The following is a 70,851-nucleotide window of genomic DNA, read 5'->3' as shown; positions in this document are numbered from 1 at the left end:
GCAGCTCGTATAGATGAAAGGGAACGGGTGGTCTCAAAAATGTTTGCTGTTGTTTGTGCTCGGGCCTCTCGTGGAGATGGTTGTGGGCAATGAAAGATGTTAGGTTATCCCGCGGCCGTGCTGGGTTCCTGTAAGGTGCTGGTCAGGCTGGGCTGGGCTGGGAACGCCTTCTCGCGGCGGGGAACGGGAACAGGCTGCTGTGGGGGGAGAGAAGGTGTTAATTAATGTGTGGATGGGAAGCGCCTTCATATATATTCTCATCCTGCTAAACATGAGATTCCCACCCTTCGGAGGCGCTCTGGTAGGGTCTCCTCCCCATTTACCCCCTTCCAGGCCATGCTCGGGCACCGGCTCTCGCCGGAGGTGGCGAGGCTGTGCCGGAGCACGTTGTGGAGCCGTCGGGCGACAGCCGCTCCCACAGCAGAGCCGCAAACCTCCGCCGGCCGCAGCGGGACTGCCGCCGGCCCCGCAGCGCCACGGGAGCGAGAGCCGCCCTCTCGCCGCAGACGTGGGTGCTGGGACCCGGCGAGGGTCCCGTGGGGGCAGCGCACCCCGACAAGGGCTCAGGGTGCCCCTGGGGGGAGAGGGGATTCTGCCGGAGGAGCCGATGGTTTGCTAGAAGCCGTCTCCTAACGACGGACATGGTTATTTTTATTTATTTATTTGCTTGCGCTGGAATCTTTGCATTTTTGCCTTAATCCTGGAGGAAAATCAGCGGTGCCCTGCGTGCACGTGACGCGGCTGTGCACAAACTCCCTTTTGTGACTTCTTTCTTTCACGGGGGAGAAACGCATTCAGGAAAAAGCAGGGCCCTGACAACAGGAATCAAGTGTTTCTAAATATGGACATCCCTTTTTGGACTAAAAAGTCTTTTTTGTACCATGCATATTTCCCCTGTTAATCATTTCCTTTTGTTCCTCGCAAACTTTGGTCCTCCAATGTTATAGAAGGAATTATAGCCGCTCTGTTTGTAAACTTTCCTTTATGGTACATGAGCTGGTTTGTACGGTAGGCGAATTTGCTGGGTTTTCTTTTTAATGTGGTCGGAAAGGCCAGCGCCTCGGCTACTCACCCTTGGCTTTTCCATTTTTTTCTTAAAAAAAAAAAAAAAGTCATATTTGGCCTCAGCCCATCTTGAAATATTGGGGATTTTACAGGCCATTGAGCTTTGCCTGGTCCTATTCACTGCTTTTGTGTTACACTAATTGGCTTGATAAAGAAGGGCCGGGGCTCTGTAAAGTGCTTCTCCTCCAAGGTGAAATGTGAGATGGAACGGGGGGGGGGGGGGGGAATATTCAGATGTTCACTAGCAGTTATGCTCGCTGGATAATCTGAATGCATCAGAAATCAGCTAGAGCTCAGACAAAGTAGGGGATTAGGAGTCTGAGATGGGCGAGCAGGGCGGACATCTGGAAGCCTGCTGTTTAGCTTGTCTGCTGGGGTGGGTTGCGTCTTCATTATATGGGTTAGACGTGCCGAAAACGAACAGCGCGCTGGGATCGCGGTTGCTCTCTGTGGATATATTCTGAAAAAAAAACAAAAACAAAACCAAAAAACAACCAAAACAATTTCTGTTGTTATTTATGGAGCACCCTGCCCTCCCCAGCGGAGCTCTGGGCGTTGAACACGAAGCCACCCGCCGGGGCAAGCAGAGCCCTCTGACGCGGGAGGGACACGCTGGGGTTTTATGGCGCTGTTTGCACACACCGCCGCTGACGGCTGCTTTGAGGTTTTGGGGAGAAACATTGCCCGTGGCTGGTGTTCCGCAGACAGCGGATGGCCAGGCCCTACCTCGGCAGAGCCCGGTAGGAAAGCAAACGCACGGGAGAGGAGGAGAGAAGCCAAACTTGGGGCTTCTGAACGCTCCCCGTGTGCGGACCCTGGTTCTCCCGAAGCTGAGCCCATCGTTACAGCACAGGGCTGCTTATGCCACTGCCAGCGTCTGCCGCGGGCAGTACTATCCCTCTGGGATCAGCTTCACCTGCCCCATCCCGCTGCCCCCTGCCCTGTCCCCCTGTGGGCACGAGGACGTGGCTCGGGGTGCAAAGCCGTGGGTGGAGAAGGGGACGGATGTGTGGGGTTTCCTTCATTTGATGATGAAATATGAGTTGAAAAATGCTTTTGCCCTTTTCAAAACACAATATTGGAGAAGGAATTCCAAATATGTTGTGAACAGAAACAGCCAAATAGTGGTTTGTTTTTGCTTTTGTTTTTCCCCCCAAAGTAATCTCTTTACCATCCTCTTGGCATGTGCTCTGTTTCTCCTTCTCCATCCCCAGCCCTTTGCTTTGCTCATGTTTCCATCCCCTTCCCGGACAACCTGCTTCGGCAGCTTCGACGTCGGCCACAGCTGTAACGTGCCACAACGCGGCTGTGCACAGCTGGAGCCCTGCAGCGCTCCCACCAAACACCCACTGCTGCCTGCCCGGCAGCACCCCTGCCCGCGGGAGGGGGAACGTCGCGTTGAGCAAGCCAGCATCGAGAGCTTTGGGATAAGTGCCTTGGTCGGGTGGGCAGTGTAATTCCCACCCTGCCCCGTCTGTGGCACAGCCAAAGCGAAGCGGTTTGGGGTAAAGGAAAGAGGGGACCTCCGGGCACAAATGCGTCCCCCTAAAGCAGATGAAGAGCTTGGCGGTGCTTTGGGTCATGCTTGGGATGATATAAGCAAGGATATTTTTAATTAAAAAAAAAAAAATTAAAAAAATCAATGCTGCAGAAGAGAGGCAGGTACCAGGGCAGCGGGGACCCGGGCAGGGCATTAATAAAGGGTGGTTGAAGGCTATGTGCCAGTCACTGCCGGACACGATGCCCCAGGGAATTAAAAGTGGGACTGAGGAGTGAGCCCAATGCAGCCGTGTGGCAGCGTCTGCTGAAAGCGCTGACTCGGTGAAACGTGCCTGTGTTGTGTCAAAGACATGAAAAACTCAGGGAGAGAAGGGGAGGACCGAACTTCCATGTCTTGTATGCCTTGCGGGATGTTCTTGGTTTACCTCTCAGCTGTGCCCATGCTGATCCGGCCCCGTGGCCTCTCGGCGCAGTACCGATGGCCGGCAGCTCCTGCTGCGCTGCCTTGTTTTATCATCTATTTTTGGCAAAACTACCTTTTCTTTTTAGGGGAGACCTGACTGGGGAGCAGAGCTGAGTCCCAGCGGGTACCGGCAGCATTTTTACTTTTTGGACGCCTTTGTGTCCTACCGGGGGTTGAAACATGATGTCCTTGCACTTTCTCCGTGTGAGCTGAGGGAGCCGCTGCTGAGAGTGATGTGTGAGCGCCGAGCGGTGCACGGACAGGCAGGTACCTCGGCTCCTTTGCTGGTGTCTGCGTGCTGGAGAGCCAGCACCTTGGTCTGTGTTCGCAGCAGTTTTTGGCTGGAGAGAAGGTGGTCTGGAGAAGTGGTACAACTCCCCCGGGCTCACCCATGGCACCCCCCTGGATGCCAAACCTCTGGAAGCTGGGTACAAAATCCTCCTTTTCCCCCTAGGATGGGAGGAGGAGTGTGTTTCTCCTGAAAAGCAGGGCCATAAAAGCGTTTGTGTGCTGTGGGGAGACTGTAGGTTGGGAGACTTGCGTGACTTTATGCAGACTAAGTGCAGTTAAGCCCCAATTCTTGCTCCGTTTTAATGTCATTTTTCAGAATCGCTGGCAGCGCGATGCATTGGAACGTCCCCGTGCTGGGGAGCTTTGGGAGACCCCATGGCAGGGACAGGGCGTGCTGCGTCTCCCCGCTGCCCTCCTGGGCTGCCGAAGCCTTTGCTGCAAGGTTGAGGAGTCCAGGTTTTGGGGGAGGCAGCCCCGAGCACTGGGTCAGTCCTGATGGCTGCGGCGGGGGATGCTGCTGCAAAGAGGAGCCGCTGGGAGTTTGCATCCCGCTTGCCCTCGGCCCCGAAGAAAGCCTAAAGCCTCAGTCAATAATAAGCTTATAAGACAGTAAATCTTGGTAATGAGAAAAACAGAAGACGGCATCTGCTCAACATGATGGTACTGTGTATGGTCTGGTAAACAGCTACTGAAATGACTTGCCCATTATTGCAGGGGTTACAGCTGAAAATCCCAATTTCCCTGCAGGATCTGTGGGTTTCGCTGCCCCCAGCCCTTCGGAGCGGTTGCTGGAATCCTGTTGAGGCTGAGCACGGGAAGAGGTGACCTGTTGCCCACGGGGGCCAGGAGGTTGCCCACAGGAACGGCAGCCCCTGCTGCGAAACCGGTGGTGAGCTGCCATCGTCCTGCGGTTGTGCAGCCCCAGACGGGCAACGAGATGGGACCGCCACAGCGGTCGTCTTCACCTCCTCCTCCTGTGCCCCCTCCAACACCTCCTTGCAACACCCCTGCTCAGAGATGTACATACTTTGGAGGGTGCTCTGCAGCAAATGGGGGTGGGGGTAAAAATGGGAAAACGGTTTCTTCTCTATCATATTTTTGGAGACGCCGAAATGAGATGAGCTGATGGGCAGCAGGCACCTGGGGATGCACGAGCTGTGCGGGAGGCAGCAGGAAGAGGAAGGTGCTGGGTCCTCGTCTGACATCCTCTCGGGTGAAGCTGGTGCCTGTGGGGTGGGAGCTGGCAGCGGTCCTGGTCCCGCTCAAATGGTGTGAAACCGGCTCTGCAAAATGGGGAGGAGGAGGGGAGAGTTCAGGGGAAGGAATCTGCATATGGTGTGTAATGCTTTTATGAATTGGGTCTTTAATAATTTACATTACCAGTTTAATACTTTGAATACAAATTATCTTGCCCATATGCTGTGCTGACAAACATAAAAATGGAGTAATCAAAGCTGTAATGGCACTACAGCAAAAAGACATAAAATGCCACTAGAAGGCTTAGGATAAATTATTGCATGCACACGCTAGCTCTATGGCTCCCTGGTGCCAAAGGATGCATTGCAATTTCTTCCTCAGACTTTGCATTTGGGCTCGAGGACTGGTGCAGCACCAGGAGTACCGCTCGAAATTCTGCAAGGTGGGCAGTGTTTAACAAAGAGGAGGAAAGAAAAAAGGCTCAGACCTGTTTGATAAACACCGCAATTTAAATTCTGCTCTGGCATTACATGGGCTGCAAAAAAAATCTAGCCCTCTTATTTGTAGGGAGCCCCCTTCTTCCTCCAGCGGGGTTATTTGCATGTATTATAAACTGCAGTGTTGGCTTGCCATCTTCAGGCAGCTGCCACGCACTGCACAGCATCCCTGTGCATCCCTGTCCAGCCCTGCGCTGGTTGGAGGTGGCGGGTCCAGCCTGGGTACCGCAGGGGATGCCCGAGGGAGGATGCTCGCCGCAGCCCGGCACCAGGTGAGCCAGGCAATGGGCAGCATCAGTCCGGGAAAAACACGAGTTTCGCCTCATCCCTCGTCATACCTACGCCTGCTCCCCTCTAATGCCCGAGCTCCGAGGGGCTGGAGGAGGTGGGAGAGGATGAAACAGCCCCAGGCCCTTGGTGCTCCCTCCTGGCCACCCTCAGGCCGCAGTGCCGGTGCGAGGGGAGGGTGTGGGTGGCCCTGGGAGCTCGTGGATGCTGCGGGTGACTTCGGGGTTTGCTTTTAGCAGCCTGGCATCTTCTGGTGCACGAGTGCTGGTGTACCGGGCATCCCGCCGGGCACGGGGCTGTGCAGTGAAACGAGCGGGTTTGCAGAGCAGAGGCGCAAGTTGTGCTCGCGGGGACAAGCTGCTGTTTGTAGATGTCAGTGGACCGTGTATTGCGGCTTGTGGCAAAGTCCCTGCTTTTAAATACCAGTCTATTCGTTGGTGCCATGTCGCAGAGATGTCCCCCCTACAGGCAATCTTTCACAGAAAGAGCCATTTAAGGCTCACATTTGCATACACTGAATTCCTCAGCTATCAAGGTTACTCCACGCTGTAATCCATTCTGTGCTTCTAATATGATCAGTGAAAAATGAGGCTTCTTCCCAAATAGATCATCAGCAATGGAGGGAACGGTGCTTTTCCGGCAGGCGTGAGGCTCTGGCGTTAGCAACGTCTTTCCCCAGAGGCAGAGGAATCGGGGCAGGTTGTTCTGCGCTGTCTGAACTCGCTGCCGTCACCCCGAGACCCAAACCCCTTACAGATGAGTGAGTTTTTCCTGCCTTTGCTGCTCCCGGGATCTGCTGCCGGCTGTCTCCCCGGGACGTGCTGCCAGCGGCTAGGGCGTAGTGCACCCCAAGGGTTAGGGCCACCCGTCTTCAGCTCATCCATTAACGCGTGCATCGGCACACGTGCGCGTCTCTGTAATGGGCTGAGGGGGGAGGAGTGGGTGGCAGTGTTTGGCATGCTGTGCCCCAGCGAGGTGGGACACCCAGGGCTGCAGAGAGAGAGAGAGAGAGAGAGAGAGAGCACCCTCCTCTTGCCTGTCCCTGCGCTCCACCTTGCTCCGCTCCTCCCGCACCCCAAACCCACCTCTGTGCGCCCCAAAACAGGGGGTTTTGGAGGAACCCCAGCTGCTGCAGCCCTGCTCCATCCTCTGGGGAGCGGCCAGGTGGCAGAGCAACCCTGTTATTTCAGGCAGGCACGCCACGACTCCAAACCCCTCGGTTCAAAGAAGAACCCAGAGCTGCTTCTGCCGGGGCGATGGGGGGGTGGGCGAAGGGACCTGCGTGAGCCGGGATGGGGAGGTGCGGGTGGGCATCCAGCCCTCACTGGAAGAACTTTTCCCATTGTCAGGTCTTCTGGAGAATAAGGCTCTCGCTGATCCTTTTGCTCTGCAAATAAATTGGATGGATCAAGACCGCAATGAGAAATATCCCCATCCTCATCCAGACAGGGATTTTCAGCATAAAAGGCTTTATATGACTCATAAACTATAACATTTATTTCTGCACGCGAGGTAAATATTTCCCCCTCTGAATGTCTAAGCAATGCAATTTTCTTTGAAGCCTCCATTTGTTTAAGTCTGGAGGTGACAATAATTCACCTGTTTTCCCTTCCCGCCATTCCCCAAGCAACGCCGTAAGCCAAAATAGAGCAAACTCAGCTCTGGCTGTTTGTCACTTGTCAGCTCCCTCCCTCAACTACGCTCAGATGAGTTTTGTCCCGGAGTTTACATTGGGGCACCTTCTGATCTCTAGCCGTTGGTAAATGGCCCCGTGGTTTCCCTTTCAGAGGAAGAAATACAGCACACCTGTATGCAGCCGCTGCCGGGGCAGGCAGGGAAGAGAGACATAACTTAATTTAACTCCAGATAAATCACGATTTCGCAGCGATCTGCCTGCCACAGGCAGTTGAGAGTCCCATCTCCTTGGCACTGTAACAGTACTTGTCACTCAATGTCCCGAAGAGACCCGCTCGCGGCCAGAGATCATAGATGACTGAGAAGATGCCTGAAGTTGTAAACACCATCAATCCGGAGAAAACAAACGTCCCCGGGAGCTGCTGTCGGGTGAGGATGCTCGAAGGCAGCGCTTCCCTCTGCAGAGCATGGGACGTGCCTGTGGGTCGCGTGGATCCCCCACCTCAGACTTCCCCCGAGTCTGTCACCACCTGAAGCTCCGGCAAAGCCAGGGAGGCGAAGTGCTGCCTCTCCTCTTCCCGGGGAGGGCTCGGATCCTTGGCTTTTGGAGCTCTGTAGCCCCTCGTGCAGCCCCCAGCCCCTCTCAGGAGGGGGGACGTGGGTAGGGGTTAGCTGCTGTGGGGCAGGGGCGTTGGGGGGTGGCCTTAAAGCACCGGCTGCTTTTGCCTTTCGAGGGAGATGAAAGGATGCTCCGAACTTGTCGGTAGGTGCGGCTCCCGGTGTTTTCTGCTGGAGGTTTTCACCACTGTGAAGCTGTTCAGCTCCTGCTGGGGGGACAGAGAGCCCTGGGCATGGCTTGGAGATGTCTCGTGCGAGAGCCATGGGTGGACGCGTGCTCGCAGCCCGGCCGTGCCGCTGCCTGGCCGTGGGGAGGTGGCAGGGGCGCAGCCAGCGTTCGCACTGGGTGTCCCCCCACCGCCCCGCGCTGAGCAGGGCTCCGACCGGAGGGGGTGGCTCTTTTGAGAGAATTATTTGAATTTTAGCTTTAGTTCCCCATCTTGCAGGCAGAGACCTTCACCGTGGGCTGAAAGCCCCGTCCCGTGCCGGCACATCAGGTCGTGGAGAAGCCTCCCACCGCAGCAGGAGCAGCACGTTGGAGGTGCTGGAGCCTCACTTTGCTTTCCATCCTTGTTGGTACCCCTGTGCCTTTGCTGACGTGGGGAGAGTCGCTGCCGATTTACAGCTGGTGTCACACAAAATCCGAAGCAGGCGCTGTTCCTCCTGCCCCCTGCTCACCCACTCCCACCCAGGACGCTCCTGGTCCATCCCAGCTCCCAGCGCTGCTCCCTGGGTCCCTGCCCATCCTCAGGGACCTGTCTGTGTCCGTGTCTGAACTCAATGCTAATGTGCATGGTTTCTTTTTCTTTTTCTCTCTCTCTCTTTTTTTTTTTTTTTTTTTTAAAGGAAACCGAATCCAAGGCTGCCGTGTAGTGCCGATGATATTACTGTCAGTAGTTATTTCTATTTCCATAGATCTACGAGGCAGAGAACAGAGTCCCACTGCGTTAAATGCAGCATGTGCTACAACAAAAAGACAGTCTGGGTGCCAAACAACTTGCAATCTTCTTCTTAACGTAAGGAATGTAAAATTAAGATTACTATAGCAACATCTTGCTCACATTGCATACAGATAGGATTTGTTGGTCTTTATATATATGTGTGTGTGTGCGTATGTGTGTGTATATATATATATGTAACATACATATACAAACCCTAAATATCTCTGGCAACTTTTTCCATTGTTGAATTTATGTTTAATTTCAAGCTCTCTGTATCTCAGGTCTGTGTTTCTCCTTAGGATTTGTATCCAGCTTTCCTTTGGCAAGCCTTGCCTTCTGCTTTGGGCTCTTCTGCGCGTGCCGCGTGCCAGGCTTGAGTCCCCTCTGCCTGGGGAGAGTGCTCAGCCCCCAGCCAGGGGCAGGGACAAACCCTGATGAGGGGCTTCATTCCATCTATTGGGGGGGGAGTGTGTTTTAAATGTATACAACCCTGTTAAACTTCATAACTGACTTAACATCTCCAAATCCGCTTTCTTCAGTCAGATTGTAGGAGAGCGGGGTGAACCCGAGACATGCAAATCCCTCTTTTCGCTTCCTGTCTCTCTTCTCTCAAGTTGATAGTTCAACGTTAAGTGACATTTCATATGAGTTATGAACCACAGCTCTCACTTCGCCACGACCGAGTAAAACCTGGGTCCCGAAATGTCTGCGGGAAGGGCAGAGCGCTCCCAGGAGCGGGGAGCCGAGGGAAAGGCAGCAGGAGGACGGATGCCCCTACAGTTCAGCTTCGCTTAAATTCTCCAGGAAGGCAGCAGAAATTCAAGCACGGCTTTCACCTTGTCGCAGAGGTAAGCGGAGTTACCGATAAAGAAGAGTTTTGACATCGCCAGATCCGAGGAGTTGTCTTTGCTTACCAGCCTGCAGTCGGGTAGGAGGGGAAAGCAGGCACCCGACTGCGCGCGAGAGCGCTGAAGGGTACCGCTCTCCGCCAAAGACAGACGCGTCGGAGGGATACCCGTCTCTTGTGAGAAGCGGGAGGAGCTCGCAGCTCGTTTGTAACAGCTTTGAGGCTGTGGAGTCGAAGGCGCGCAGTTGGAGGGCTGGTGGATTCGCTGTTTGGAGACCAGACTGTAACAGGGATCTGAGAACCAAAACTGAAAACGTCTGCTGGCAGGTCTGGATGGAGGAGCTGGAAAGCAGCCTGAAGTTGCCAGCTGCAGATTTCTGGTGCCTCTGACTTAGCAGTATTAAATACGAGGAAATAAATCACCGGCAGCTCTGCCTGCGGGGTCTCGGAGGAAAGCAAAGGGGCCGGGGGGAGGCGGGTGAGCAAACCCCACTTCCCAGCGGGTCTGTGGGGGAGCAGAAGCGGAAAGGGGAAGAAGGGATCTGCACGGCATAGAGGGGCCAGCTCTCAGAGCCCACCCAGGCAAATGCAATGGCTTTTCTTCAGACAGAACTGCTCTTTGAGCAGGAATCAATACCCTTCTGCAGAGCCTGCAAAAATGCCGATGGGCGTGAGCGTGCAGGGCTGGTGCCGAGGAGGAGATTTCTGGATGGAGCTATTGAAGAGGTGGGTAGGATGGGAGCGAGCATGAGTGATGCTTCACATGTACGTTGGGTGGTGGTGGTGGGCTGAAGGTCTGGGGACAGCTGAAGATCAGACCGGGCAGTGGGGAGTGGGTTGAAGCCCGGTGGAAGTTCACGAGCAGCAGCGTGTTAGAGGGCAGAGCAAAGTGAGCACTGTGAGACAGGCGCTCAGCTTGCTCGCTGCCAGCAGCAGGCAGGAAAGCTGTCCCTTCGCTGAACCAGCCCCAAACCAGGGTCGACCCACAGGCAGAAGTGACATCGCTACCTCCTTCCCCCGAGGAAGGAGTGAAGGCAGGTGCCGGGGGCAGCGGGGCTGTGACCCCGGCGCAGGAGCAGCCGGTGGGGTCTGTAGGGCTGAGAAACCACCTCTGAGACCGTGGGTGAAAATGCGCCCACACTTTTTCATCCTTTTCCCTGGAATGGGAACCCATGAGGACAAGGGTCTGTTTATGATGCTCAGCTGAAATTTAACCAGGGCAGTCGGTGCCGGCAGCGCGAGCAGCGGCGCTGTGCGCTGTGTAAAGGTTTGGTGTGTAACCTCAGCCCAGAGACCTGTTTGCCCCCCCCTTAGAAATCCCACAGGGTGTGCAGGTATGCCAGCATCCAGTGAAATCCGGGTTTTTGGTAGGAGTACGGTGAGAGGAGGTAATCATTTCTCTTTCCCAAGGAGTGGCGAGTTTCCCAGCTGCGGGATGCACGCTGCTGGCACTACCAAAGCGATAGCCTGAGAAAAGGGAATCTCTTCACTGGGGAAAAAAACGTGGCTTTGGAGCCATCTCACTGCAGCCCCTCTGTTAACCCCTGCCGCACCACCGCTGCGGACGGCTGCACTGCCGCAGGGGCAGGCGGGGGCCACGCGTCCCCCCCGGCTCCACGGCACTGCCGCGCCAGCCATCACCGCCATCTCCTCCACACTTTTTATTTCTCTTGACCTCTGCGTTTCCATCAGCTGTTTCTAAGCAAGCCTGCTACCAAGACTGTAATCGGTTCCCGTGTACTCCTATTTATGCTTTCACCCAGCAATTTGCACAGGGCTGTCGAGCTCTCTGCTCATAATTGACAGGAGAAAGCAATCTGCTTCACGAGAGGAAACATCTCCACCGGCTGCTGGATCCGAGCAGGCTATTTCCCATAATGAGGATGAAGCAAAACAGGATCTCGCTAACAGCCGCGGATATAGCTGAGCTCCCATTACCGCAGGCGCAGAGGTGCTGCTTGGGACGTAATTAAGAGCTCGATATTCGGAGTACAGCCTGTCGTGCTGTCCTTCCTGCGCCGCTGGCTTGTGACGAGGCAGTCGGTGGCGAGCGCTCCTGAAGCTTGCTGGAGTCGCAGCTCCCGCAAGCCGGGCTGCAGGAGGGGCTGCCGGGGGAGGGCACCTCCCCTTGCTTTCTTTAAGACTGTTATTTCTCCGCTTGCAGAAGATGACTGGGGCAAGTTCAGCCTTTAGCGTTGGAAAGCAGTTGCCAATGGCAATGGAGTGATTTTGACAAGAGAGTGGCATCGACTGTAGTGTCCCCACAGTGACGGTGCGGCGGGGTGGGTAACGGGTGCCAGCGAGCCGGGCTGGCCGGAGCCCAGCCGGGTTTGCCCATGCCGGGCTCGTGCTGTCCCCAGCTGGAAAAGCAGCTTGGACGTAGTGCTGGGCAGCAGAGTGGGTGCGGGCAAAATGCTTGCAGGTGGGTGAGCATCCGGGTGAACCGCAACGCAAATTGTGGATGGTGAGGGGAGAGTCCCCAGAGCATCTCGGCAGTTTCTGTCTCGCACCGTTCTCCCTACGGCAGGGCCGGGGGCCTGGCAAGCGGTGCTGAACCTCTGAGATGCCGCACAAACTTGGGGTGTCAGAGAAAAGAGCAACCACCTCTGCTTGGGCACTATCTGCGTAGCGGAGAGCTTTCCCTCCAGGTTCTCTTGGGGACAGCCACCCTCACCTCCTCGTGAAGTGCTAACTAGCCCTTTTTATTGGGGTTGAAGCACAGCCAGAGGGTAAGCTGAAGTCCGGTCTCCGCATACAGGCGGTGGTAAGCTGGGTAAGACCCTGGTGTGCCCAAAAGATTGGCCTGAGGCCCCCCCCAGCTGACCCCTAACTGGGATGGACCCTGGGCTTTGGGAGGGGGAAGGAAGAAAGGGGAAGGAAAGAGAGGGGAGAGGCTGTGAGAGCTGCACCGGGAAAACCAAGAGCGACCCAGCTAGCATCCCTGCGGGCACCGACGGGGCAGGCTGCGGGAGCAGCGGGTGTCGGGGCGGAAGGGATGGACTGGAAAGGGACCGGTGAAAGGAGACCCGTAAGGAGCGGGAATGGGGTTGTCCTTGGTTTTCACTGGTAGGAAAAGGGACCGAATGAGGAATTCAATGAGAAAAATACAAAATGCTCTTTTTTTTTTTTTTTTTCCTCCTGGCACCCCGGGAGGCCTCGGTGTGAGGGGGGAAGCCTTGCCCGCCCTCGCTTGAGCACACGCTCTGTGGGGACGGTGTGAGGAGGGTGAGCAGTCCGTCTTTTGCTTGAGTTAAAGGCAGATCTTGAAGACAAATAGGGCCGCTGTCTGGGGGGACTCGTCTGTCGTGAACCAGCTTTCCTTTCTTCGCTTTGCACTCAGATACTAAAATTCTTTAGGATGCGTTAGCCATGAAATACATCAATTAAATCTTCCTGGCTTAATGGGGTAAACAGTTGTGGCCTTCCCTGAGGTGTTTGGTTTGGTTTTTTTTCTTTCCCCAGTTTGCCACAACAAATGATCAGCTTGATCATTGCTGAGTTATTTTCCTTCAGTGTGACCGTCGCTTGGGCAGAGTCCTGTGCTACCACTCCGCTGCCATCCCAGCAGCCCGCACAGCGGCCCGGCTGCCTTCGCTGGCAGCAGGCCCTCTGAGTTGGGATTTTTTGGAGGTGGGATTCCATAAGGTCATTGAAAACCCCCCACATTTCATCCTAGCGCGTTGAGACCTGTAGCAAGACTGGCTCCAGCCGGGCACAGCACGGGGTGCTACCTGATGTGGCTGGTGGCCAGGGCTACCCTGGCTCCCCAGCACCGCACGTGTCCCCAGGGTCGCAGAATGGGGTTGGAGGCCCCGAAGATGCTGCAGGGAAGGGCTTGAGCTCCTCCGCACACGCCAGAAGGGCTGGAGTTATTTGCTAGCAGAGGCTGTACAAATCCCATGCATAATTCAGCCACTGCCATACAAATCATCCCGCTAGTAAAAGCCTTTTCGGAAAGCACGATTTGATCGCAACAAACTTTGACCTAAATGTGCCGCAGCCGACAGCCCCGTATGGCGGGTTTTAAACTTTTGCCGTCACTTCCTTCTGAGAGGCAAAGGGAATGTAGGTCACCCCCCTTGCTTGTTTGTAACGAGGCTAATTCCAATTTCATTCATGTTGCATCCTCCAGTTTGAGATGGGGGGGGGGAAATGGGAGATTTGAAACGGCGGGTCAGCCTCAAAGTCATTCTTCTTAAATCCCGTCTCGGAGCGAAGGAAGTGGTTTGCTGTTGCGTCCCAAGGCAACATCGATGGTGTCGTTTAATATTCAGGGTGCGAAAGGAATACAAAGTTTTCCTTCTTTCCCTTTTTATTTAGATTGCAGCGTTAAGCAGTTGAGCTGAATGAACAGGGCTGTGTCCGCGGCTTTTTGAGCGATTAACAACAAAAAAAAACAAAAAAAAAAAATCCTATTCTGGGCGAGCGAGCTGCGCGCTCTGCGTGAGGCCGCTGCTCCAGGGACAAAGCGGAGAAGCGGCTGGACACGAGGTTATTAGTTTGTCCGGAGTTTCCGTGCGTGCAGGATGGCATAAATAGAGCCGCTCGTTTGTTGATCTCTTCTGCGATGGCAGCTCAGGGCAAGCTGCTGCATTCATCTGTTTATTGCCGAAGCAACTAGTGCTTTTTTTCCCCCCGAGACTGGGGTTTACTTACGCCGTGCGCAGTACAGCTGTGTTGCCTCTGCAATAAATACCTGCGCAGTCCAAATAGACAAAAAAAAGTGTTGGGGAGAGAGGAACTCTTGCTGTATGTGTTTGGCTAGAGAGTGGTGGGCGGAAAACTGTGATTTCCCTGTTTGGTAATGGTTTGGAAATAACTCTGCCTCACGCTGGCTTTAAGGGCAGAATTGAGACAAGGAGAGGGGGGGAAAAAAGGTGTTGGTCCTTATTTTGAAGATAACAGCCAAGGCGCATGGATGGACTAAATGGCTTATTTTAGCTGTGTTTGTCAGCTCAAGGAGTCTAAAACTGTGCCAAGGAATGAACCTCCGTTGTTTGGGGTCTTGACCAGAATTTTAAACAAGAAAACCAGGGTGTGCTGGAAAGGCACGTGCTGAAGCTCTCCAGCGGCTGAGCACCCCATCCTGGTGGCGTTAAACCACCGCAGGCTGCTGGGATCGATACGGGAGGCGGGAGAGACCTCTAAACCTTTGTCTGGTGTGCTCAGGGGTGGAGGAAACCCGCTCTGCCCATCACCGGGAGCAGCCCTGCGGGGCTCGTCTGTGTCCTGTCCGGGGCTGGGCAGTGTGGGAAAGGATTTATTAGCCCTGTTTCTGCATCTGCTTGTGTGTCTCTCCCAAAGGCCGTGGCTTGAGTCAAAAGGCCCACTTGTCGAGAAATGACAACTCTTATTGCCTGTTGTTCTTGCTGGAAATAAATACGAGTACTGAGCCAGGCTGGCGTGGTGGGAGGGGAGGGCTTCAGCTTCATCCAGCATCTTTGCGCCGCGCGCGTAGATCCGGGTACCAGAGCGGGTGCTTGGTGGGACACGGGTGAGGGAGTCAACCGAGCGTTTCTGCTTGGGGGACCTCCACGTTAGGAACGACTTCATGCTACAAAATTGCCTTTGCAGCTCACTGGGAGTTATTTGCAGGGGGGCAAACCACTAACCCACCCCACAGCGTCTGCTTTGGCAGGGTGGGAGTTACAGCTCAAAGAAAACCTGCCTGTGCCCTGTCTGCCGCTGAGATGCTCAGCGCCAAAGTTCGGGGGAAGGTTTCCTGGTGCCCCGGTTTTCTATGTTTCTCCTTCCTTCTCGTGCCTCTTCTCTTCTTTGCAGCCGGACACCGAAACACCTCTGAATGAGCTCGTGTTGGGATTCTGAATTTCCCAGCCTGGTATTCCTTATCCAGCACTAACCTACCTGTTCCTGGGGTGCTCAGGGTGCCGCTAATTGTTTTGGTAAGCACGAAGAGTTCCCCAGGTCCAGCTAAAGGGACTGGGTATGTCACTGTTGCTAAGCAGGCTCAATCCAAACGACAAGACAAATTGGCCTTAAATATGCTGAATTTGGTACAGTAGTATTTGTGGAGAACAGCCATTATCTTTGTATATTTGACAAAAGTTAATTGTCTCTTTGACAAAATCAGCGTAGTAGTCAGCCTGTCTCTGTGTGTGTGTGTGTGTGTAGGGGGGGGGAAATCCTTCATTTAAAAGTGATTCATTAAGCAGCATTAAAGCTGTCTCTGAAGACAAAATAATCTTTTTAAAGAGGACTCAAGGTACCGAGAAGGCAGATTAATGCATCAGCTATTTTTCAATTATGCAAGCTTTCACTTATTATAGTATACCTGGATTAACTCTTGCTGAGCTGCATGCTTCGGTAGGTGGTGGGGGGGAAGGGGGGTGTTTCCTGCCACTGCACGAGTCCCGCGCTCAGCGAGGGTCCAGCGACTCTCTGTACGTGGCCGCTGTGGTGGGTGCGAGCGGCGTGGCGGGCAGGGGCCAGGCGCTGCCCCTCCAAGCCTCGCCGTTAGCAAAGCCATTACATTTTTGCAAAAGGAGTGTTTGAAAAGCATTTATGGCGCTTGACTATTTTGCGCTGGCTGCATTCTGCTCGATCTTCCTGTTTGTGCGCAGGTACGTACCCTCCCTGGTGCGGTTTGGGTACCCAAGGGCTCTGGTTTCTGACCCTATTTCAGCTGCATTCTCTTGTGATCACATTCATGGTCCTTGCACAATCAAATGAGCGTAACTACTTTGAACACACTGGGGATATTTTTATTTCGGTATGATTTACATCAGAGGTTCCCGTAAAGTGTAATTAAAAAGGTCTTATTGATACCTCTACCCTCATTTTTTTTCCTCGCCACTGCTTCCTAGAGCGCTAGCCTTTTCTTAATTGAAGCAGTGAAGAGTCCATTTAGCAGGAAGGTGGGAGGAAACAGCCTGAAAATCAGTCATCTAAATCACTCCACTGATGAAAACAGTTGCTCACTACATCTATCATAATTTCTTCTAAGAGTCTTACGAGAGATTAGTTGTTATAACTGTGCAGATGCACACATGCCTGGTAGAGCTATGCAGCCCTTCCCATCTAGGGCAGTTGCACCGGGCCGTGGAAAAACACTGCTTTTTGCAGGTATAAATTATGTACCAAAAGGAGTTACCAGATGAAAAGCCATTTTTTGTGTTTTTCCAGTTGGAGCGGTTTCACAGAATGCAACCCCCTCTACCTCGCACTGCTCTGCTAGCGAGTTTGTTTTAGGTATAAGTGAGGCCAAGATCTTCACTGGGCAGCTTTGGTGCTCCCATCGGTGCTCTTGTCCCAGACAGCACCAGCACGACCACCCCAGCCCTGCAGCTGGTGAAGGTCAGTGGGGTCCAGCAGAAGTTGCATTAATTTTCTTCCCATTATTCAGCAATCAGCTACTGTTCGCTGTCACTAGGCAAAACCAGTTGCCTGTGGGACATCCCAGCTTGGCGACCTCTATGATGAAAGGGGCTGGAAGACAGGACAGGCAAATTCGGTGCTAGCAGAAGATAATTGCTCTGGGTGCAGGTTTGCTGGGGCTCTTGAAAGCCTCCAGAGCTGGGGGAGAAGTGACAGCATTGCACGCATCTTCAAACGAAGCGCTCGGAAAGGCAGCTTTTCCCTTGACTTCAAACACCATCTTCATTACTTTCAAACCACGTTTTTACTAGCAAGTCCAAGACACCTGCATATAAAGTTCAGGTCCTCTGGTCGCATCCCTGTTCTCTGCGTCTGAAATACATCTGAGAGCCTCTTAAAAACGGTGCCGACGGCTGCCAGAGCAGAGCGGCGTGAAGGCGAAAGGCGCTGAAAGGACGTGTCCGCGCGAGCTGCTCCCGCACCCGCTCCTGTGCTGCAGGTAGGTCCTGAACGTAGACCAGCCGAAAGTCTGTCAACAAAATTATTTGGTTTACACAGAGAAAATATTTGTGAAACAATGCAGAATTCAGTGCAGAGTGTCAACCAAGGAGCCTAAAGAAATCACACTTCAAGCCAAAATGCTCTTTTTGACACTTTGAAAATGCATGATTTTGACCATCATCTCAAAAAAACCCAAAAAACAAACAACTTTTTTTTTTTTTTTTTCCAAAATTAAGTGTTCTCCAATCATGGGGAAAGGGTAAAAGCTGCTTAAATCAGCTTGGCTCAGCCAGGGCCTGAGCACAGATGCAGGGCTGGCTTTGACCCCATGCCACCAGGCTGGGGCAGACCCTGTTTGCTGCTCGTTTCGGCTGTGCCCCGCTGCTGCTTGCGCGCTGTTGGCCGGGAATGAGCCGTCAAACCGTTTGCTTTTAGCTTTGTTATTGACTCACTCGACCGGGCAGTTGTAAAACCCCCAGGCCGGGTTGTGACACAGCCTTTAAGTTTGCTCAGGCACTTTGACCCGCACACAGAGAAGTGGCTTTGGCTGGAAGCCCCAGGAGGTGGGCAACCTCGGTGCCTCTCTGCGCTCTCGCCTGCCCCCACCCAGGCCCTAGCACAGCATCGCGGCTGATCTCCACAGCCCATAAAACCTATTTTCCAGGTTAATTTTCTAAATCAAGCTGAGAATTCATGTGGTTGCTGTATTGTAGCTGCAATCTGACCACAGGGGCTCGGTCTCTCCTTGCTCATGCTGGTGTGGAGTAAAGCACAGAAGGTGCCTGGAAGCCTTGGCCCCAAGGCTGGGCTGAGGGAGGTGGAAATCCCTCCTGAGCGCCGCTTTCTGCTCTGCTCCGGGTGGGAAGCACGCACATGGGCTGCTGGAGTTGAATTTATTGCTGGGGCTCCTGCATTGCACACACCAGAATTGGTAAAAAAGCATTAAAATGAAAGCAAATGGGTTTGTTCTGATGTAATTGGTCGAAAAAAGTTCTTGTGAGGATGGGTGCCGGCTGTGAGGATGGTGGCCAGCTGTGACAGGCAGCCGGGGGTTGGTGGCACGCTGGCTGCAGGTCAGAGTTTGCAGTGGGAAACAAAGGCAAAGAAAATGTTTGTGATGTGGAAAATATGCAGAACTTCACCTTGTAATTTCTTCCTTCTTGGTACCCCTGTCGGGGGGGCAGGAGCTGTGGGAGTCCACCCGGCAGCCGCGCAGGCTGGAGGGGCTGTGGGTTCTCACTGCCGGCTGCCTCCCCGGGGGCTTCTTTAGGGCAGCACTTTGTGCTGGCGGAGGCTGTGCGAGCTGGAGCTGCTGCCCGTGACCTCTTCCTTGGACAAAAAATAAAATCCTTCACCTTGACTCGGTTTCCCCCTCAGTGCGGCGCTGCTGGCTGCAACCAGCTGTGAGAGATAGATCATAGAATGGTTTGGGTTGAAAGAGACTTTAAAGATCATCTCGTTCCAACCCCCCCTGCCATGGGCAGGGACACCTCCCACCAGCCCAGGTTGCTCCAAGCCCCATCCAGCCTGGCCTTGAACACCTCCAGGGATGGGGCAGCCACAGCTTCTCTGGGCAACCTGGGCCAGTGTCTTATCACCCTCAGAGTGAAGAATTTCTTCCTAATATCTAATCTAAATCTATCCACTTTCAGTTTAAAACCGTTACCCCTCATCCTGTCGCTACACTCCCTGACAAGGAGTCCCTCCCCAGCTTTCCTGTAGGCTCCCTTTAAGTGCTGGAAGGGGCTATAAAATCTCACCGGAGCCTTCTCTTCTCCAGAACAACCCCAACTCTCTCAGCCTGTCCTCACAGCAGAGGTGCTCCAGCCCTCGGATCACCGTCGTGGCCCTCCCACCTGCTCCAACAGGTCCATGTCCTTCTTCTGTTGGTGGCCCCAAGAGCTGGACGCAGTACTCCAGGTGAGGTCCCACCAGAGGTGCAGAACCGCCTCCCCCTCCCCTCCGGCCGCGCTGGGTTGGACGCGCCCGGGACGCTCTTGGCTCCCCGGGCTGCCAGCGCGCTCCGCCGCCCCGCTCCTCCCGGGGCCGAGCCCCCGCCGCGTCCCGGCTCCCCCCGCCCCCGGGGGCTCTCCGCCGCCGCCCCTCCGCCCCGCTGGTCCCCGCCGCCGCCGCGCGGTGGCGCCATCGCACCGGGGAGCGCTGCGGGTGCCCCGCGCCGCGCACCGGGCAGAGCCCCCCCCCCCCCCCCCCCCTCCCGTTCCCGTCCGTCCCCCCTCCCGCCTCCATCGCCCCCGCCCCGCCCCGCCCCGGGCAGGGCGGTGGCACCGCCGGGGGAGGGGGCGGCCCGCGCCCCCCGGGACGGGTACCGAGGAGCGCTCCTCCCCGCGGCGCGGTGGCGGCGGCCCGGGGGGCTGCCGTCGGGGCGGGAGGAGGAGGGGCCCCGGCGGCGGCGGGCAGAGGCGCGCATGGAGCGGCCGGGGAGCAACGGGAGCTGCCCGGGCTGCCGGTTGGAGGGGGGTCCGTCGGCGCGGGCCGCCACCGCCTTGGCGGCCGTGCTCATCTTCACCATTGTGGTGGACGTGTTGGGCAACGCGCTGGTCATCCTCTCGGTGCTGAGGAACAAGAAGCTCCGTAACGCCGGTGAGCGCGGGGTGAGCGCGGGGTGGGCGCGGGGGGGGGGTGGAGGGCGGCGCGGCCGCGCTGCCCACTTTGCCGGTGGCGGCGGGCGGAGGGGAGCGGGGCGGCCCCGCACGGCGCCCGGGGCTCCGCCGGCCCCGCACGGCAGCGCTCCTCGCTCGGTGGGAGCTCCGCGGGGGTCGGCGGGGACGGCACAGCAGCCCCTTCTCCTTAGCACCGGGGCGGTAAAAGGCATCTGAGCCCCGGGAGCCGCGCTGCCGCCGGTGAAGGGGTGGCGAGTTGCCGGTGAGCCGGAGCAGCGCCCGCTCGTCTCTCCTCTCCGGTGGCCCGAGGTACCGCCGGGGTTCCCGACTCGCTGTCTGTCTGTCCCGTACCGCGGCTTCTGTCCTCCCAACTTCTGGGAACTTCTGTGTGCCAGAGGCAGCCGCGGAGCGCGGACTCACGTCGCGGCTCAGGTAAAGCCCACGTTCCGTCAGCGCCCTGGGAACGAGCGGGGAAAGCAGGAGCGGATGAGGAGAACTCCAAGTGCCGGAGTGAGGTGCAGAGGAAGACTGCCCGTATCTTTAAGACGAGCCAATTAACGCCGAACACTTGCTCTGATGTCCCAGCCTCGCGTGTGTTTTCGCTTTTTAGCTGCTGTGCTGTAGATGACCAACCGAAAGCAGAGTGAAGACTTTCCCACCTGCTTTGGAGCCTTATGTATTGACCTCGCTAATGCATTAATCTAGGAAGATTGTTAAGTTGATAGTGATAGTAACCATTTTTAAAATGGGTCTATTTTTTGAGGCTGTAATTTTTTTATTATTTTTTTTTTTGCCTTCAGAGTCTTGTCATTTTAGCAAAGAAATAGCGCTGGATATAAATTTTAGCGAAGAAATAACACTGGATATAAATTGCTCTGTAAGGAGTTTCAAGTGGTCTGTGTAGTGCTGCTTAAAACGTACTGTAGAGTATGTTTTGCTAAGGACTACCCCACTGTCCGCTCTTACAGCAAAAGACATAAAATAACCTTCAGTTTTATAGCTTGTAAAATGGTTTTAATGAAATATCTCCAGTGTTTATAATGTGTAAGACAAAGCTGTGAGCCCTCTGGAGATGCTGATCTCCCTCTGTCTCTCTCAATCTTCTGTAAGTGTGGAGTAACTCAACGGAGTTCAGTAAAAGCAGCTGATGGGGAAGACTGATGGGACAATTTCCTCCCAGTGTCTTTAACACTTAATTGATTTATTAATGATGGCACACAAAGGCTATTGGCTTGGGCAGGTGCTGGATGCAGTGATCCCAACCAGTGAGTTGCTCTCTAACTGGTACATGAAACACGGCCCATAGTAGCCCCAATACACGAACATGCTGTGCTGGGTTTATGAGAACTTCAACATAGTTGGGAAAGGTATTTTCCATTCTCTTCAGCTTTGCTTTAAGCTGTGAGCTTTTGATCAGTGGTTCTGGGAAAGAAAAATAGAGACACCCTTCCCTTCTCCCCAGGATAACTAGTGGTTTATGTTATCTGGCTGGCTGGGCAGCAAGCAGATTTGGAACTATTTAGCTGCTTTTATCACCTTTCAAATTGTTAATCACTTGAGTGCATTTCATGTCTTAAGACTGCCTCTGCTGTGAGCTGAATTAAAGTTCCTGTGAAAGTGAAAAAGAACAGCTTTCCCTTGAAGTGACCATGGAGATATTTTCCGAATCTTAATCCTTGTCAGTCGCCTGTTGTCTGCCCTACGTACAAGCTATTGGGATGTACGAGTAAAACCAACACAAGTGAAATCTTTGGTAACCTCCCTGATTTGAGGGGAGGTGGCTCTCGTTGCACGCAGAACTCGGGTGTGATTAGTGGGGAGTTCAGCAGTATGTGCCTCAAAGCGGTGGTAGGTGTCGAGAGACTCGTCCTGCTTGGTTGACCTGAGCATCGTTCCTCTTTCCGTCAACAGCCTAAACTGGGAATGCCTTTGCCAAGTCACTAGAGGGGTTCAGCAGCAGGAAAGCGAGGTGGTCAGACAGATGGACTGAAGTCAGGTAAAACATCTAACCAGCATCTAACTGTTATTATCTTGTTTTGCTGAAAATATCGTGTGTGTTTAGGATGTCCAGACAATACCCTGCATCTGTCCATGTTGGGAAGCAAGCTGTCTGCCTCCCTGGATGCAGAAGGAGAAATCGGGGGTCTCGGCTAAGCTCCTGCTCCTCCTGACACATGAGCAACACCAGGAACGAGAGGGGCTCAGCTGGAGCGCAGCAGCCAGGTTGAAAGCCTTTGGACAAAGAGTTTCTCTGCTCAAGTTCAAACCTACCCTAAGCCAGTACAATAAATGAAAAGGACAGCCCTTATGGATGTGTCAGCTCTTGCCAGATCCTGGAAGCGCCAAGCCCTCCGTTTCTGGAGCAAGCTTGCAGGGAAGACAGCAAGAGCCCAGCTACAAGGTCGTCCAGCTGGAGCTGACACTGTGTTGCGAGGATAAGCTGGATTCAGGCCGGGATGTGAAACTGGCACTGCTTCAGTAGCTGTGGCGGGTGATCGCTCTTGTGGGGATGGGGTTTTTGGTCCATTCCCCTCAACCTCTCTGCAGTACTTGGCACACCTCCGCACCGCTGCGCAGCCTGTAGCTACGACGGGCAGAGTACGAGTGTGGCTGCCAAGCAGGGTCTCACAAGGGGTACCCTCACCGGTGTGGTCAGCTGCCTGGAGAACACCAGCAGTTGCCCGGGGCTGAATGACCAGAAGGAGGTGAGTGATGCCTGTGGGCAGAGGAAATCCAGATTCACTGAAAGCCCCGGGCTTCCTCTGTGGTGGACAGTTCACATCCATAGTTGGTTGTTCAGTCAGTCATACCGGAGAACTGCAGGTGTTAAGCTTTTCTAGAGTATCCAGCTACCTGGACGCGCGGAGCTGCCCGTATGGTCCAAGAGCTTCAAACAAAGCTCCAGGCTTTGGCGCACATGTCCACAGTGCGGGACATTTAAATGGTTGAGGGTGAAGGGCACGGGGGATATCTCTGCTCCTCTGGCAGGAGAGGTGTCTGTATATCTTTATGGGAGGCAGATGAGAAGGGGAGAATGTTTTTGGCAGCTGAAAGCGTTCACAAACCTGGCCACCCTGCTGTCCCTGCACTGGTGGAGTTCAAAAGCAAAAGACCTGACCTCTAAAACTTTCCAGGAGAAATCACTCTGCTACTCTTTCCCTCCGGGAAGGAGTAATGTGTCGGGTGGGTGTTGGTGTGTCCTGTGTAGTTATTGGAAGGTGCTCAGAGTGCTGAGCACAGATTAAGGCCCATGTGAGCAATAATGTGTGAGCCGTGTATTACGTGGTCCGTGCAGAAGCATGACCGACCGAAGGCTGTGGCATGGCTGAGTTCACGGTTTTTCATTTGTGGGTCCCGCTAGCTTCACGAGTGTGTACATCTGCACTGAAACCAGCCACTATCTCTCCGTGCGTTAGCCTGCCCTTGGGGCAGAGGCTCTGGAAAGACCCGTCTCTGGCTCTCCTGAACTTGCTGCAAGCTGAGGCACGCAGCCAAAACATGCATTCCCTGAAAACCCGTATCTCCCACCCACGCTGCCTGGAGCTTCGCGTGCAGAGGGCGATTTCTGCCACCTCGTGGGCCCCTTTCCCTCGTGGAAACGTCATCTCTCCGGGGAGCTGCAACCTCCGTGGGGGCAGGCGGCGCAGGTATAGCTCTAATGAGGTCGCCGGGCTCAACCGGCTTTTAATCCTCCGGACATGCACTATACACTGATGTTTGCATAGCGCTGGGGATTTTGTTCTTAGACTGTCACACCAGCCCAAGTCAAGCATCACACACAAGTCTGCATGTATTATGTCAACACGGTTACCTTTGTCAGCCAAATGTGTGCTCTTAGAAGAAACGGTGGATCGGTTTGACAAGCCCTCCGACCAGAAAACTGTGTTGACTAGCACTAATTGTGTTTCTGGCCCCTAATACTGGCCGTTCCCTGCCTCTGCCGGGGACCGCGGGCAGTTCCTGGGTCAGGCCGTTTGCCCTCGGAAAATATTGGCACAACGCTAAGATTTTGTTTGCTTGAGTGTTTTTTTATTTTTTTTTATTTATTGTTCCAAGACCTCTGGAACTTCCTGGCTGGCCTGGGATGTGTTTCTGTCCGTTGTTTTATTGAAAAGTCGATGTTAGGGGTTTGGTGAGCTCCTTTATACGCTCTGACCTGCAGGTTTTCTGGTTACAGATGTGAGAAATGGTTAGCAGGCGGCGGTGGGCATCGTCCCAGCACGCTGCTGCAATTCGGAGAATTTTGTTATAGCAGAGAGACGTGTCAACCTTATCTGCAAAGACAAACAGAAATGCTTATGCTTTCTACATCTTCTTTATCAGGATAATTTCACCGTACTTTTTTTAGCATCAAGCCTATTGTTTTGATTGATTGTTGCCTTTTTCCTGACATACCTATTGCCATTAGTTTTGTGATATCTCTTAGCTTTCTTGATGAAATGTGTTGATTTCCAGCTACTAATTTTATAGTGCGTTTTCTGTTTGTTATGTATGTTATTTATTTCCCAATTTGGCTCTTGTCTTAAAAAACATCTTATTTTAAACAAAATAAACTTTTTTGAATATAGTATTGCTTTTGGTGGGGGAAACGAGGGCTCTACTAAACATCTCCCAATGAGCACTGTCCCGTTTGCTTATATTTAGGTGTTTTCTCTCAGCTATTTTTGTGCCTGATTGTTTCCAGTTTTGGGAAACGGACCTTTTAGAGGGGTTGCATTGAACCACATTCTGTTTCCTTTGCTCAAATGCAGTTGAGAGCTGTGATTGGTTTTCTTCCAGCTATTGCAGGATTTCCTTGTCCTAGAAAGCTATCTGTTATATGTAGGTGTACTGAGATTTTTTTTTTTATTTATTTATATTTTCTTTTTTAGCACCACAAACCCTCCAGCATCTGCCACAAGCCTGAAATGACATCTTTTCTTTCTGCACGTTGCGGGTAGGTGCTTCATGATCTGCTCATCTGTTCTGCTGATTCATTTGTCTGTGGCAAACTCCCACCAGCGCTCCTGATTTCCCCAGCCTCTGACCCTCCGAAATGTCAGGGACTCTGCAGCACATGTCTTGGCTTTCTGGCGGGCTCTGTTGAGGGAAACATGCTGTCTGCCGATGAAACAGTTTGGAGGTTGCAGGGACTCTCGGGGACCCCGGAGCTGCACCCCTGTCCCCGCTCCCTGGGTCCTCCAGTGTGGAAGGGTGGCACCCGGCACCCCCTGGCTTTTCAACGGGGATGGGCACCTGTGACATCAAATGGGAGAGCCGCTGGCAAATGGTCAGCAGAAGTTCAGAGTTTTGAACGGGTTGTTCAGAGAAGCTGTGGCTGCCCCATCCCTGGAGGTGTTCCAGGCCAGGCTGGATGGAGCTTTGAGCAACCTGGTCTAGGGGGAGGTGTCCCTGCCTATGGCAGAGGGGTTGGAACTCGATGATCTTTAGTGTCCCTTTCAACCTAAACCATTCTATGAAAGCGTGAGCTGTAAGTGTAATAGCAGTGTAGAGTGAAGAACAGTCTGTACCTGTTCTTCCCTACAGGGCGATTTGCATAGTGAGACACAGAGGAATGGTGCTTTGCTTGGTCCATGTCACAGCTGCGGGGCACAGCCCCACGGCCAAGCTGACCTGGAGAGGTCTCTGGCAACATCACCTTCACGTGCTCCAGCTTTGGTGGGGGTTCAGGTCGGGTTCCCACCCGGACCCTGCTGCGTCTCTCCTCCCAGCAGTGCTGCGCTGGGCTCCTCCTGGGCTGGGGGAGGTGCGAGGTGCCCAGGGTGCCAAGGAAGAGGCTCAGAGCTGCTGTCCTGCTCCGAGCGGCGTTCGCGGTCCTGTGCAGTGCCGCTCCTGTGCTGTGCTCCTGGAGCTCCGGAGGAGGCAGCAGCTCACTTGGCCGCGAGCAGCTCATAAGTTTTTTTGGAGTGCCGTAGCTTTACAAATATTTCTAGATCGGTCCTTAGTACAACTCCATAGGGGATCCCAAGGGGATTCCGTCCCCTCAACTGTGTGAGGTCAAAGCCACCAATTTTTGGTTTTGCCTTTTTTTTTTACCCCCCCTTGTTTTTTTTTTTCAGGACCCCCCCCCTCCTTACAGTTCACGTAGATGGGAGTATTTTTAGGAGTGCTGGCTCGCAGGAGCCCCTTTGTGAAACTTTGTGGAACTTTCAGCAGAAATCTCTACTCCCCCCCCTCCCAGCTGTTGGTTCGCAGGACAGCTCCTGTTGGGAGCAGGACTTGAACACAGCACGGTGGGTTGTGGATGTGCGGGTGGGGAGCACTGGAGTTAAAATGCTGTTAGTCACTCAGTAAGTCGGGAGTGCTCAGCATGCGTTTCAGGTGTGCCGGTGGTTTGATAGCCAGATGGTATGTGGTCAAGTGAGTGATTATATGATAAATACACGGTTTGAGAGAAATGAATCAGGTTTCCACTCGAAACAGTAACTCTGTCGTTTCTGAACTGAGGAATATTTGTCTCTGCAAATTGTTCAACAAAAGTTTTGTTACGTGTCGGTGCAGTTCTCTATACAGTTACCCTCAAATTAGTTGAAACAAAAATCCTCTCATTAGGAAGATCTGCTTCTTCTATAACACGAAATAACACCCTGCCTCCCCGGGAGGGCCACCCCATGGACCTCAACAAGAGTTAGCCAGCCAGGTTCAGCCCCATGCTGAGCTCCCTTTCTCCCTCTCTGAATCCTTCCAGCCCCTTTGCCCTTCCTTGCCTCTAGCAAAGGCGGTTCTTTTTTTCCTTTCAGCCCCAAAGAGCGTCACTGCCCCAGGACTTGATGTTCCTGAAAGATTCAGAGAGCCAAGTACCAGCTTAGATAATAGCAAATAATTAATTACCTTGCAGACAGTCCCTCAGCCCAAGTTGGAATGCGTTTCGGGAAGAGGGAAGGTGGGCATACATGCTCAAAGTAGCTGTTCCCTGTGTGACCCATGGAATGATAAATTAAAAGGCTTAAAAAGGCAACTATCACATGATGGTCTATAAATAACATGGAAATTAATTCAGACATGTTTTTTTGTTTGCTTTTTTTTTTTAACTTTTTGCATTTTCATTGCATTTTGTTTGCTTTTCTTTCTCTGTGCAGGACGTTTAATCCCTTCCAAGTCCGTCCCACAGCAGAGAGCAGGGGCAGAGGAGGACAGGACCATCCTTTGGGCTGGCTGGCAAGGAGGAGGCTGGGCCACAGTCACAGGACAGCTCTGTCCCTGACAGCCCCAGTCTGATGGGACTTTCTCTTTATGGAAGATGTAGAAGGAAATCTGTAGCATAGCTTTCTCACGTTTAAGTATTCTCATCCCTGAAAGTTGGAGTGAGGCCAGTGAGTCCCTGTCTTCTGAGACCATCCACTTGATGTCTTCTGTTGAGAGACCTCAGATCTTGCTTTGTTGAACAGTCCCCATTATCACCTTCAGATGTCATGTTGACAAACGCTGTGATGGCTGTGGGGGACTGAGGCCCAGCAGCCCAGGGTCCGACCTGCCCTGAATCCCTGCTTGTCCTTTGACTTAGATGCAACAATCATGGGCCTGGGCTTGGTCCTGAGTGAATTTCAGGCACAACTGAGCTGAATGCCGGAGCTGCCCAGGAATGAGTGTGTCACAGCTGTGGATCCCGGGCCAGCGTAAGAGGATCCAGGGAGAGATGGGTACAGCAAGGCCCGGGTCAGGAGGATGCACAAAAGGTGAGGGAGAAGGGGGGGAATAAGTGGGAATGCTGATGGAGTAGCGAGAGTTCGGCCACAGCAGGAGGAGTGGTGGCAGGATGTGCCAACCACGGCCAAAGTGAAGAAGGGCGGGTGGGAGGATGCTCAAACAAATGGAGCTGCGCCTCCTCCCCATCCCGAGGGGAAAGGTGGGGAGAACCGGCGGCTCTGCCTGGGGCAGACGTTCATGTTTGACAGTGAGGGCAGGTGGGCTCAAGAGACCCTGATGTCTTCTGGGAGGGAACGATGCTGGTGGCCCCGTGGGTGCCGAGCAGGCACGCGGCCTGCAGTTCCCATGGGCTCTAGGAGCCATAAGTTAAATGGAGTCTAACATATTTCATTGTATTCCTGGCCCTGTGTCCGGCCTTCAGAGCTCAGCTGGGAGTCTTATTTTGGCAGATATTGCAGTAGAAAGTAGAGCAAATTGAATCTTAATGGGGTGGGTGAAATGCCCAGCAGAGTCCCATTTGGATGCATTAGGGACTGCCGGAGGGAACCGCTGCCCGAGAGCCAGGCGGGCGGGAGCAGCCTCCCCCCGTGCCCATGTCATGGCTCCTGCGCGGCACGGGCTGCCCCCACGAGACAAGATGTGGGGCACAGGGCTCTCCTCTGGCTTTAGCTCTGTCCTACATGTGAGGAGAGTCACAAAGAGGGGTTTAAGAAAAGGAGATGTTCTCCAGGTGGTCCAGGATTTTCCAACGACTTGTGCAGGGTGACTAACTTGCCTTCCTACGTGCTGCGGGGTGAGGAGAGCCTATTGCTTTAGGTGGCCATAGCAGCTTAAGGCAGCCCTGGGACCTGCATCCGAACATGGCATAGGAGGGTTTGTGGAGTGGGCAGCAGGCAAGGGAGGGTAAAAGACTGGGGTCCTGGTGCATGGGAATGGGTTTGGGCTCTGCTTTTAGGGTGGAACTGCTGGAAAGCGGGAGAAGATGACCTGTGCTGAGGACTGGGTCGTCTTCTTCTATTCTCCCACTTTTGTCTGCTGGCCAGTTTTGGTGGAAGGAGCCATCCTGATCTTACTGTCCTCCCACTTCTTCTTTGGCCCCGAGTCCCATCCACAGGTTGCTGAAATACTCCTGCCCGGCTTTTTCAGTGTTGTGCGTTTTCCCTCCCAATGTATTCGTCAGCACTCAGCTTTGGGGCTTCCTTGGGCCAGTGGAGAGTCCCTGGCTGGGAGGAAAGCAGAGTCACACCGGCATGGACAGAGTCACACCAGCATGGGCAGGAGGGATCAGGGCTCGCCCACATGGCAGGCGAGGGAAGAGCTGATGGGAGCTGTGTTTCAGGGCACGCTGACGGAGGAGGGCAGGGTTGGGGATGTCGGGGGGGGCGTGCGTGCCTCCCCTGTCCCCAAGGGAATGGTGAGGCAGGGATGGCAGCGTGGTGACACTTCCCCTGCGCTGCTGTCCGTTTCCAAGCAAAACCTAGTGTTGTTCTTGGCTGGTTCCTAGGAAAATGGATTACACCGTGTTCAAAATATTCACTCCTGGATTTAATAATATTGTGAAAATAACTTAAATGTATTTCTTTCAGAACCTTACGGTATTCCATGGAAATGCTGTCTGTTTATCTGCTGGGGTTGCCAAGCGCATACTCCAAAGCCAATGTTCATGCAAGTCATCGCTCTTGTGAATAGAAGGGGAGAACAATAGCCTGTGTCGGTACCTTTGGCCCTGTGCTGTCTGAGTACAACGGCTGTACGTTGTACCATTTATTACCTATAGCTTTTCACCAAAGTTCCCTGGGTCATATCACTAGAGACGCGCCTTGGGGAGCAGAGCCAGGGCTGAGCAGATGGGTAGCCAGCCTGTACAACTACACCTTTCTCAGGTTAATTTGTTCTTCAGCCTCTGCACCTCTAGAGACCGTTCTTCAGTCTTTACACATCAAGATCCTCCCTCTTCATCCTTTACTTTGAGATGCTCTAGAACTTTTTGGCAGTTGCCTCAGTTGTGGACAACTGGGAAGGTGGTGGAGGCCTCCACACTGGCCTGGCGTCTTCTCTGCTAGCCCAAATAATAGCAAACCGCAGCCCCTGCGACTGATTCCCCAGCCAAGTGAAGCAGCCCAGCCTTACAGCATCTCCAGGCCTGTTTTCTTTCTGGCCTTTCCAAAAATATTGGCACCATCTCCGGGCTTTTCAGTGTTCTACTTCTCAGGGAGAAATTAAGCTAGTGTAAAGTATACTGCTCCCTCTTATGCCGAGGTAGATGTCAAGTCAGAGATTATATCTTGGCTTTTCCAAGGGAAGACTAGAAGTGAAAGAAACCTTTTCTACCGTCCTTAAGATGGGAATGTTAAGTCAGCGGCAAGCTCTGCCTTTATGTCTTAGGTCTTGTGTCTTTCTACTAATCTAAACTGATTAGGCAAAACTAATTGGACTAAGTTGAAAGCTTGCTGACAAAACCCTTTAAGAGTAGGTGTAGTTGATAGGCGCCCAAATGATCAGGTATTGCAGTATGGATTGCAAGCTCTGCCTCTCCCGTGCTTATCCATGGGAGTTCCTGTAGGGAAGGCAGAAGTGTGGTGCGAGGAGTTGCAGAGAAAGGCACGTGCGATGGGCGAAGGAAGGACTTGCTTAGTGGGAGGCTGTCAGGCTAATCTCTGCCTTCGAACAGGCAGTCCTGCCTGCCGAGAGCTGTCATGGCCAGCAGTTAGAGCCAGGAGGAGCAGCGGGAGTCACAGCTCTGTGCTGTTCTAGACGAGACGCAAGCTCGCAGCTCCCGCGGGCAACCTGCTTGCATTTCTTGCTGTGATGCCTCTGGTGCCTTCCTGCAAGGGCCAGCTCTGCCCTTGCACGGCACCCTGTGTTTTAAGGGTTCAGCAAACCCAGCCTGTTGCAAGGTGCCTTCTTTCAGGGCACTTCTTGCCCAGGTTAGGAGTGGACTGAACATCTAGGCGTATGCAGTGGTCTTCTGGTCCTTCAGAGATATACCAGCTTTATCCTCGTAGGAAAACAGAAAACTTCTTGGGCAATGTACTCATATTGTTCCTGAGAGATGCTGACCAGCCACTTCTTAATGGCCCAAGACCTCGCTGGGGCCTTCAGAGGGCTCTCCTTTCAGGAACAAAACATTCCCAGCCTGGTCTAGGTTAGCATTGAAAGGTGAGTTGATGCTGTCTGCCACCAGCTACCTAGGTCCTTCTGAAAGGCAGGTCAGGACAGAGGAGCTGCGAACTGACTTGAGGGAAGACCTAGGTGGGAAAACTCGGGTTTCCCATGCAGGGCTATGAGGGAGTGAAACTGGCTTGCCCTGCCTAATTAGGACAATAGACTAAGTAGCTAATGAGAGAAGCCTTCCGGGTGTGGATGTACCATCGGAAGCCATTAATGAAAAGTCTTGCTAAATCCCAGGCTAGACAGAGCCTTTGAGATTAGTGTGGGAGCAAGAAATAACCAGTGGATGAACGCCATCATTGTGTCCCTTAGCAGACACACAGCCTTCTCCACCTTCTCCGTGGAATCTTTAAAATAATAAATTTGCTTTGGAATAAATTATACAGATATGGAAACAGAGCAGCAGGGCAAGCAACAAACAGGGCTTACGAGGAACTAGACTGTTTCAGCCTTCCTGGGGCAGCATCTGTTCTTCCTTACTGGTATTTCAACTGCAGTTCTCTCGTTTGTTATTTCTTTTTTTTTGAGGTAGATTTCTCCAAGAGAGGCTGGACTTCTTCTGATTGATTGTTAGCTTTACAAGACCAGTCGCTGCTGCTGAACTGTTCCCATTGCTTTGATGAACAGGTCTTTCACGGTTTTTCTTAGCTTTGAAAGTGATTCTTCTGCCCATTTGCAACAAATGTGGAAAGATACCCACTTTTCCTCCCACGTGGAATGAAGATAAATGATCAAACTCTGACACTTGTTTTCCTGGAATGTGATCCTGGTTTGTAATCAACCCTTCTATTTTCCTCTCCCCTGTTTTTAAATGAGTTTCAGTTTCCAGCAATCAACAAAACTTTCTAATGGACCCCTCCAAGCAGCTTTTACCTGATGGTTTCATAGTGGATGTGTACTCACGTATATATTTCATTGATGAGGTTTGCTCATGAGGTTTTGATGGTTTGTAGTCACAGAAGATAAAAGTTGGCAGAGAGGAGGGCTGGGAGGAAGGTAGTTTTGCTGTTAAGGGGAGGGTGGTTGTGCTGCCAAGTTGTTGGGCACTGTGGTCCCGTGTTAGTTGCCATATGGCTGTAGGACTTGGCCGATACCCCCGTGTTGTAAGGGTCCTTATGGCAAAGCTGGTGAGGAAAAAGGAAGAAGCCCTTAGCCACAAGCTGTCCTTCGCTGTGGTAAAGTCCTCCCTCCCCAGCTGGGGTGGAAGGATAGAGCACGTCAATGAAAAGAAATTGCTGAGCGGCTCTTTGCCTGGGTTAGCTTTCTGCCATGGGCATCTAAGACAAGTTCCTTTTGAAATAGAAAGCTGACTGGTTATTCTGCACCGTGTAACCCAAGAAAAGCACTTGTGTTTTTTTAAAGAAGAAGAGAAAGAGAAGCCAATTCCTGCAAAGCATTTATTTTGTGCATGTCCTTCCACACACCTCTAATTCTGCTGAGACTGCTCTTTCACTGGGGAAACCAAGAAGGGAGGGGAAAGGTGCTGTGTCCGGGGCATCTAAATGCGTTTGGTTGCTGACTGTGGGATGGGGATGCCAGGGCAGATGGGTGCTGGCAGTGTATTGCACTTCTATCTTTGGAAACCCCGCAGCCTGTTTGTTTGTTTGTTTGTTCTGATGGGTCTGTTTTAACTCTTGGACTTCCCTCAAAGCAGGGTTCTCGGTGTGCGCCCAATCCTTTTTCAAGGAATTGGGTGGGATTCAAACCGGCAGCGCTACGGCCCCTGCTGAAGGCTGGAGCGCCGCTGGGCTGGAGCGCTGCCGCACCAGCTGCCGCACCGACGGGGACTGCGGAGCTCGGCACGGCGCTGTCGGGAACAAAAGGTGATGCGCACAAGGTGTGTGATGTCCGTGTATAGGGTATTGAGCGCCCGTCCTGTTCTCCTGCTGCGCTGTGCCTTCCTGCGGGGAAGGAGAGTGGGGGGAAAACAGGGTGGAATCAGGAGAGAGAATGACTCTCTCCCTCCTGGGTGTCCCGGAGCTCAAAACACTTGAACACCTCTGCTGTAATGGGAAGATGGGTACTTTGCAATCAAAGTCCTTCCAGACTTTAAGGCAGGGGAGGTGTCTGCTGGAGTGGCCTCGGAGTGGCACAGGAATAGCAACAGGGGAAACTGGAGTGGAAATTCCCTGCAAAGTTGGTAAAAGGACAGCCTGAAGCTGAAATGTCATTCAGTTGCAAAAGAGTCGAAAGTAGCTTTTGCTGGAATACAGCCCCCTTCGTATACCTCCGCCTGTGCTCTTTCTGGCTTACGTATTTGTCAAAAGTGGGTTTCATTTTCCTGTTTTGGAGGGTGTCAGATTTAGAAAGCTCTTGTGCTGGCTTTGGGGGCAGCAGGGAGTAAACCTCAATGTTATTGATATTCCTACCACCAACCTGGCCTGGCAACTTTTATTCTTCTCCTTCACACTTGGGAAAGTAAGACAGAAGATGTGATTTCTTTAGCATGGTGACGAGCTGTGGACTGTAAGAGGAGCATCCCTTCCAGGGGACTGCTGCTGGGCAAATACGTGTCAGACCCACTACGTGCTGCTTTCTCTGTCTGAGACAAGGAGCTGTGGTACCTGGAAGAAGCTAAGATGTGTTTGCGTCCATCCCATCGTCAGGTTTACTTTAGTTCTGTCAGAAATGCCTAGCTTGCATTTTGACAGATGCATCAGGGGTAGCGCTTCTTCCTCTTGAGCACTGCTGGTGGTAGGACGTGAGACCTATAGATCAGCTGCTTGTGGAGCTATAGTTTCACCTGCATTGTATTAGTTTCTATGCCTCGCTCCTTCTCCCCCCGTTTAAAATTATCTTGCTTTTAAGTGCTTTTCCAAGCTATGGAAAGCTACTGATATTCAGAAACTCTCAATCTCTACCACAGAGAACGCAATTCTTCTGCATTCTCTATCAACAAGCGTTTTATAATTCGTTGTTCAAGTAACACCTAAGTTTTCACACATTTATGGATTGTTTAAATATATTAAATCTATGAATTCAGAACGTACGCATCAGGTCTGTTCCTCGTGCCTCTTATATTTCCCTGTCTGCCTCACAAGCGTGCTGTATTAATTCCTTCAGTGATTAACAGTGTCTGCCTACAATTGTGCCGGGAGCGTCTTGAGAAGTAAGAAGCCAGCTAAATCTCGAAGCAGGACAAGGCAATCTCGATATGGAATTTGAAAGTGCTGCAAAATTACACCTAAGAGAGACCCAGCCCCTCTGTTTCAAAAGCTGTTCTGTCCTTTTCCCTTCCCTGTGAGCAGTAAATGACCTGCATTAACGCAGCTAAGGCGAGCAACAAAACACATCTATATGTACGCTGCAAAAAGACAGAAATAGAGCAAGATGAGTCCAAAATGCTTTTGCGAAGCAGCTTGGAGCCTTCTAACTTAGGATCTGTGTTCTGAATAATCGTGCAGAAAAATAACCCTTTTTCCATATGAATGGATTCAGATACGCTTTAAAAGGAAAGGGTGACATGAAGTCTGGTGCTTGGGTTTGCCTTGTGGTGAGGACACACTGCCTTTTGGCGTCACCTCTGCTGCCATCCTCTCAGTCCCCCCTTCCCTGTGATGCTCTCTTGGAAGTGGGCCAAGACAGTTTCACACGGGGAAGGGATGTAAAGCCAATGAGCAGAGTTTCACGGCATGGAAAATGTTTGCTCTCTTTTGCCAGTCTTCTTCCTGTTCCTTAATCTCTGAACATCTCCATGCATAATCTCTCCTATAATTATAACCAAATTGGATGCAAGAGTGTGGTACCTCATAACTACTTTATTAATTAATATCTATTTGCTTATATGACTTTTGTTCTCTTTCACTTATGTTAAAAACCTGGTTTTTATTTTCCGTTGTTTGAAGTCAGGAATGTGGCATGTATTTAAAAAACACACAAAACCAACCCTCTTTCTGTTTTGGAGAAAAAGAGAAAAAAAAGCCCAACCATTACCTGCGTGCAAGATTTCCCGAGTATTAAGCAAAAGTAGTGATTGTCTTTAAGGAGTTAAACTTGTGGAGTCTTATCTGAGAACTGCAGAACCTTTTTAGGTAGTTGTGGAAAGGAAGGAGCTGGGGGATGTGTGTGTATGTGTGTGTGTGTGTGTGTCCAATTTGCAGCCCCGCTCCGGGACATCTGTTTTGCAGAGCTGCGCCCGGGGGGGGGGGGGTTAGGTGGCTGCAAAGGTCTAATGCGAGTGATTTGGCGTTGCGTCCTCCCCCTGCCCTGTCGCGTGTCCCGTGTGCTCAGGCCGCCTGTCCCCTGCCTAAAACAAAATAAATGATTTTCTCAGTGACTCTGGCAGCCCAGGGATTTGCATGAACAGCTTCCCTAAAGGCTAAAGGGACCGAACGGGGATGCGCGTTCTACACCGTTGTTGTGAGAGAGTGGAGCTGAGCCTTCAGAGCTGGCTTGCGCTGGCAGGCACCGCCAACCGCGGCCTTTGAGCCGAACAGCGGATTGTTTTGCGTGCTAATTGATATCCACATGTTTTCTTGAAATGTGCTGGTTAAAGAAACAAAAAATTCTTGCCTCTGTAGGATACCAATACATCATCGTAGCTCATAGCTTTATCTAATTTAACTTTTGATTTAGATTCTAATTTCTCCCACCGTTCGGAAAACTTCCCTGAACAAGGAGCAGGAAAGGCTATGGAAAGCTGAGCCCTTGTTGGCTCTAGCGGCCCAGTCCTCTACAATCTTATTGCTCGTCTAATTAGCAAAGCAAGATAACTAGAGGGTAGCATTTTGTATAAACTCATAGATGCGACCCACTGTCTTGCAGGGCTGCGCGGAGCAGGCTGTAAAATCGGACAGTGCCTCTTAACTTACGCACAGCTTCATCTCCTCCTCTGAGTAGATAAAAGGAGTGTAACAGGGAGCAGGTACTGCTCATGCCAACTTTACGCATACTTGGCTGTGGTGCTCCTTTAAGGAATGTTTCCTTCTCCAAAGAGCCAAATAAGATCTGTCATCCTGAAAATGATGACCGATTAAGAAACGGCAACATGGAAATATTAGGAGAGGCAACAGCACGTGGCCCTTATAAAGGGCTGTAGCAACTGTGGAGAACAAAACAACTGGAGTTGGTTCCTGCGGTCATCTTTAAAAATTCAGATGTGAAGTAACCCAGGAGGAGCTGGTTGTACAGCTGGGTACGTCATCGATGGTGCACTCTGGTTTCGCTCAGCATCCAACACCTTCACGCCGAAACTCTGGGGGAGTTTCAGTAAGAAAAGTACGTTGTAATTACACAGCGGTTAAAAAGGTATCGTGTCTTGTCAGAAGTGTATATCTGGCCAAATTGTAAAGGCTTTTTTTCTTTTCTTCCGTGGCTAGTTTTGTTTAAGACCTGCTTTGCAACAAAGCCGGTAAAGCCGGGCTTTTTTACTTCAGCAAGCGGAGGAAGGTGCTGCAGATTAACCAGCAAGGCTGGAAGCATTTTATTGACACCACGGGAGAAGCCTGATTCTGATTTACTTGCAGAAATGTCATAATTTGGCAGTGCTGTTTGGCAGACTTCCTCTTGATTTTCAAAGGACTGGATATTAGGATCGGTCTGAGTAGAAAGCTTCGTTTGAATGTGAACTTCAACTACAGATTACCTGGGAACTTTCTTGAGATCCGAATGCACGCACATAAATGTTAAGAGTTTGGAAGAAACCAGTAGTTACCGATCAATGTAGTTAGTGTTTTAATTCACGTATCTGTTCTAAATAGAACTTTTCCAAAAGCTTCCGTCTAAATTTAAATGGACTGTTTATAGCAACCAGCCGGTAATACAGTATACTGAGCAAAATGTGCTGAGCATATGAAACAAGCGGGGTTATTAAGCCATGAATAAATCATTGGTTCAAATCAGCTTGCACTAACGATAGTGCCCATTTAAAGAGAATGTACCGTGTAATTCAAAGTGTTTCAGAATTAATAATAATAATTACATTCTTAATCACCAGGAGGCAATGTTTCTTTCCCTTGCAGCCGAGGAAACCTTAGTAATGCAGGATTTATACTTCTCTAGATGTAAGCCTCTAATTTCTCCATAGCAATCCTAACAGACATGTGCCGTTGTATGGGATTATTCCTCTCTGCTGAATGGGGAAAGTCAAAGGAAGATTACAAATTTGGCCTTGTATATTGTTTTAGGAAGAGAATGGCTTTGACTCTTAATATCTCTTCTATGGGGAATTGTCAGGTCCAGATTTGGGTTTCAGTGTTTGGAATTGGAACAAAAAGACAAAATTCCCTGCAGACTGAAGAGGGTTGATTCCAGCTCGTCAAAACACTGTTAGTGGTGAAACACGCAAACGTGTACATGTGCATATAAAGTAAAATTGAATATTTGCATACAGGTAAGTAAGCTGAAGCACATTTTCCTATCAAGCGAATTCATTCCATCATTTGCTACTGAAAACTCTGTCCAAATATCAGCATGTTTCCCACGAAGATTTTGGATTTTGGTGCAGCGACCTTTTCTTTACTTGCTAGAGAACACTGCCTTTGAAAACACGTGTTCCTAAGAGCTCCGCACAGTTGGGAAGAGAGGACCTGGGCCTCTGGGGGTTGAGCCCCCAGATGGCAGCTCCTGCAGCCCGTCGGCAGCCGTGCCTCGGGGATGCGCAGCTCACCCGTGGGAGGAGCGGCCGGCTGGGATTTGGCAGGGGACACAGAGGTCACCTTTTTTTTCTTGTATAATGTCTTGTACAACCAAGCGCTCTATGAATTGTGGAGGCTTTACTTTAGACAAGAAGTGCATCTCATCTGGGTAACCAGGTCGCCCTCAGGCATGGGTGGCTTCTTCTACCAGTTCTGCCGTTTGTCACCCGTGGGAGCCTCGTGCCCGGTGCAGCTCTCGCCCAGACAGACAACATGGTTATGGCTTTCTTGGAGATCGCTGAGCTAACCGGGATTTTAGGCTTGAATGATGCAGGCTTATCTTGGAGAAGACCTGTAAAGATCTGTCAGATTTGCAAACATGCGTCTTCTGTGGATATGTCCTAAATCTTTTCTGGCCACCGTTCAAGTGTGGGCTCCTATAGCATCAGCTCGTGCCAGGCACAGCATCCTCCCTCCCTCCCTGCCTACCCTCAGCCACTGCTTTCTGGCATATTTTCTCCACCAGTTCAGTAACTTTTTAAGTGAAAGCTTTGCGCATCAACTGTCTTGTAAGATTTTCTTACAGATTCACTCTAGTAGTGTTTAAAAATGAACTCTCTTATTAGAAAAGCTGCTCTGTCTTATTAATATTATATACGACTCTGCTGCGCTTGGCGGTGTGTCAGGGAGCAGCGCTCCCTTAAGGCACATTATCTCCCTGTTGCCCAGTAGGAGTTTCCTTGAACTTTTCCGTGAGGCAGCTCCTTCTGGCACCTGTTGGCAATGGGGTACGGGACCAGAAGAGCTCAGGTCTGCTTTGATATGGCTGTTCGCGTGCTGAGAGCGCCCACCAACCCTTTGGTCTCCATGAGGTGTGAGAAAGCGTTACCTTAACAGACCTCTGCGGAGTAATTCAATGTGGTAAATATTGATCTTATTTACCTGTCTTTCTGAACACTTTTTGCTTCTAGTGGCACTCAGAAAGTCTGAGGCATTATTTATATAGAGAGCTGAAACCACAGGGAACTGAAGCAAAAGAAAAGCAATTAAAACGTAAGCTTTCTACAGCGTGTGCGAGACATGGTATATTGCGACCCTTTGCCTTAGTGCTCTATGTCATCTCTGGCGAAGCCTGTTATTTATTATATTGGAAATAGCTACTTGAATTCACCCATTGTAGATGTATACAAGTACGTTGCCAATCAAGAGGGAGAATTTAAAGGTTACTTGATGAGCAAGTACTTTCTGCAGGTTTTATTTTTTTATGGTGCTTGATGTTCTTTATCCTCCTAAAACTTGAAAACAGGACAATTCATGCCTCGGGATGAGACAAGTCAGATTTTGAAGAATAGAAAAGCACCAGAAACAACTTCTTAACTCGCAATGTTGCCTACAAACCCCTGTTAAATACATCCTTCAAACCCATTTTTTAAAGTGCTGCTGCTGCTGTTGCCACAGTGGTTTGCTTCAGTGTGCCAGGGTCAGCCCTGCTGGGAACGTCCCGAGTAGCAACAAAAGGTGAAAGAGGGGATCTACCCTTGAGCCTTGTCGGTACCGAGAAGGGAAGTACCAAGTTGGGTGGGTTCACCTTCAGCAGTATCAGGTATGCCACCACACTTGTCCTTTGCTGAAAAATAGAAGAAAGCACCAAAGCAGTGGGATAGAAATGAGAAGAGGAGTGGTAAGGGCATGAAAGATTCCCTGAGCTGTGGGATGTAGATTTATGGGTTTCATAATGGGACTCATGTTTGCAAATGTTTTTCCGCTTTGCCTAGTGAGAAGCAGTAGTCCAATTCTGTTCTCTTAAAGAGAAGCATCGTTTATGCTCTCAGCATGGATGCTACTTCCAATTTTCCACATCCTTTCAGTGCCTCAACAATCTCTTGTGAAGATAAAGTGTGTTTGTTGTGTTTTTTTTCCAGATGAGGTTGTGTGGTGTCCTCCATTAAGGCCTCTGTGACTGTGTATCTCTGGGAAATGAGTGTAGATAGGTAATCATTCGTACGATACTGTGTGCCGGAGTAAAAGTCTGTGTAATTATCTAAAAGACTGCATACACTGTGAACTACAGAGTTGACGAAATCTGTAGCTTCTAACCTGGACTTTATCTACTATCTAGTTTTGTCTTGGATATTATTTGGCTAATCCACATTATGTCATGCAAGTTTCCAAAATACACCTCCAGAGTATTGGGAAATTCTGAATTCTATTTTGCCCTGTATTAGGGATTGGAAGAGTTCTTGGATGATTTGTAATGAACGAAGAGTTCTTGTAGTGAACATTAATCATAATTATAGGCATGTTATTTTTTTGGTTTTGAGCTTTTGTATTTGTGTCTTCTCCATGTTTGTGTGACTGTTGCAGCAGCTGCAAATATTGATGTAAACACAAGACCGCATCCATGGAAAGAAATCTGTAAATAATCGGAAGACTTTGATGTACACTGAAGTAGGGCTTTCCTTCCCTGGACTTTAAGTGGTGTCAGCAGAACTGTTACCTTCCCAATGCGTTTTCACTTTTCTTCATACCACAGAGAAGAGCCAGCTTTGCCTTCCTTTACAACAAAACCCTGTACATGGATAATAAGCCCACTAAATCCCAATATCATCTTTTTGCACATTTCAGGAGAAAGTATAAGTGAGGGAGGGAAAATATTTAAAGAAGCAAAAGGTACTCTCATAGCCTGAAGCTAACGGGTGTGTGATGTGGACACATCGCCCAGGAATGTGTCGTAGGATGCACCATGGTGAGGTAAGGCACAAAACATCTTTTTCATTTTGTGCCCAAAGGCGCTGGACCTGACGCTTCCAAAAAACAGCAAACTTCCTTCGGCCTAATCCTATATGCAAACAACAGGGAGAGAAATGGGAGGGGGTATTGTTTTCCTTCTTCCAGCTCTGCAGGCTGGAGCCATCCCAGCAGGGCAGGAGCACCGTGCTCCTGCTCTCACATCCATCACAGAGTGAATTTGAGGGTGGCTTCTGAATTTAAAATGAACTAGCACCAGTTTTAAGCATTGTCCTGCACATCCCGCTCTTGCTCCCAGTTTTTCTCTATTCATGGAATGCAACCTCGTGGTAGAGAGGGCATTGTCCTGCTGGCTTTGCAGCGGGGAGGCAGTACGGTCGGAGGGGACACTTTACTCACCAGCTCCCATTGCTTTCAGGTGTGATGGCCGCCTTTGCCGTCACATCTGCGAGTACCGAAAGAGCGTAGGAAATCCACTCAGACAGTTGTATTGCATCCTAGAAATAGTGGTTTTCTCGGGCTTTTTCTCACTTAAAACTTTTATGTCTTCTTGTTGTGAACGTGTTTCCTCCTGCCCTACTTCATCGCCCCAGAATGAAAAAGTTAAAAATCAACATTAAGGGTTTGACAGATAACTGCTTATTTTTACTATTTCCTGCAGGCACAGCTCAAAGGTTGAGAGGAAAGATGCACCAAACTGCAGTTCTGCCTAAAAGGACTTCCTTCTTGATGGAGCATTCTCACTCCAGCCGATTCTTTAGCTAAATTTTCTTTCTCAGCCTTCATTTCAGAATATGACCAGCTAATACTGGAGGAAAATAGGGCCTTCAGTTCTTACTCTTAAGTTTTCCTCTGTTGGCTTTCAAACCTGGGAGACTTCCGAGATGCTGAGATGCAGGTGTTTATGTGTTTCCTTCCAGGGAGTGGGCAACAGCAGGACTGCACGTCCTCAGATGAGCGTATGATGGTAACATTTTACAGTCGAAACCCTTCTTGGTGAAAAGTCAAGTCATCTATTTCATAGATTAGTTTTGCAAAACCCAATTCTTTTGTGTTATGAGGAAGAATAAAAAAGTAGTTTTGACATCTTCAGAAAAGAAGGTTTCTGTGTAAAACTCCCTTGGAAAAAAAAAAAGCACCGCTTCAGTTTTATCAAGAAAGTAAAAGAGCTTGAAATCACAGTGAAATGTTCTGGTCCCATTTTGTTCATTCAGAAATTTCTTCTTGGTTGATGCACTGGAAGTTACATTTTCTGAAGTACTGAAGAACAAATTGTGTTGTAGCAGGAGCCAAACGCTCTTGTTCCGAACAAAAGGTTGTTTGTACAACCTGTGTCCTGGAGCGTGTCCAGCAGCCAGAAAGCGTGTGAGAAAAGAGCAGCGAGGCTCCGGATGTGACACTTCGCTGATCCGCCCCTTTTCAGGTTTTGTAAATGACAAAGTTTCTCTTTTTTCTTGGATGGAATAACAGATCCAGATCCAACAAGCGGTCTGCCTTCAGTGGCCTGATAAATTGTTCTTAGTTCTCTGGAATAGGATAATTTCATTTAGGTAAGGGAAGGCAAAAAGAGAAAGCTTTTCAGGGCGCTGCCAAGTAAGAAGATTAAGTCAGCATCAAATCCATTAGTGAACTAATTTATCTATGTTGGCTAACACCATTTCAGCCTCTTTGTCTTGCCTATTTTTTTTTTTTCTTGGGTGTCAGTTTAGGTAACCCACAATCTCGCTGCTGTATTGCAGCGTTACATGGCGATTGCTCTGCTTAAAACTAGGTTTACTGCCCTCTTAATGTTTTTTAAGCAGATTTAGTTTAATTTCATTTTTCTCATGGCAACTTTTTCTTCTTCTGCAAAGGTACCATTTCTTTGAAAACTCATGGGACAATTTCTGGGAATATGCAACCCTAATCATTGGAGGCTACTGCAGAACATGTCTGCAACAAAGAAGTTGCCTTTATTAACTGCACGTGTATATGTGTCCGTTATTATTCAGTGTCAGCTTTGAGCTTCCTTTCAGGAGGCCTGGTGGGCCTGCTTGTAGTTGTCTCACCAGTCTTTGTTTTCCTTGGTTTAGTTTCCGACTGATTGGAAGATTGGAGCCTCGTGGACAGAGGTTCTGGTATCAGTTGAAGTCTAACCTCTGGCAGAGCCATTTTCCACCTTTGGGATATTTATAACGTGTCTGTCTTTTTGTGGGTTCTTTGCTAATTTTCTTGTCTTGGATTTTGCAAGTTCTACCAAGAAACATGTAGGGCGACTGTTATCCCTGCCTTTGTTAGTCTTGCTGAAGGAGTCAGGACTTCAGGGGAAAGTCTTGCTTTAGAGGAGACTTCTGCTAATAACACCTCACCTGCGATTTGCTACTCAGTTTTCCTCTTCTAGGCTGAGACATGGAAGATGAGTTAGTTTGACTTGGAGCCAGCAGCAGCCTCTCAACAGTACTGTGATGTTACCTCTGATTTCCTTGGTCTTTAGCGCCATTCGTACACAAGATGAGTTAAACGTTGACCATCAAAATGAAGCCAGTTTTCCCATAGGCTGGTTCTGTGTTGTGTGAGTATGAACTTGACTGAAACCCGTCCCAGTACGTGGTTTTGTAACAACTGAATGACCTGGTTTCCTGGAAAACTTGAGGTCACCCTATACCTTTTTTAATGAGTGCAATCACTCACAATACCCCTGCTCTGCTGGGGACCAGTTTCTATTGTGTAGGAACTTTTTTTTTTTTTAAATGAGTCATCCAGTCTTCTATAAGATGTGAATGAAGTTGGCCTTCAAGAACAAAAATTACTGGGGAAAGGCAGGCAGCGTGATCAAGCGCACTTCATTTCTCCAGGAAACCCAGGTGAAAAATGGAGAGCAGCAGCACTGATATTCTGAGGTTTATACCTACAAGGGAAGAGTGTATTCAATGTCCAGCTGGTTTTGGTAGGTCCTTTTACTGTGAAAGCCATCTTCATGTGTTGGGAATATTTGTAATTTATGGTTTATATAGTAATGATGTAGCAGCAACTTCATGTGTACCTCAACGCAGGGCCTTTTGGGGGACAGTCAGGGTGGTTGTGTGGAGGTTCAGGACGGTTTAGCTCCTTAAGCCTGCGAGAAACAGCTTGTTGGTGTCTGGAATCTCTAAGGCATGCATCTTTGTTCTTGATATTTCCCTGTCTCCCAAGGAGGAAGGCGACAGCCCTGTTTTATGTGATTCTGTGATTACCGGAATTGACTTGCTGGAAGCTGGCATTGTAAATGCTGCCATTATCCCAAAGTAGACTCTGCATATGCTTCCACCCATGCCTGTCCTTCAGGCAGTCTGGGAAACCTGTAGCATTTACCATAACAATGATTCTCAGTGCCCTGTCTCCCATAATTACCAGACCATCTGAGGATTGTGCAGAAAGTGCCGATAAAGAAACCCAAATAATAAAGCAGAGTAAAGAGAACAGGTGAGTTCTGTCAAAGAACATGTCAAGGCCCATAGTGCGGCTGTAACTGCTCCTGGTGCAAAGGCTTCTTCGCAGACACTTCAGTAGGTATCGCTTCCATGGAACCACGTCACTTTTGAATCTCTGCCACGTGTGCTTAAATATTCCCACGCTGGGCCTGGGGAACAGGGTCCTGCAGTGCGTTGAGCTGTGCGTATCAGGGGACATAGGGACGTTTCGTTCTTTTGATGAAAATTTCATTACTTTTGCTCTTAGTACTTCAATATCCTTCACATGTTCCTTTCCTGAGCAGATGTTGCAATCATGTAGCAATGTATTGTACAGCTGCTGGTAGTTTTAGCTGCTTCAGTCATCTTGGCTATTACGTAGTGCTGTTGTTACGGCCAGGGTTACAAAGCCATGCTGTTGTACATAGACGGCAAAGCTCTTTTTCCTGGCACATGAGCAAGTGTTCAGTTTTGGGAAGCCAAGAGGTATGTGTGAGCTTTTTGCTAAGTGAGACCCACTGGGAGATGTGTGAGCAGCAGGAGCCCGAAGGGGAAACCAAGGCTGGACCTCCGTTCCTGAGGCCATGGTCTTTGGGAACAAGGAATTAGCTTTGGGCTCCAGTTACAAAGAGGGAATTGTCTGCAGGCTGTGTGTGACCACCTCTGTTCCAAACCAGGCATAAATTAAACAAGCAACACTCATAGTTTACCCATGAGCCGCATCACTGCTTTCTCAGATGCTGACCTGCGAGGCCATAGGCAGCTTCTACCCACTGCCAAAAAGACAACAGTGTGTTTGTTCCTGTGCAGTGTGATTTACAATGGACCTTTCCAATTAACCCCTAGAAACCAGCCAGTGAGGTTTCTCTGGAAGAGATCTTCAGGCACTTTGACACAGGCTGCAAGCACGGAAGTGTTGGCAGTCCAGGAATGGACCATGACCATATTCAACTGCATCCAGCTTAGAGCATGAAAGATTTCCAAGTCAAGTGGGAGCTGCAGGATAACTGCTGGATGCGGCAGTCCAAGTTAGGAGTTAGTCAAGGGCTCTCCTGGTTCAGACCGCTGTCGTTATGAATCCCTAGTGGTGTTTGTTAACCCAGCTAGCTCTGTCCTTCCCCAGTGCCAGCAGCTCCAGTCACAGCGCCTCCAGCAGCAAAATGTGCTTCTAGTACCACGGTGGGGTAACAACTCCATCTAGTTGAGTGGGAAGAGCGATGCCTACTGAATTCGCAGTTGCATGTGCTACATTTCTTATCTAAACCCCTCTCAGTTTGGGGGATTGAGGGGAATGCCAGGACAGGTAAATAGGGCTGTGCTTCTGCCGGTTTTATCCCGCTTCTTTCCGTTCTTGCATATCGCAGGCTCCTGAGACTGCTCTGCACAGGGCTGTGCAAAATGAAGTGTTCAGTTTGGGAGAACTGCCCAAGAGCCAAAAGGTGAGCGTGTCAGAAGCGTTGTAATTTTTATTTCTATTCTGCCTTCCACTGGACAACATCCTTGTACTTTTAAACGTCAGTGAATGCAAGGAAGGCAGATCTTCTGGCAGAGCCGGAAGCTGAAACACGCAGAGGCAGTGGTTTGCTCAAAGCTACATGGCAATTAACTGGGAAAGTCCTTGCTTGAAACAAGAATGGGTCTCTTGTTTGTCCTTACAGTCAGTGCTCCAGTGTGAGACTAGCTATGACTAATTAAATGCAGAATTACACAGTGCCATCACCTCCTGCCCTCTAAAGAAATACAGAACAAAACCCGCCAGCGCTGCACCCTCACGCTCTGGGATAATCTGGGCCTGGCTCGTTAGGTACTTAATTGGTTTCATTTTTCAATGTTTACTTTGGGCCTGATTGAAGCAGAATCATCCCATCCCCTCTGGAAGTCAGGATGCTTCAGGCAAGATCTATAGCTTGGCTTACCGTATAGTTTTCAGTCCCGAGCATCTCTCAGTGGCTGTTGTGGTACTTCTACAAAACCAACTCCAGGTGTGACTTGCGTAAGCCTTACGCGCTCCTGTTCCCTCCTGGCAATCCCAGCAGCCGTCATGGGTGAATCCGGTGCCTGGTGGTGTAGAGAATTTGGGAGTGCTGAGACTCGGGGGCAGGTATGGCCTTGACTTCTCTGGGAAGAAGGAAACGTAGTTTGGTCCGGGTTGGCACTGGTATTGATGCTACAGACCCATCAGCATTCTCCATGTTGAATGCTTGCATATTTTTAAGGAATATTGAAACACCAAGTGAATAACGGTAAAATCCAATCTGGTAAGATTTATTACTTTAATATCAGAGGGTTCCAGCTGATACCAGATTAACATATTCATAGAGTTTTAGGAACCGCTTGGGTATTAATGGTTGTCTTTTAATCTGAAGTCTTTGCAAGAGTCTCATGTCACTTCTGCGCTAATGCCTAAGCCTGTCTTTATAAGAGGTTGAATTTCTTTACATGGTGTTTTGAGACTAAATATGAAAGGGGGGAAATGGCCCTTAAATTTAACAAGTTCCCATTTGGTTTAACAGCTGCTGTGAGTTCTGTCTTGTCTTTTCGGCTGCATTTGCCACTTTGGCGGTGTGTTTCTGGCTGTCAGAGTCTTACAGAGTTGTAATGAAGTGCAACACTTTTTTCTTTTCCTCACAGCTGTTATTTGTCATTTGATATAAATCTGCCTCATTACAGTTTTATTCCTGAATAAATGATAAAAGGACAGTTAGTATCAGAAGGCAGTGCCGGCATGAGAGGTTCTGCTTTGTTGCTAACGTAGAAAAAGCCATCGCTTTTCAAGGATGTGTTATGTAGCTGAATTTGGGAAAGACTTTGAACTCCCGAGGGGAACCAAAGCCAACCTCATCCCCTCTTCTGCCCTTTGCTACTGCCTTGTCCTAATTAGCAGTTAAACTCCACGCCCTGCACTCCTGGTGCTGCGAAGCTGGCTTCTGGCCGTCGCTCCAGGTTTGGTTTTCGTTGTGGTGCAGTTGACACCGCATGTTTCTCCACCGTGCTCCCACACGAAGGCTGTTGCATCTGCTGAGTTAGCAGACATAGGCCCGTGCTCTTTGGGGTGCTTCTTCCCCACCCTGGAGCCGGGGAGATGTGACAGCGGAGCTGGGTGACGTGCCAGCCTGGGGAGGTTCTTGGGGGAACCCTGGGGAGGTTCTTGGGTGGTTCAGGCTGGAGAGTTTGCTGGTCGCTGTTATGTTGTGTAAATCTGGTACTGAAGCTGCAAATCCTGGTTCCTTCTAGCTCTGACGTTGCAAATAACTCCCTGGATTCCCTAGAATATATACAGATACTCGACTGAGCCATTTGAGCCTGTTAAAAACTTCACGTGGTTGTGCGAGCGTGGTCCTGCCAGACTGAAGATGACCTCCTGGCTCTCAGAGGTGTTTCTTCGAGCTGCCCAAACGAATGTACAACCCATGTTGGTGCGCTCACATGCCTGACAGGGAAATACGCGCCATATCACGCCGTGCTGCCAGCTCCGCTCGGAAAGCAGAGCGCGTTTGCTGGACTCCACTGAGTTTCTCATTAACGTGCAAAGCTCTCAGCTGTTGCTGGCAGTGCGCCAAGCAAATTTTTTGACAGAATTTCTGCAAAGCCCTTTGCAGTGCACGCTAAGCTCGCCTTAGATCTCCCTGTCCTGTGTGCGTTCCTAACAGCTTGCGTTTGGGGCTCCCTATGAAGAAGGAGGTGGGCGACACGCTGTGCGATTTTGTTGCCTACCTTGATAGGCGTGTGTTACGTTCCTGCTGAGCACTAGAAATTCTCCTCCTTTCTAACCCTGTCAAATCAACCTCCTCTCAGGAAGGTATTTTTAATGATATGGGATACTGCAAATACCCAAATACCGTTAAGATTTCAAGACGAATGTATGACATCTGTGTGCGCACTTGGACACAAGGACTTCTCACTAGAAGCCTCTGTATTAAGCCCATGCTTCATTTCATCCGTAAGTAGTTTGTTACTTTGGAGTTTGTTGATAAACAAAAATACTTCATTTAGGACAGATAACAACATGGGATTTCAGCAATAAAATGAAAAATATGTGGATAATCCTCCTGAGGAGAGGAAACGGAGGGTCACAAATGGTTCTGAGGAGATGGGGAGGCAGGAGGTAATATCTCATGCTTAATGAGTAACAGCTCTTTAAAAAAATGCTGTTGTTAGATAAAGAAAGCCGAGGAGTGGGGAAGAGGGCTTTTCAGAAATTGCATAGAGTGAGCGAGGCTTTTCTTTTAGAAATTTAGTAATCATCTTGACCGTTTCTCTTGTCTTTGGAGAGGATGGCAAATGAAAGTGTGCCCTTTAAAACTGATAGAAATTCCAACACTTCAGGAGCACAAGGCAGTGTGAAAAGCCGGAGCTCTTCCTCTGTTTTGCCCCTGCCTGGGGGGAGGTCTCACGCTGACTTAAGGTGCTGTTGAGTTATTCCTTTGTTTCTGAGCTTGCTCAACCAGCACACATCTAAAACCTCTTTTTGTAGCAAGCAGGGTGGAAGGCAGCTTGGATTTGAGTAAGGGCAATGCCCTTGATCTAGAAATGCTTCCTCTCGTCACTAATTTTTAGGAGGAGATGCTGCGCCTGAGGGGGATGGTCAACTGTCCTCCCAGGGTCCCTTCAAGCTCTGTTGTCCATGATGGGTTTCTTAGTCATACCCTTGGCCATGCAAACACTGAAGGAGGGAGCAGAGTCTCCCTTACTAGCCACTGACTGGCTTAAAAGGTCCACTTGGGGTTAGCATTTGAAGGGTTGCATGCAGCCCTCTCTAACCTTCCCTGGCTCTAATGGGAGTCATAAGGCTCAAGTTACTCATTAGTGCTTTGAAGTATCCTGGTATGGATGTTAAGTAGTTTCAGAGAGAAGAAGTCTCTGTGATTTATGTCTTGCTGAGAAAAGTTCAATAGAGATAAAAAGGGGAAGAGGGGGGAAAAGTTTAAGGGGACACTAAAAGCACCATCACTTAATGGTGATTATACAAGTCTAAAAGTGGTCCTGCCCTTATCATTACAGACAAGAAAGTAGGACTCGAGGGTATTTCAGGATTAGGCAATAGAGCTAAGTACCTCAGAGTTTCTTTGGCTTACATGGATGCCCTTTCTTTCAGCATCTTTTATGCTTTCTGGTGTTTTCTGCTGAGGGCAAAACGTTGTTTGTGTAAGAGCAGAATGCAGTGATGCTCTTGTACTGGAAGCTGTGCCTGAGAGACTACAGAGCTCTCTGCCAGCCTCGTCAGTTATGATCCACAAGTGCAACATCTCCCTTTTAATGTGTGTATTGCTGCCTTCAAGTGTGGTTACTTACTTCAAGAAGTTTTGTGATTTAGGTGTCAGAGTCCCATGAAATTTTGTTCTCCTTCAAGCCAGTTGGATATTAGCCACCATTAGACTCGCTATCGAGATCAGTGTTAAAGCACACCCATTTGAATCATTTGTTCACACAGGCTCATGTCGGAACATGGTTACTGTGGACTTTACTGCAAAATGTCTTTTCTCTTTTAATATACTCACACATTGCACCTTAAAGATGATTAAGTTTCCTAGGTCATTAGGAAAAATCAGAAGCCCATGCCTTCCAGCAGTACACTTGGGACTCCTTAGTTTGAGTTTCTTGTATTATCGATAACTTCTTGTTGCCCATTCTGTACGCAGCCTTGACATGAGTCCTGTAAACCTTGTGGAATATCTGGAATAAAGCTTTTGCTCATGTTCTGGGAAACACTGTTTTTTTGGACTTATTTCTGGGAAAATTGAAAGGGTCCTTTAAAGCATGCACTGTTTTTTTGAGGTAATTTTTTTCCATATCATTATTATTGAATCAACTTTAACTGTTTGCATTGGACTTTTGCCGATGCAATTGTATCAGAGTCTCTAAAGTGTTCCCCAGGTGAAAGTAACTCTCCATTTCCAATGGGATTAATACATAGTTGGGAATGAACCAGGAGGTCAGGAATTGATTTTTCTTTTACTTTCTAGTCTCTTACTTACATGCGCTACTTCTCTCCCATTTCACATAGTCGTGCTGAAGCCATCAAACCTTGGGTCTATTTCTTTCCCCGTCTGTAATGTGAGCAATATTACTCCTCTTCCTAGCCGATTGTGAAGGCTGGATGAACAGTAATTCAGGCAGCTCAACCTTTTTCCTTGCCATGGGGCTGAATGCTGGATTTGGAGGACTGACTATGCACAGGAGTGTAAGTAGCTCCCCCCAGATATGCAACTTTCCTGTCCCTCGTGGTACCATTTCTCTTCCAGCCTCAGCCTGGCTGCACGTGCATACTGTGGCAGTACCTGCTTCATTGCCAGGTCCGGTATGAGCCACAGGAGGAAAAAATGTGGGCTGGAAGGAATTCTGGGGACTAAATCTACCCCATGTATTTTTTTTGTATAACCTGCTTTTATAACATTGGCCACCAAATGTTTGAAAAAATATATTAAGGTCATTGGAAGAAAAGCCAATCAATCGCAGTGCAGCACTGTAAGGCAGACCAGGACCGTGCTGTAGCCTATCACCTTGGAGATAAATGAGATCCCAGTTATGTTTTTTTCCTAACTCTAGCGGCAAGTGCTGTGCAGAAGCAGAATAAATATCCTACCCTAATTATCACCCCGCTACGGCACCAACACCCGAACCTTCATTGGGTAACCTCTATGCAATTTGGTACTTAACTAGCAGACCCTCTGTTTTCAGTGCTGAAAAGATGAGCAGAAAGGAGCTGGTTTGTTACAGTGATTGGTGAAAAGGCCATTTATGAGGAATCTGGTATGTGCTCAGCACATCTCCATCGACACCAGGGTGTGCTGGCCCCTGCCCACAAGTCATGGTCAGCAAGACCTTTGCTTGGCCAGTGAATTCCTCACCCCAAGCCCAAATTGAGGAGCCTTTGACTGATCGGATCCTGAGGTGTCAGGGTGCAAACCTGGTGTGTAAGACAGAAAGCGCCAAGCATATGGAGTCCGGAGAATACCTAAGGGTGCCAAGGGGAGGCTAAAGATGGAGAGAAACAGGCCTGTTCCCCTCCATCTCCCGTTAGCCACGTTTTCAGCGTGTTTACTCAATGCATTGTTTGTAGCAAGAGGAGGAGGAGGATGCTGTGTAATTACAGTGAGGAGTAGCTCTGTTGCGGCAGACTGCAGCGCTCATTTGGCCGTGAGCAGGTCTGCTTTCCCCTGCAGGTTCCGCGTCCTGCAGCGAGCTGCAGGATGGCTCTCTTACCTGCATCCCTGCGTTCCCCTTCCTTTGGGCTTTGACACCTGCTTGCAGGACAGTTTTTCTTAATTAATAAACCTAAGATTTGCCCTGTATTACTGTAGGAAAAGTGCAGGCAGGTACAATTGCAGTTGCATGCCTTTCAAGACAGCCTGTGGGCAGCAGACTGACGAGCCCACGTGCACCGGCTTTGTTTCAGACTTGCCCGACCTGTGCGAGGTCAGATTCTGGTTCAAGGGATGGCATTTGTTCACCCTCTCCAAAAAAGACTAGAAAAGAATTTCAGCTAAATAGTCTGTATGGCACAGACTAATCTGTCTTGGCAATGGAGAACAGGAATTCATGAAGTTCCTGAGGAGGCAAGAATTGCTGGGAAGGGAAACAGCCCTTCTTAGAGCAACGCAGAATGGGAAAAGCGGATAAGCTTCCTCTGAGCACACGAGCCCATCTCAGCATCCCCGAGCTGAGGACTCTCAGAGCACCACTGCTCTGTCGTAGCATGGGTACCCAGCAGAACTCTGGTCTGTTAACTCAAGCTCTTCTAGTACTATTCCTCTAATTATTGATTTAGGCTTAGTTATTTCATATGTTGATTACTTTTTGTCTAAAAATGACCTCTATTTTATACGGCAACTGACTTATTTTTATGTTAGTCTCTTGTTCTCGTTAGACGGAGTGCTAGAGGCGATACTGATGCCAGGATCAGTATGTGTTAGAGGTCTGTCCTGAGCCCCCATGAGAAAGCGAGGCTGGATTTGGGGCAGCATTTGGTGTTGTGCTGGTCTGTGTCCAGACTGATCTTTTTCTCTGTGGTCTAAGATCAGCTTGCTCTCTCCTGAACTCGGGTACTGTACAATGCTACTTTCTTTCAAGTCTGAATCCTTGAAAAGGGCATCTGAATTCAGTATTACAGCATCTAATGCAGCCCAAAAATGAACCTCTGTGTGTGCACAAAGAACCTGTATAAAAAGCACCTTTAAGTCTTGATAGGAAAGCTGGCTGTTTTGAGTCTCCACCTCTTTGCCTTGGACAGTGCTCATCTCACACAACTTCTTCAGTCTGTCCTAATGCTTAACCAACGCACCAGCCGCACTCCGAAAATGTGTTGCCTGTAGCAGACTTGGGCGAGATTTGGTGCAGAATGAGTTAAAGGCTAGACGTCCTTCACTGAGAGAAACATTTTTGTGTGGTGATTTTTTTTTTTTTTAATAGCTTCATCTTTTCCATATACAATTCAAAAGAGTTACAAGGAAAAAATATTGCCTCCCATTCCCACCAACTAACCAGAAAGGGCTGGGACTGGAGAGAGACGCTTCCCTGGGATTGCAGGGCCAAGACAAGCTGTTAGTCATGGCAGGGTAACATCTGCCCCTTGCAGTGGAGGTCCATGGGTGTAGTTGGTGACCGGTGCTGTCACTAAGGTTTAGTCAACAAACCCTGCTGGTGAAGCAGAAGGAGCAGGAGCCAGCTCCTGGGCTCAGCTGGGTTGGTTCGGCAGGGCTCACCGGGGCAGTCGGACATGATTTTTATCAGTAAAATCAGCTGTGTGTTCAGATCTGACTATACGCTCTGCCTGTCCGCTGCCGAGGAATCGGTTGCTTGCGCATAGCTCCTTTGCAGGCCAGAAGCACACTTTGACCAGCACCAATAGCAAAGGAGCATTATTAAGTGTATTGAGCCTGAGTTCACAGATTTTATTTTAGAATAGTAACAGATGGCAAATGGTGGCGGTACAGCTGCCGGGACTGGGAGAGGATGGATGCCGGTTTGTCAGTTCAGTGGATGCTGGCAGCAATTCACGTTTATGTTTATACGGGGCCTTTCCTGTTTCAGAGCACTTTACAAACCGGTTGATAAATAACGGGCTTGGAGTTAACGTGGGCTGGTAGCGCTCGCTTACGCATCAGCCCGCACTCCTTACGCAGCCTGGATGGGAATTAGGCAGCTGCTTAAAATCACATAGTACCACTCAGCAGGGATTTCGGGCAGAAAAGGAGGGTAAACCACTGGAATTCAGAGGGTGGCACAGGCAGCCAGGGTGTCAAGTGGGAGTTTGGGCCCCGGGACACTCTCCTACAGCTGTGAGAGGTTTTATTTCGTATCTTCCCAAAGACCCGCCATCTCCCATGAGAAGCTGCCACAGGGAATAGGTAGCCATCCGTCACGCTGTCCCGGCAGAGTGAGACACTGCAGCCAGTGCCGTGCGGGCTCAGCTGGCACTGAGGGAGGTGCTGAGGCTTCCTCTCGCTTGGTCGAATTGGAGATCGGCCCCAGGGGCCTCCTGCCTCCAACACTTGCTCTGCGGCAGTCTTCTGGGATGCGCTGTGAAGGCAGGTGGTGTCTCCGAGCCCATGGTTACCCCAAGCATTTGGAAGCGATACAGGGAGGAATGGAGTTTTTAAGTTGATTGGTTTGCTATATTGCTGTGAGTTTGATGGATACAACAGTTAAATGACAGGAGTCTGGGGCACATAACTAGAAGGGGTACTTTTAGCATTATTTTTTTATATATATATATATTAAGAGCCAGACTACCACTTATTCCTCCTCCATTACTAGCAGATCCAGTCGCCATAATTGCCTCCAGGAAAAACATCACACTAACAAGATCTAAGTTTAGAAATCCAGAAGAATTGAGGCATCGTGGTTTTTCCTCATGCGAAGGGTCAGAACTTCCAGGAAAACACAGGAAGAAGTCATTAAAAAGCACATAAATGAACAGAAAATGGTATTTTTTAGAAAGTTGAAAACCGTTGGAGGTAGGTAAAACTTCAACTTTACATAGTTTCCCCTTTCTTTATAATATCTTCAGACCATCTTTTTGGGAAGGTGTGCCTAACCTGCCTAAGCAGGACATGTTAGGATTAATGTGGAGTAACAGGGGGAAGCTTTCCAAACAGCATTTCTCTGGGATGGCTTAAAAATTTCTTTTTGTTTTTAAAATATCTGAAACTCTGAAAATGGGGAAGTCACTCTGCACTGGTACCAAAAGAGCGCCGACTCCTTTTTAAAGGTCCAGAAGAAGAGGTAATTAAACTCATTTTTATTCAGTCGAGAGTGACTATCCATAGAATCATAGAATCATAGCATCAGTGAGGTTGGAAGGGACCTTTAAGATCATCAAGTCCAACCATTAACCTACCCTGATAAAAACACCACCACTCCTAAACCATGTCCCTAAGCACCTCATCTACCCTTTTCTTAAACACCTCCAGGGATGGTGAATCCACCACCTCTCTGGGCAGCTTATTCCAATGTTTAATAACCCTTTCAGTGAAAAAATGCTTCCTAATATCCAATCTAAACCTGCCCTGACATAACTTGAACCCGTTTCCTCTTGTCCTATCACTTGTCGCCAGGGAGAAGAGGTCAGCTCCCATCTCTCTAAAACCTCCTTTCAGGTAGTTGTAGAGGGTGATAAGGTCTCCCCTCAGCCTCCTCTTCTCCAGGCTAAACAACCCCAGATCCCTCAGTCGTTCCTCATAAGGTTTGTCCTCCAGACCCTTCACCAGCTTTGTAGCCCTTCTCTGGACACATCCAGCCACCATCTGCGTCACACCTAAGGGAAAAATCATCTCCTTTACAATGTTTGCAATGTAATGGTAACTGATATAAGGAAAGATATGAAATCGTGCGAGCAGGACTGGTCTCTAATTTCCAGTGTATTTCCACAGACTTCTGAGCTCATGAAGCTTGCAGTCGTGATGCCGAAACGTCTGGTCACGGAAGGGCGCAGGAGGAGGCTGCGAGTTGGCTTTGCGGACTGCCTCCTGCTCTGCTTCGGCCTCGCTCGTGCATGGACACGGGGCTGGCACAAGGCAGGGAGCAGCGCCAAGCGCCCACGGTTTTCCCGTAGGGAACGATGCCGGTGAACCGGGTAACGGGTGGTAGCCCAGAGCATACTGCTGTTCTCCGGCTTCAGGATCGCGCTGAGAGATCTCGAAGGACTTCTGCCAGGAAAAAGTTAAATTGTTCTGGAGTTTTATGCTTTTGTCTAGGACCTTCACGGTGTCCTTAAATTGGATATTTCCATGTTTTGTAACCTTACATCCTAAGGATGCTGTGGGCTTGGTAATACCTCCTGTCCTGACTCTTCATTACCCTCTGTATCGTTTTATGCAGCGCAGTCAGAATTTGAGACCAGCTGGCAGCCCAACTGCACTGCCTGTTTAACTGCAGGAAGCCACGCTTTATCCCCCTCTGAATCCTGATGGAGTAATGATAACACATAATTGATTGAATGCTTTTTCCTTTCTTTTTTTTTTTTTTATTTTAATTCCTGTCTTTGAGCAGACTCCCTCAATGCACAAAGAAAATCCACAATTAAAATTTGTGGATTAATGAACCGAAAAACAGATTATTTTTTTTCTCCCCTGTCGCCTGGGTCTCAGGGACAGTTTCTCTGCTTTTTCACTTGTGCTCCCGTCAAACGTTTTCAGTTGTCAAAATGGGTAAGTACACGCTGGGCCGTTGTACGGGCGCGTCAGGTGCATCAGTGCTTATCAGAATGCTGAGAAGAGACAACAATTAAGGGTCTGGGATTTCTCATGTGCTGTTTTGTTGCTGCGTGTGCGGTGTTCATAGTGCCCTGGAAGCCAAGCGCTGGCGTGGGGCGGTGACATGGGCTGCAGTCCCCTATAGAAGGATGGCTCCTAATGCTCTTTGATGGTGCAAACACGGTCTTCCCCAGAGGGATCTTTTTGAGTTTGTGATGCAAGAAATGCCTCTCAGCGAGGGCTGCAGGATCAGGATCCCCCAACGCCGTGGTATTATTATCTAAATTACAGCACCATACGATCAATATGATTGCATGTGCTCAATGGTATCTTTATATTGTAAAAAGAACAAAATTGGTCTGAAAGTGTTTTCTATGAACTGCCACTTAGTTTTGCAGAACTGAGCGTGCACCTCACGTCTGCAGACTGTAGTTTAGGGAAATACAAGCAAACGCACAGCGAGTGGCAGGTAAAAACAAACAAGAAAAGGAGGCTATCAAAGCTAATAAAGAGTTGTTGCATGCCGAATAAAGCTTTTATGGCCTTATCTTTTTGCTTGGGGCAGACAGTACATTTTGTTTCTGTTTTGCAGTGAGCATAAGCTTTGGAAGGTTAAATAGAGAGTATTAGCTTATGGTAAGTGGTCATCAGAGGCTTGCTTTACAGTCATGGCCTGTTAAATTGTTTACTGAACCTTATTATATCTCTGTGGGGTTGATGTGAGTCTTAATTCCAGTTTATCTCCCTGTAGACATGAGTCTGTTGAGTTTTTCATAAAGCCTAAAAGGGCAAACATAAAGTTTAAGACTTTTTATTGTAAGTCGTAAATAGTAAGGTGTCACCACAAACATACCAGTCACTCCAGTAAACTTCTAGCACTGTGTCATTGTGTATCTTAGCACGTTTTTCTCAAGGTAGGTTTTTCTACCTGCTGTTCTTCAATTGTCAAGTTATCCTGGCTGCAGCTGGACAGACGCCAGGATCTGATCTCACTGCTGGGAATAGGTTGCGACAGCGGGGAGACTGGTCAGGCAGTGAGTCCCCATGGCCCTCGTCCATCAGGCACATGGGTCAGCTTCTCACCTGCTGGGCTTGAGGCTGTTGTATGGGGTCTTGTTTGCCCCAAAATGCTGTGCTGGGCACCGGCTATTCGAGAGCAACTCAGATGCCTGCAAGGTGTCTGGCAGGAAGGGCCAACCTGGACAGCAAAGCCCTCTTTCCTCCTCAGTTGGAGCTGGATTCTGCCAGGCCAGCAGAAGTTGGTCCACAAAACTGTCACTTTGCTTTGTTGCAACTCCTGTGGCTCAGAACATTTCAATTTCAGCATTGCGTTTACAGGTAACGGTATTAACTTCAAGCTGCACTGGGCATTTATATCTTGATAACCTGAAGCAAACAGTTCTGTAATATTTCAGCAAGGAATGTGAGTGTAAGAGTTTTATATGGATAACAGAGAACAGGAGGTTTAGGTGCTTGCTTTGGACATTTTGAGCTGTAGAAAATTTGCCAATTTTAGAATAGAATCAGAGAATCAGAGAATGGTTTAGGTTGGAAAGGACCTTGAAGATCATTGAGGTCCAACCCCCCTGCCATAGGCAGGGACACCTCCCACTAGAGCAGGTTGCCCAAGGCCACGTCCAGCCTGGCCTTGAACACCTCCAGGGATGGGGCCTCAACAGCCTCTCTGGGCAACCTGTGCCAGTGCCTTACCACCCTCAAAGTGAACAACTTCTTCCTAATGTTTAATCTGAACCTGCCCTCTTCCAGTTTAAAGCCATTCCCCCTCGTCCTATCGCTACATGCCCGAGTAAAAAGTCCTTCCCCAGCTCTCCTGTAGACCCCCTTTAGGTACTGGAAGGCCACAATAAGTTCTTCCCAGAGCCTTCTCTTCTCCAGGCTGAGAGAGAAATATTTCTGAAATATTTTCAGAAAAATATTTTTCCTCCTCCCCACCCCCACCCCCCCCCAGCCTTTTAACCCCACTTCTAGGTTCAGAATACCTAAAACGCAGCCCGCGTGTCCTAAAGGACAGCCCGCAGCTGCTGTGGGAGAGGCTAGATCCCTGCGACCGGAGCTGGTGCACCAGGGGATTTCCAACAGCCTCTTGAGGCAGGCAGGGCCAATGACCCTTGTATTTGTACAGCAATGCTCCGTTAATCTCTATAGAAGAATGATGTCCCTTTATATGAAGTCAGGTGCCATTTGGGCAGCCTGCCACTGAAGACCTTTACGTATGTTGGTTTATTGATTTGCAGAACTCGTTGCAGTATTTCCTCGTTTCCTAGCACCAGGACTTGACAATAAGTCCTCAGATAACCTGTGTTGTTGGATAATCCAGGCAAAATGAAAGGCAGGGCCAGGGAACTGCTGGACTACAGGAGCAGGCTGTTGGAGTGAGGAGGAACAGGATCATAGGAGTAGCGGAGGGAGGACGGTAGCTCACAGGCAGGAGTACCAGGGCAGAAAATGTTCTGGGATACATTCCTTTTTGTATTACTCACACATGTTTATAATCTGCCTTGCTGCCAGGCTTCAGGTTGGGTTTTTTTTCCAAAAAATTTGTGGATTACACTATGAACAGTGTATCATACCTCTATCATCTATAGCTTTGTGTTAGACCTCTGTAATGTAAAAAAAAGCCTTAAAGTTTCTCTGAAAAGGTGGCCAAGTCTGTATTACTGGTATGCTTGTGACAGACTTGCCTTTCTCCACAACTTGTGCTTCTTCATGTATGACTCCGTGACGGGGGAATAGAGCACAGTGGCACACAACCCAATTTATACTAAGTAGAAGTTAAAAACAGGACGGAAAATGTGAAAGCTAATAAGGAAATATAGTCACATGCCAACAAAAAGATACATCTGAAAATAGTGTCACAGAAGCAGATAACTTTAAATTTGAGATAAAGTCCTGCTGGTATTATTTATGGGCAGGGCTCCTTTGTTTTATAGTGGAAAAATGTAAAAAAAAAAAAAAAGTAGTGATGATTGTCGGCAGGAGACTGGTCTTTACCTTCCCTAAAAGCCACACATTAGATGGCTTCCCATTCTGCCATATTTTTGGGAGTGAGGGTCTGATCTTGTCCTACAGAGGGCAAGGGCATGAGCCTTTGGCTGCAGGGCTCAGCACACGGTGGTCTCATAGCAAACCAGGGATTGCGAGGCTGAAGCAATGTTTAACTCAAGTTACTCTTATTTTAATAATTAGCCAGCAGCCGGTTCTCGTACTTTGAAGGGCGTGTTTGGAGGCATGCAATGTGCCCCCTCTTTTCAGTACTCCATTGTTAAAAATGCACTGATTTTCAGGACTGACTGGCAAGTGGCTGTTATATGGGTCTGACCTTCACCTTCATCTCACCAGAAGAAAAGTAGGAAGTTGACCATGTTGCCAAATAAAATGGAAGATGGTTTTTTTTCTGTGAAATAGTGCTGAGTAAACCTTTCTGACCTTATTTTCAGGGACCCGACACCCTGCCGGGGCGATAGCCCTTCTAGCTGATAGGAGAACCAAGACTGCAAGGTGAAGGCACAGAGCAGAGGATGGCAGGTTCGCTCTCCAAGTAAAGGAGGAGATTGTTAATTCTTGTCTTGATAAAACAGCCTCATTTTCTCCCTGCTGGAGCAACATGCAATGAAGTGGTGTCAAAATAATACACACAATACTCTGTTCTTGGATTGAATCCAAGCTACTAAATCCATCCTGGGAATATTATTTTTATGGATTTTTTTCTCCTCTATATTTTTCACTTCCTCCCAGCTATCCAAGTTAGTGAAGAAAGACTGACGGAGGCTGCTCATTTCTCCCAGCAGCTGGCAGTGATGGGAGGCTAATAATTTTCCCTATGATTTTGCTAAGCTTTGGATTAAATCCGCTGATGTGCTGCCTTAAGTAGGGAATATCCAGCTTTGTTCTGCTTTGCCTGATTCAGAACTTGGTGTTGAATGTGGCTGTCTTTCATCCCCAGCAAATGCAGAGGCTTGCTCTCCGACTGCCTGTGTATATAAATGTATATCCAAGTGGGACAGGTCCAGTGAAGAGGAAGGGTTGTGGTCGCATCAGTGGAGTCTGTCTCCAGCATCCTCTGGAAGTCTCCTAAATCAGGTTGCTCTTACCTCTCTGTCTTGCTGTCTTGAAAATTGTTTTGGAAAACCTTTCCAAAAAGAAATTCTGGTGCTGGGGATGCATTTTGCTTTTTGTTGGAGTGACATATTTTTGATAGAATGAATAAACGTTTTGCTGCAGAAGAGCATTCCCTCTCTGGGGTGCTTGCGCGAGCGCTAAGCCTGACCACAGGTAGTTCTGCCCTTGATAGCAGGCATAAATGGAGTTATTTATATGGGGACCAGGATCACTAAAAGCTCTAAAAGACCAGGATCGTTAAAAGCTCTAAGTAAGATATTAAATCAGCAAAAAAGCAGCACCGAGGCACAACAGCCACAGAAGCTGCATGCTGTGGTAAACCTGTGTATGTGAAATATCTCTCCAAAAAAGATTTCAGCACTTCACATGACCTCTGCTAATATTTGTTTTAAAATGACGCTTTGTGTCAGCTGTCTCAGCTCCGCACTGCCGTGGGCTATTCTCAAGTCTGGACTGTTTTCCAGTCAGCGTGAAGTCGACTCTGCTGCCTGATCTGAACTGTTGACTTGCCCTGATCGTTTTTGTTGGCAACAAACATAGCGATAAGCCAACTGCAATGGCAACGCGGCCGTGATTTCTGCCAGCCCTGGGGTGTATTTTCCAAATACTGAAGCCAGTGACCTAGCTGAACTGAGATCTGAGATTTCTTTCATGGGTACTACAGAAAAAGACCTCTTTTTAGTGTTATTTTCATATAATCTTGTAGACAGCAGGATGAGGATTTGAAGAGAAGGCGCACGCAGGTGGGATCAGCAGGCCGGGATGTTGCCTGCAACACATAGGGGCATAGGTGTTAACACCTTAAATGTGTTAAACATAGCCTCTACTGGTACTCTAGTGATATTTTCCTTCCTGCCACCGCAGATATACCTGAAGATAGTAGAGTTAGGAAAAAAAACTACTTTTTCTAGTGTGCTGTCCTCTAACTGTGATGTTGAAGCTCCTCCTGAAAGGACAATTCGTCTAGTCATCAAAGAGCTAAATATTGACAGATGTCCTTTTCAACACTATAGCTGGTCCTATAGTTACACCAGTTCCCAAAAGACCTCAAGGTCCCTTTCTTAATGCACTCCTCTACTCTGACTGGCAAACTGAACAGAAAGGCTTTTTGCCTACCTAAAAATACACCCGACTCATAAAACGAGCAGTAACTGCTGTTAGGAAGTCACTGGTTGCCCGGGTCGTTGGAGGCTGCTCCACACAGTGGAGTTGACAGGTGGTGTCCCACGCAATGTGCCATTTGCAATCCAGCAAGGCTTAAATTGTTTTATATTTGCACAGACTCTCACCTCTCTCTGTTTTAGAGCCTAAATGGACAACCTGCAGCATACACTCTGCTGAGATGGCTGACAGCAGCTTATTAATCGTATTTCCTGCCCAGGCCCAGACAGTGTAGGAGTGATTGACCTTCCATATCGTTTTGGACAACTTTAATATTAAAGGAACAGGAAAACATACCAAATAAGAGAAGCACAAAAAGGCTGCTGCACCATGGCTTCTGGAAGAACACACGCTCCTTAGCATGAACACTGCAGAAATTCTGGTGAAAATATACCTGTTCATGCGCAGAAGACCAAAAAAGACCTTTCCCGTGCAACTGCTGTCGGTGCAATGAATAAAACACTGAACACCACTGCCCCAGTTCTTTGCCCCGTGATGGACAGAGCTTATGTAAAGTGTCACTATGTGATGTTATAGAAAGTATTGTGTCCTATATAGTACTTAAAGGAATGAAGTTCTCCGCAGGACAGCAAATGCGAGATGGCTGCCTGGCGACTACAGTTGTGCAGACAGACTAACAAGGAGAGCAAGGTCCTTCTCTCCTACATAAGTTAGAGGAATGCAGGAACCTAACCCACAGCTGTAGCTGAGTTAAGGGTAGTGCTTCCAGTTTAGAAATTTCTAAAGAAGGAACATGCACATTAATCGTCGCAGTCACTAGCAGAGCAAAGACTTATTTTTTAGGGGTTCAAATTCCAAATAGAGGGTAGAGTGAAGCCTGTGAGAAGAGTTAGGCCTAAAGAGGAGTTGTGAGTTGCAAATTGTCTATCTGGACCTATGCTAACCTCTCACGGTCTCTTCTCCTTTTTTGTAGGCAACATCTTTGTCGTCAGTTTGTCTGTTGCAGACCTTGTAGTTGCGGTTTATCCGTACCCTCTGATCTTGAGTGCCATTTTCCATAATGGATGGACCATGGGAAATGTTCACTGCCAGATAAGCGGGTTCCTGATGGGCTTAAGTGTCATTGGGTCCATTTTCAACATCACGGCAATCGCGATCAACCGCTACTGCTACATCTGCCACAGCCTTCGGTACGATAAGCTCTTCAACCTGAAGAACACCTGCTGCTACCTCTGCCTGACCTGGATACTCACAGTGGTGGCAATCGTGCCAAACTTCTTTGTTGGCTCCTTGCAGTATGACCCCCGGATTTACTCCTGCACCTTTGCCCAAACGGTGAGTACGTCATACACCATCACAGTGGTGGTGGTTCACTTCATTGTCCCACTGTCCATCGTGACGTTTTGCTACCTACGGATCTGGATTTTGGTGATTCAAGTCAAACACCGGGTGAGACAAGACTGCAAGCAGAAACTCAGAGCAGCTGACATCCGGAATTTCTTGACTATGTTTGTGGTTTTTGTCCTTTTTGCTGTTTGCTGGGGACCGTTAAACTTTATTGGCCTTGCTGTTTCAATTAATCCTTCAAAAGTGCAGCCGCACATTCCAGAGTGGCTTTTTGTCCTGAGCTATTTTATGGCCTATTTTAACAGCTGCCTCAATGCTGTGATCTATGGGCTTCTTAACCAGAATTTCCGGAAGGAGTACAAAAGGATACTGCTGACGCTCCGGACTCCCAGATTGCTGTTCATCGATGTGTCCAAGGGTGGGACAGAAGGGATGAAAAGCAAGCCGTCTCCAGCCGTGACAAACAACAACAACCAAGCTGAAATACACTTATGAGTCAGAACAGTACGATTTATTCTGGATTACAGTTGTATATATAATATATAAGAGCCTTTCTATATGTGCAATTCACAGCTGGTGTTGCTGGGCCCCTCATGCAAGAAAGGAGCCTGCTACCTTTCATGCTTAGCTAATTGCTGTGACATCGAAGCTTTGAGTAAGGATTTTCAGAATGGAAATGACTGATTTTTTTTTTTTTTTTTTAACTTTCACCATGTGCCTAATTAATCGGTTTGGTTGCTTTTGCCACAAGCATGCCGATACCCTTAAAAAGGGAAGCGTTCAGAGTGCATGGAGAAACGCAGTTATGCTTGAAATGCAACCTTCAAGAGCCAGCAAAATTGCCATGTATTACGAACAAACCTTTCTCCCCTGCCTCTGAATGCTATTTTTTAGCATTAATATAATACAAACTATAGCAAACAAAGTGTAAACTGCATGACTCCCTACTTTTTCAGTTAGTTAACAGTAGTAGCCAGCAGGCATACATATGGGCGTGATGACTTCCACTGTGTGTGCATTCGTCTTCCCTTTTCTTTTCTCTTAAGGTTTAGTTAGAAGCTAGCCTGGGCTAGATGTGAGGCAGGCAAAAGCCAGACCTAGTGAGGGTCTGATGTACTCATTTTAATTGAATATCTACAGATAATAAGTATGCTTGCACTATCCTTCCCAGGCCATGAGTAGGAGTATAACATATGACATAATTTAATTGCAAGAAGATACTTGGAGCCTGATTCTAATTTAGGCAGTATCCTGTCATGGCCAGCATTCTTTCCAAACATCTTTCAGAAGTCCCTGCTACATGAACATCACAAAAAAGATGAACATAGCAGAGTCACGTCTGTTTAATGCAGATGCCGGCTTTTAAGTTCCAGTAATATTTACACTTGCAGACAAAGGGAGAAGGGGAAAGAAGCGTTTGTTCCAAACATCTCTCCTTTTCCCCACCACCTAACATGAATTTGATGGGGGAGAAAAAAAAAAGTGGAGAACTTTTGCATTTTATTCATGTGCAAAGCTGTAATTAATTTATGGAGCTGGGAGAGGAAAGCTACTTAAGCATGTTCACGCATCATTTCTCAGTTAAAGCCTGAACTCTGTTATCTTTAACATTGGAAACAATGTCCTGACGTGCTGGGAGGACCAGTAATTAGAAGCAAGCACATGGGCAAAGATAAAGCTGTTTCTTTATTGGAGTGTGAGAGCGGTGATGGCAGCTGTCCGTAAATATGACTTCTTTTTTTCCTTAGCTTCATTGTGAATTCATTTCTTTATGGTTTTAAATGTGTGGATCCGGCTTCAAAACAGTCCCATAAAATCAACAGGTAAAACTCTCCTGCTGCAACTCTATCTTCAAGCTAGCAAACCTGGCTTGGTGCTGGTGTACTGAGGGGCACGGCGGGAGCTGTGTGACGGAGAGGAGCAGGTCTGAGCCCCCCGGGTCTAATGAGGACAGCAGTCGGCCCTGCTCCTGGTCACAGAGTGCTGTCTTCTCTCTTCGATCATTGTCAAAGCAGGACTAGTCCCCAGGGCCGAACCCTGAAACACGGAACCAGACTTTGCAGCAGCGTGCAGGTGCCTAGAGGTGGAGGGGTGTAGGATTTACAAAAAACCCAAGCAGGCTAAGTGCCTAATCCTTAGTGAAGTTAACAAGCCATTTGTGCGTTGCTTTCGGAAAGCGACTTGTTGCTGAATGTCCCCTTCTGCTGATTTTTTGGGGGAAGAGGAGTTGAGAGAAATTAAGCCCCTTTACGACGCGGGCCAAGAAACATTGCGTGGCGCATTGCTTCAGTGAGGACTGAAGTGTGCGTGCTGCCACGTGGCGAAGGTTGCTGCCGTGCAAGGGAGGGGTCTCTGCATTTGTAGGGCGCCCTGGCACTTCACGACGTTTCAAACTTGAACATCTCAGCCACTTCAGATGATTATTGTTTTAAAACGCACCGCAGCCAGCATCCCATAATAGGAATCAAACTGAGTTCTGTTTTGGCCTCTTCATCTGCCTGAGCATGGCCAAATAAAGGTATCTTGACCCTCAGAAATAATGCGGTCCGTTTGCCTTCCAGCTACACCAGTCTGGATGAATTCACACCATTCCATGCAAACAAAATCATTTTGAGTCAAACTTGGATAAGGAAAGCACCGAGGAATCCACAGCTGCAGGGACTGTTTGTCCCATCACGCCAAGGAGATGTCCCGTGTTCTGTGACTAGTCTTCAAAGTCGTTTGCAATTAGGCACAACAGTGTTAGCTAGAATCACGTTAGCAAATAATTTTAAGCATCTAGTGCCAAGCCAAATATACTCCTTTAAGACAATCATGAAGAATCTTGTACAGGTTTGCCAAATATCTGCGATACCCCACAACTGGGGTTTCATCTTATGGATCGTTGTCTTTTTAACTGAACGTTCAGTGAAGGCAATGTGGTATTTTTTTTTCTTTAAGCTTGTATTTGCACTATTTCTTATTCAGGCTCCAAAGTGACAGCCAGCGAGCATTTGAACCAAACCGAGTAAGCCAAAGAGGTCCCACAACAGGCAAGCTATGGGAGTCTCTGCTAGCACCTGGTAGGAAGGGGAGCAGCAGGAGCACGATAGAGCATCTCCCCGTGACTCGCAGAGAGTCACCGCTGAACCAAACTATGCAAAGTGACGGGAGAATCTGCTCATCTTCTGCTGTAGGGTCTGAGCCCGACTCCTGTCTGGGTCTTTGCAGGGGGCAGGCTAAGTACCTGCTGTGTGGGGTGGCTCTCGAGCAGCTCCCTGCGCATGGAGACCCTGCCACCGCGCCGCAGGGTGGGGATGGGTCTGCAATGGACACCAGCCATCTAACAGCACAGAGAGCTTGCTCTCACGCGGCCCGTTCAGAAGTGCTTTGGGTGTCCCAGAAGAAGTGAGGGCTGCCCAAGAGTAAGCCTCCTCAAGGTGGGATGATTCAGCCGCCACGGTTGGAGTCCTGAGCTCAGTCCTGCTGGAGCTGAGGTTTGCAATATGAAACACGAAAAGCAGGGAACATGGCTTCAAACAGAAAACACTGTGCCGTTTGCTAGCACTTTGATACAGAGACAGTGCTTAGGATAGGATAGGTTTTTATACTAACTTATTTTAAGACTACCCAGGCAGCTCCTTATTTCTATGTTAGGAAATGGTTAACAGGGTACAGAGAGTTTATTTTGTTAAGATTTGTTTACAGAAAAAAAAGGAAGTGTGTCTTAAACTTGGAATCCTGAGTAGAGTCAGAGTTTCCTTGTGGGAATCTAGCTTTAATCCACATTTGAGCTTTCAAGGAGATCCCACAGCTTAAACCACGCTCTGCCAGTTCCGCCTGTTGCATACCTGGCCTTAAGTCTCAGAAATAACATTGAGATCTCCTATAAACTGGTTTTAAATCACCTGCTCGGGATTTGACCTGGTGGTGTTGAATACCTATTCTAGCCCCAAACTCTAAAATTGTTGCAGTGGACATAAACTTATGGAGAAGCAGTATTGCCATGAAGGAAGATGAATTTCTTGCCACAAAGAAATACTTTTGGATGTTGCTACTGAATGTTGTTTAATCTATTTAAGAAGAATGTAACCAATATATTTATATATAAATATATCTTGCATATTCTGTTTCCATTTTATCATTTCGTTAAGAATACTTCAGTATACTTCCCTATTGTTACTTTTGTTCATAAAGTAGATTCATTCCCTTTACCTGTTAAAACTGTAATAAATCTGCCATTGGACTGCTTATTGATTTTTTTTCCCCACTTACAGTTATTTTTTAATAAATATTTGGAACAACAGCTTGGGTTTTGTTGAATCCCAGAAAGCAGAGTGAATTGAGAAATATAACTGAGTTCAGGCATACCTCAGCTGCGCAGTGCAGATCTGGAAGAGGATGACCCAGTGCATCTGGGACGTAGAATCACAGAATGGTTTAGGTTGGAAGGGACCTTAAAGATCGTCTAGTTCAAACCCCCCCTGCCATGGGCAGGGACACCTTCCACTAGACCAAGTCACTCAAAATCCCATCCAGCCTGGCCTTGAACACCTCCTTGGATCCATGTGTTTTTCTTCCACCTGCCTGTGAACAAACTGCCTGATATACTACAGCCGTTCTCATCAGGGAGGAAACGTTCTCCATACTGCCATTGGTCTCATGGCTGTGTGTCCCTCCGAGGCCCTTTGTCTTTCTTGTGTCTATGTCTATCCATCGGGTGCTATGGAAGCAACAACTGTGCCACATCCATTTCTTTGCCCTACAAACTGGGTTGCAGCTGGGAAGGAAAGCACAGCCAAGCTGTGAATGGGAGGGTGTGGGAGCCGCGGTGGTCGCAAGGCGGGGCATGAGGTGTCATTTGGGTTGTAGGGGAGGGTTGGGGACAGAGAGAGTCCCCCTGGGCTGGAGGCACAGTGAGGGCTACCACACACTCACTCTTCATGGAGGAGCTTTGTGAGGATGAGGACTGCTGTTTTTCTTTGTTTTTTTTTTCCCACCTCTGTTTTTGAGCAGATTTTGCTGTATTCATACTGTTCTTCAGGCAATAGGTTCTGTCCATAGGTTGCAGTAACTATATTTCCATGCTGGCTTGACTGGAGCTGTTTTTGGGGGAGTCTCTGTGCCACTTCCGAAGCGGGGGCGATGGGAGTATGGAGGGTGGTCCAGTTGTAACAGCAACTTGAGCCCTCTGTTTCATTTTTGCACTGACCAAGTGCCTTGTTCCTGTTTCCTAACCAAGATGCCACAGGTAATCACGGTGTTAAGGTAGTAAAGGCTGAGATTATCCATTAAAGAATTGCTGAACAACCGTGGAGCAGGCGTGTTGAATGAACAAGCACTGTCCATTCAATGACGTCCCAGACCAGTACTGTTGCTTTTTTTTGCTAGTATTTTCCAATAGACGCTGGACTTCATCTGCTACTTCCACAGTAAAGCCTGCAAAGCTTGGTGGTGTGACACGCTGCAAGTAGTGTTTATAATAGTTGCAGATCCCAAAATGTCTGTCTGGGTAGAGCTGCTAGAAAACCCTTGCGCAGAGTCATACCTGCTGTTTCCACCATGTGGAGCTGAATGAATTGAACTGCCACAAGTGAGGCAGTGTTATTTATTTACTTACTTTCCAGAAAGTATCGTAGCAGGGAGATAAGATACGGCTATAAAAGACAAGAGGTGCGATAATTCAACATCGGGATAAAATCTCACTCACGGTGACTATTTAGAAATCAATATTTGTCCTGATGTATTTACTTCCAAGCTTATAATTTACAACATGAAGCCAGTCAGTAAAGAGCTGCTGCATATGTATTTCGAATTTTATTGGGAAAATGTAAATTACTATGCCTAATGCAATATTTCTTACCATAAAAGCCCTGAGATAAGAAGTGCAGAATGTTCTTGCAAGAACTCTGTGATGGGATATGCAAATTTTTTCATTGGTGATAAGAACCATAACATTTGTATCACTCATGAACTACGTTTGTGAATGGAAGCTCCATAATATTGTAACTGAATTTTCATTTTGTAACGCTTGTTTATAATATCCATTATTCATATGCCATAAGTAATGCACTGTGCAGCAGAGATAGAATTTACAGTATGGGGTCAGTTTCCAGAGCAAACAAGGTGGGTCTGAACCATTAACTGAAATATGTTTCTATGTTTTCTCCCAAGCGTGCTCTGCCAATAAGGTTTTAAACTCAAATAATAGCTTCTAAAAGGCCAGGGAAACTTTAATGTCTTTTAGATTAGTGGCAACAGCGGTGCAGTCACGGCTTGCTTAGATTACTTTTTAAATAGACTGAGCCATCAAACCATTTTATAAAGTTGTCCAGCTGAAGCACATAATTTATTTTGTATGTAGAATATTTTATAGGTAGCACATTTAATAAATTGTGATGTCTTTCGGTCTGCCTTGTGCTCCTCCTGTGAGCAAAACTTCTGAATTTCCCTGGAAGAAGGATGCAAAATTGTTTCCTCAACTGTAAGCAGGTTGCTTTGCCTCAAGGTAGGCTTCCAGTGGTTTTAATTGTGTTGGATAGAGGTATTAACGTGGCATCAAAATACAACCATCTCCTGGGGGAAAAGTGACAGCTGTTTCGCAGTTAAAACAGGAAAAAAAAAAAGCGTGGAAAAAAGCACAAAACAATTTGCAGGAAAAAAATCGAAAAAGACATTTGTAGTTGAAATAAGAGAGGGATTGTACTTACTCAAACTGGGATCTGGCCAGGACAATAAAGTTAAAGAACTTTTTAATATAAAAATTGACCCAGGGATTTTCATGGCGCTGGGGCGCACAGCCGGCATGGAGCTGGTTGTCTGGCTGTGGGACCCCCGCGGCACCAGCACGGGAAAAGGCAAAACAGTGGGTAGAACTAAAGAAACCTAGAGAAAACCTGAGTGTACTTCTGAAAATATTAAACGCACAAATGTATTGGTACTTAAGATAAAAGTTTATTAAGGTTTTGCTTTTTGTTATTTTTTTCTTTTGTTCTTTTTTTCTCTCTTTTCTTTTTTTATTTTTTTTTTAAGTGAAAAACCAAGATTTCCCTTTCTAACGCTTTTGAAATACTACAAAACACTGTCAGTCACCTTGAACACTCATTTTTTTATGGGTAGTTGTCCTGCCGTCATCGCAGCACCCCGGCTCCCCGCCACGTCGGTCTGGCACGGCTGGAGACAAGTAAATTCTTTCAAGCTTCTCCTGCTTGGAAATGGGTCAAAAAAGGCATTTCAGGAGGCCGGGGGATGCGTGGAGGCTGGGCCCACAGCACGCTGGTGCTGCCGGCCTGGCGCTTCGCACGGGCGGGTGAGGCGGCCGCCATGGCAGGAGCCCCTCAGCACCTTGGCGGGAACACCTGAGGAGCCCGTGCTTGGAGGAGATGGGGGCTCTGCCAGCGATTCACAGCCAGATCTTGAAGAAAATATTTTCCCTCTGTGTGATTTAGTTGTAAATTAAACAAACTGTTTACTGTCAAACGCTCCCGAAGGACCGGTTTGGGTTGTTTTGGTGGTGGCTTTGGAGCTGCAGGGATGGTGGCCCGGGCGCACCTGGGCTGGTCAGGGGTGGGATGGGGGTGATGAGCTGACGAGCTGCTCCTGGGCAAGGCAATGTCCCACCCAACCCCACGGGCTTAAATTGTCCTGGGGAGAGGTTCTTCCTTCCCTGGCAGAGTATGGCTGGAAGAGGAGGATGGTGCTGTGCTGTGGTTGCCACATTTGCCTTAACTGCTGGTGGGGTTCTGGAGGGATTCAGCACCCAGAGGCAATGCAAAACTGGGCCCATATCCCCTTGCAATGGGGACTGGTGAGACCCAACCATGAGAGACACCTTGCTGAGGTAGGAGTGGACAGTCCTGCCCCAGGAGTGGGGGGTGTGGAGGGCGGTGAGGCTGGCTTTCTTGGGACAAAGCTCTTTTTGCTGGGAAGTCAAAAAGCATTTTGGAAAGTGGATGTCTCTCCTCTGGAAAAATAGGGTGGGCTGCTATGTTCTGATAGTCTATGGCTTTCCCTGCCCTGCTGGAGGGTGGTGCAGGAGTTTGGGCTACAAGAAGGGGTGTTTTTCAGTGGCGCAACCTGTCCTTGCTGCTGTCCTGTGTTGGCAGTGGCCACCACACGGACCACCTGGCCTTGCAGAGCTGCTGTGTTTGGGACTGTGCGAATGACACTGAGCCCCAGTACGCCCAGCTCAGCCTGGAATGTGTGAGAAACAATAAGTATTTAGGCAATGAGCCAGGTTAAACCCAACTCGAGCCAGTCATAACCAAGCCATGCATGGAAGTGGTAGCAGGGCCAGAAGCAGCCCTTATCTGCAAACCTCAAGGGCAGTTTCTTCCATGTGAGACTCTCTCCTGCTGTATCCTAGACTAGAGATGAACTTCTTTCCTTCTCCATTGCCACTTCTCTGTCTTCCAAGTAGTACTGAGGACTCATCTGTAGCAGCCCTGGTCAGTCAGTGCTTACCTGCAGGCCAACACTGGAACAGAAGAATATACAGGTGAAGGAAAAAGAGGTGCACCTTGGCCTGAAGCCCCTTGGATTCCAGAATAGATCCTATTTATACTTCTCTCCTCATTGTATACAAACATATACATGTACACAGACAGTCTGGTTTTTTTTTTTTTTTTAAAGGAATCAATACCAATCATAACTTACAAAGTATTGACTATATAAAAGTTCTGATTTTTCTCCTGGGTACTTCAGAGCAGATGGAAAAAGCAGCAGGTGCTGATAATGTTTTTCTGCCCTTGGGAAAACTTGTCACAGTTACCTGTTTATCTTGTTTATTTTGACATTTTACTGCCTGAAACTGCTCTGTAACATAAAAGCACATGCAGGGCGGTTAAAGGTGAAGTCTCCAGATTCACTTATACTTGAACAACTGAAAATCAATAAGCTACAAGCAACAAAGAAAAATGTCTTTTTTTTTTTGTGCATGTGGAGGAAGGCTGGTATTTTTATTTTTACTGAGAAAATATCAGGGAATGCAGGGGTTTGCACTTTGTGTATGAGTGACTGGAGAGTGTAAAATGAGCATTGCTTTAGCTGCCGTGCACGTGCTTTTTCAATAGGTGATGGAAACCTCAGTTTATTTTTGGCACGTTCTTAGGACTGCACGGAAAAAGAATTTGAAGGTTGGTAGTACCAAGACTGGAGGGTTCTTGGGCTCAGCTTGTTTAAAAAGTGAAGTTTGTAGAAGATG

General features: G+C 48.8%; 1 protein-coding gene across 1 annotated transcript; it reads left to right on the top strand.

The window, feature by feature from the left end:
• Positions 1 to 19,604: 19,604 nt before the first annotated feature.
• On the top strand, positions 19,605 to 62,165 carry GPR50 (G protein-coupled receptor 50; the record flags this gene model as incomplete). The annotated part of the gene is made up of 2 exons (XM_082488378.1): positions 19,605 to 19,779; positions 61,297 to 62,165. The coding sequence occupies 2 exons, from the start codon at positions 19,605 to 19,607 to the stop codon at positions 62,163 to 62,165; spliced, it is 1,044 nt and encodes a 347-aa protein (XP_082344504.1).
• Between the last annotated feature and the right edge of the window lie 8,686 nt (positions 62,166 to 70,851).

The sequence above is a fragment of the Vanellus vanellus genome, assembly GCF_965231255.1.
Source record: "Vanellus vanellus genome assembly, chromosome: 10".
Taxonomy (NCBI): domain Eukaryota; kingdom Metazoa; phylum Chordata; class Aves; order Charadriiformes; family Charadriidae; genus Vanellus; species Vanellus vanellus.
The sequence above is the reverse complement of the archived record's forward strand: the minus strand, read 5'-3'. Positions and strand labels throughout refer to the sequence as shown.